The 68,898-nt window shown below is 44.2% G+C and overlaps 2 protein-coding genes across 2 annotated transcripts; both read right to left on the reverse strand.

Moving 5' to 3' along the window:
• Window positions 1–23,115: 23,115 nt before the first annotated feature.
• LOC144331393 (putative inactive fatty acyl-CoA reductase 2-like protein) lies at window positions 23,116–33,058 on the reverse strand. The gene is made up of 4 exons (XM_077947928.1): window positions 32,210–33,058; window positions 31,393–31,460; window positions 25,441–25,615; window positions 23,116–23,312 (listed from the first exon to the last, which is right to left on the reverse strand). The coding sequence occupies exons 2-4, from the start codon at window positions 31,448–31,450 to the stop codon at window positions 23,135–23,137; spliced, it is 411 nt and encodes a 136-aa protein (XP_077804054.1). The 5' UTR covers window positions 31,451–31,460; window positions 32,210–33,058; the 3' UTR covers window positions 23,116–23,134.
• Window positions 33,059–36,408: 3,350 nt separating this feature from the next.
• LOC144331394 (fatty acyl-CoA reductase 2-like) lies at window positions 36,409–43,611 on the reverse strand. Its single transcript, XM_077947929.1, has 3 exons — window positions 43,473–43,611; window positions 37,732–37,901; window positions 36,409–36,606 (listed from the first exon to the last, which is right to left on the reverse strand). The coding sequence occupies exons 1-3, from the start codon at window positions 43,546–43,548 to the stop codon at window positions 36,538–36,540; spliced, it is 315 nt and encodes a 104-aa protein (XP_077804055.1). The 5' UTR covers window positions 43,549–43,611; the 3' UTR covers window positions 36,409–36,537.
• Between the last annotated feature and the right edge of the window lie 25,287 nt (window positions 43,612–68,898).

Here is a 68,898-nt window from a genome sequence, read left to right on the forward strand (position 1 = left end):
GGCATTTATTTGGAAATTATTTTTCCTTGATTTTTCTTTGCCTTTTAATTGTTTCATGCATTTTTTAATGTACAGAACATTTTAAAATTCTTATCTAGATAAACTGTTTAGTCTTCATTTTAAACTCCTGCCTCTGAGATGTTACTTAGGTTTCTCCTACCCATAATATCATACACATATTTGCAATATTTTTCTTGTACTGTTTTTTGACTCACTTTGTTTTTCAACTTTTTTAGAATAACAAAAGTGATATCAATTAATTGTGAAAATACTGAAGTGGCATATAAGTTTCCGAAGTGCATATATGTATTTATTTATTTATTTTTTAACCGATAGATAGGGGGAATGCTGTGTCCTATTTTAATGTACGTGTTAAATCTTTCAATACATGAACATGGCATGTCTTTCCATTTATCTGTGTCCTCAGTTCCTTTCATCAATGTTTTAGAGTTTTCAGTGTAGAGATCTTTCACTTCCTTGGTTAAATATACTCCTAGGTATTTAACTTCTTTTTAACTACTATAAATGGGATTGCTTACTTGCTTGGTTTTTTTTTTTTTTTTTTTTTTTTTTTTTTTGATATCTTGTTGTTAGTGTATGAAAATGCTACTGATTTTTGCATTTTGACTTTGTATCTTTCAACTTTACTGAATTTGTGTATTAGTTCTAACAGGTTTGGGGTGGTATTTCAATTATTTAATGATGAAATCAAGGTCCAGAAAGGTGAAAAACTTGTCTAAAATGCTGTGGCTAGAGCTCCAGGTTAAATCCCATGCTTCAATCTCAACTAGTAGGGTAATACTTTCTGATTTCTAAGTGTATCAAATGTATCACTAGTATGCATGGTGATTTTAGGTAATAATTGTCCTTTCTTTTCATATGCATTAGAAAAAAATATAATGAACAAACCAAGTCTGGAATTTCATAATTATTCTTGTTTAGGAATTTTTTTTTTAAAGTGAATTGCTGGCCAGGTGTGGTGGCTCGTTCCTGTAATTCCAGCACTTTGCGAGGCTAAGGCAGGCGGCTCATTTGCGGTCAGGAGTTTGAGACCAGCCTGGCCAACACGGTGAAACCCCGTCTCTACTAAAAATACAAAAATTAGCCAGGCATGGTGGTGGGTGCCTGTAATCCCAGCTATTTAGGAGGCTGAGGCAGGAGAATCGCTTGAATCTTGGAGGTGGAGATTGCAGCGAGCCAAGATCGTACCACTGCACTCCAGCCTGGGCAACGGCGTAAGACTCAGTCTAAAAAACAAGAAAAAAAGTGAATTGCTTTAAATCATAAATAATAAATTCAGATGTATTGTAGACATGATTACAGTCGTGGAGGTGGCCCCTATGTGCTTGAGATTTAGATAACTCTTCCCTACCTTCTATGACAGATGCCATTCCTCTCATTTATAACAATGTTAAGATTTCATCAATTTCACCCTGTGCAATGTATTAATACAAGGAAAAAGTAAGTAAAAATTCATTAATGAATATTTCCCTGAACAGCATTTTTGTTTCTTTCTTACTTTTAAATATTACTTTTCCATTTCCTCCAACACCGGTGTAACTGAACAGTATTCATTGTATACCAAAAGTATGTCTCTTAATCCAGCATTATGACTTATTACAAACAGAAATGAGATAATTGGTGTACTTAATCCTTTGTAAAAGCTTAGAGGCCATCTTAAAATGCTTCACAGAAATTGGAAATACAGTATTTTGAGTAGGATTTTTAAATGTTTACTGTGGAATTAGAGCACAAATCTCTTCAAGAAGAGAACTGTGAACATTAAAGACTCTTATTGTCCAGTGTGGATGAAAATGGAAATGTAATTCACAATTTGTTGTGGACAAAGAGCCTGGCAGAGAGAATGTGTCCATGGTCTTAAAGTGTATTACACAGCTACCTTACTAGCATTTTTTTCACTGTGCTGACAAGAAAGGGAAGGAAGAATATTCGCAACCCAGGTTGCTAAACTAAGAGCTTTAATTAATGAGACTCCAGAAAGGGCCCTAGCAAGATAAAAATGTGATTGCAGTGTGCTCTCTGACCTCAATTGCAGGTTCCCTGACTTCTCTTTCATGTTCTCAGACCCTCAGTGTAAGGATATAAGGGCTCTCTGAGATGGCAAGTTGTTTTGCTAAAAAGCCTCTTTACACATCTGGAATATAACTCTGAAACCTAACCCAGGCTTATGTTAACACTGTGGCTTATAAACCATGCTTAGACTGCATGGAGTCATAAACATGTTGAATGTAGGAAACACTGTCAGTTTATAAATTGGGTCTGCTATTAAGTTCTGAGGTCATTAGTTTGTTTTTTGGGGGGGGGGTTGTTTTGTTTTTTTGTTGTTGTTCTTTCTTTTTTATTTTTCCCAACTCTATGTGCTTTGGAAACCTGAGGGTGGGTAAGAAAACAGTGTAGCCTGGTTTCTTTCCATGTTTGCTTCCAGCAAGATGCCTCTGGCCTTTTCTTGTCCAAAATCAACATAAAGCTGCTTCTCCCATATCACCACCGTGACTACCACACAAAGCCAAGATGTCCCCATTTTTAACTTTGTTACTTCACAGACTTACTACTAAATTCCTGGGTGATGGGGGAGGTGGGAAACACGAGGCCCAGAATCATGCCTCTCTGTGTGATAATGGGCAAGTTACTTTACCTCGCTGAGATGTTTATAGGTCTGTGAAAGGAATGATCTGCACCATTTGCTCATTAGATCCCCCTTTGCATCTAAGCCATGATAATACCCCAAATAAGATGATAGGATTTTATACAGGCTTGCCTGCATATTGGCATTTTGATCAATGACAGACAGCACATATGACACTGGTTCCATAGGATTAGAATACCACATTTTTACTGTACCTTTTCCATGTTTGGCTATTTTTGTTTGTTTGTTTTGTTTTTTTGAGACGGAGTCTTGCTCTGTTGCCCAGGCTGGAGTGAAGTGGCATAATCTCTGCTCACTGCAAGCTCTGCCTCCCAGGAATGATAATGAACAAGTGAAAGTGAAATCAGTTTCCCTTCTTTGTTCAATAAACATGGTTAGAGCACCTGTGTGCAAAGTAGTGGGACAGGGGCTGAGGGGAACGGTAAAGCCGTGTAAGATGTGACCCTGAGCTGAAAAAGCAATCTAGCAGTGCCATCAGACTCTGCACACTGCACAGCACAGTGTCCCAGGGGCCAGGTGGAGGGAAGGATCACTTCTGGCTGCAGCATCAGAGAAGGCACTCTGCAATCAAACTGTCTATCAAATTGTATCTTCCACTACTTTCATTGGGTTTATTTTGCTGCTTTTCTCTGGCTTATCTTGGATTGTTTATTTTTCTTCTTTCTTATTTTCTAATACATGTGTTTTGGACGGTACACTATTCCCTGAGAGCTAGTCTGGCTACTCTCTGGGGCACAGTATTATAGGACTGTTTCTCATGTGATTCTGATGGGTAGATGGAGTAAAAAGCACTGGTATGGCTTCAGATCAAATGTTTTGAAGATAGACCAGATTGAAATCCTAGTGTGGCTACCCACCAGCTGTGACCTGGACAAATCACTCAGTATCTCTCCAAATCAGTTTTCTCATCTGAAAAACAGGAACGGCAGTAGCTATCTCACTGAGTGTTGAGATAATTTATGGGATAATACATACAAAGTGCTCAGGAAGGAGCCTCGTCCACACTCATGATAAACACCTGCTTATATCATCATTCAAATTCAACTGCCTAAAACGAAGTGCAAAAAAAAAGACCCAATGGAAGTGAATGGCTTGCTACAGTCTCATCTGTATATAAATAAGTCTCATTTGGATGACTTTTATTTATAACGAACTTTAAAAACAATATATGTAAGAACAGATTAAAGGAGAAAGATCATATGAATATCTTCATAAATGCAGAAATAGCATTTGATAAATTCCAATATCCGTTCTTTCTCCACCCCCTCAGAGATGGGGGTCTCACTCTGTCACCTACAGTGGAGTGTACAGCTACAATTATAGTTCACTGCAGCCTCTAACTCCTGGCTAAACTTATCCTCCCACCTCAGCCTCCCAAGTAGCTGGGATGGTCACAGGCATGCACCACCATGCCTGGCTAGTTTCTTTGTTTGTTTGCTTGTTTTTGTAGAGACAGTGCCTTGTTTTGTTGCCCAGGCTGGTCTTAAACTCCTGGCTTCAACCGATTCTCCCGCCTCAGCCTCCCAAAGTGCTGGGATTACAGGTGTGGGCCACCTCTGTCCACATCCAACATCCATTTTTAATAAAAGTTCTCAGCAAAGTTAGAAATACAGTGGAACTTCCTAATTTTGATAGAGGAGATCTACAAAACTCTAGAATAAACACGATGCAAAATGTTGAAAGTTCTCCTTTGAGGTCAAGAACAGGGCACACTTCTAGTCAGCACTGGTGGAAGTTCTAGCCAGTAGAATAAGGGAAGAAACATAAATAAAAGGCATTCACAATTGAAAGAAAGAAAACTGTATTTCTGGACAGTTTTACACCTGAAAAACTGAAAATAATCTACAAACTATTAGAATTAATAAATTTATTTAGCAAGGTTGCTGGGTATAAGGTCAATATGAAAAATTGACTGTATTCATAAAAACTACCATCAAACAATTAGAAATTGAAAAAAAGTGAACCGAGATCATGCCACTGAACTCCAGCCTGCGTGACAGAACTAGATGCCATATTGGAAAAAAAAAAAAAAAAAAAAAAAAAAAAAAAAAAAAAAAAAGTTGGTGCAGTGGCTCAGGCCTGTAATTCCAGCACTTTGGGAGACTGACACAGACGAATCGCTTGAGCCCAGGAGTTTGACACCAACCTAGGCAACATAGCAAGACCCCATCTTTTTAAAAAAGTCATTTATAATAGCATCTCAAGGTAGAAGTAACTGGAAATTAATCTAACAACAATGTGTAAAACCTCTTAAAATTATAGATATATTAAAGGAGATCTAAATAAATGGGGACAGATCATTTCATTGTTCAGAAGACTAAATAATAGAATTATGTGATGCTTTCTAGACCTTAAGGGAAACAAAATAATGACAATATGTCAATGTTCAACAGCTTTATTTTTCATTTTTGTAGCATGGGACAATGCATAGAACATGCAAAGGTGTAGGAAAAGGCAATTCTGTTGCACAAGATAAGAGGACAAGATTTATCAGATAGCAATGATTGTAAAGCTGCTGCTATTAAGACAGTGTTTTGTTAGCCCAAGGATAAACAGGCCGATGGAACAGAATAGTGTTGAGAAACAGATCTATACATGTAAGTAAAGACAGGGCACATCAATGAAGACTGAATGTCTCAATAAATAGTTCTGGGATAATTGGGCATCCAGAAGGAAAAGGTAAAGTTGGAAACCTCTCTCTTACAAAAAATAAGCTCTAGGTAGATTGAAAACTTAAATATGAAAGAAAAAAATTCTAAAACTGTTAGAAGATACTGTAAAATAATATAACTTTAATACAAATAAATGAATAAAAGTGACTACCTTCATAAACTTCTGTTTATCAAAAGGCCCAACAGAGTAAAAAGACCATGAGAGGATATTTGCAAAACATCTAAATGACAAAGTACTGAAGATCAGAAAAAACAAGGAGTGCCTATAAAAAGGTAATAAAAGGACAGACAGCCCATTAGAAAGCTGGTGAGATTGTGGGGAAATGGGCACTATTGTATTCTTCGCTTAGAAGCATAAATTAGTCCCACAGTTTTGAAGGCAATATGGTGATATGCATCATAACTAAAAGTTCATTTTTTTTTTTTTTTTTTTTTTTTAGATAGAGTCTTGCTCTGTCGCCCAGGCTAAAGTGCAGTGCTGTGATCTCGGCTCACTGCAACCTCCGCTTCCCGGATTCAAATGATTCTTTTGCCTCAGCCTCCTGAGTAGCTGGGATTACAGGTGCCTGCTACCACGCCCAGCTAATTTTTTTTTTTTTTTTTTTTTTGTATTTTTAGTGGAGATAGGGTTTCACCATGTTGGCCAGGCTGGTCTCAAATTCCTGACCTCAAGTGATCCACCAGCCTCAGCCTCCCAAAGTGCTGGAATTATAGGCGTGAGCCCCCACACCTAGCCAAAATATTCATTCTTTAATCTTCAAATTCCAGATCTTGGAATTTTTTTCTAAGGGAACAAATACCAAAGTGGGACAAATACATGAAATTCGTGTTCATTGCTGTATTGCTTATAATGGTAAAAAAGTAGAGACTTAAAAGTCCCTCAGAAGGGGGGTTTCTTAAATACATTAAAGCACATCTATGTAATAGAATTCTATGCACTAATATTAATGGATGGGTAAGTTTATACATATAGACAAATAGACATATGTTCGTCCAGTGCAGTGGCACACCTGTAGTCCCAGCTACTTGGGAGGCTGAGGCAAGAGGATCACTTGAGCATGGGTGCTCAAGGCCAGCCTGGGCAACATAGTAAGACCTATGTCTTAAAAAAAATAAAATAAAATTTAAAATAGGCATATATGACAATGGAAACCAATTATAGAAGAGATTATATCTATATGTATATATATATAATTGGATTATAGGCATGAGTCACCACTCCTAGCAACTTTCAATTTTATAAGCTGAGTTTTTAACATTATTAACTTAAACATGTTTGTTTTGAAATGGGCAAAACAACAAAAATTAAATGTTATAATATAAATGTGAATACTTAAATGTCTTTCTAATGAAATGATGACTAACTGTAGAAAAGAAAATGTAGGAATGTATACATCCTTGCAAAGAGTGTGAAACGGATGCAGGCAATGTAGAGAGTCTTGCTTAGGGGCAATGAACAAAAGAACATACCTGGGTAAAAGAAATGTGAGGTTACTCATAACAAAACTAATATTTATATTGCACAATGTAAAACATTATTTTATACCTAGGATCACATTTGATCTTTACAAATCCCTGTGAAACAGCTATTATTATCAGATCCAGTTTATGCATAATAAAAACAAGACTCATATGGGTTAGCTAACTAGGCTATGGTCTCTCCACCAAGCTCTACTTCTCTGCTTGAGAAGATAGTAATATCTAGAGCTTCAGTGTTCTTTCTACTGCCCTACGCTACCGCCCAGTGCAGATATAAGAACAAAACCTTCTAGTAACCTGCTATTGAGTGTTTAGACCTTCAGCAACTTTAATCATCCAAAACATAGCCGTGAGACCAAAAAGAGGAAAACAGTTTACAAAAGCCCATATTTATTACATCATGAAAGAGCCAGGTCTGTGAAATGTTGCCTAGAATTTGTGTACTAAACTCAGCAAAATGAATTAACTCAGTGACTTCATTTTCTCCCAAATTACAATAAATGGAAGATTTAAAAGATGAGAAAAATAAACACAGAAAACTTCAGTTAACAGGGTAGAGGATGACCTATTGAAAGATTGGGAGTCCATGTGTGGGAGGTAAAGGCAGGTCCTATGAGTGTTAGGCAGGCCTAGGCATGTGTTCTTTTTGTTGTTTAATTCTAAATTTATGACAAATGAAGAACAGGGCCTTGACCTGGTCTGGATCAACTTGTTATGGAGCCCATGCAAAATGAAAATGATTCATAAACAAAACTGATTCATCCCCAGCAACAGCAGAGATGACCATGAACAATTAGCCACTTGAGAATCCTCAACTATCCTTGGGGAATGTCATTAATTACATTTTATTAAAGGGCAGGGATACCCAAGCTGACCTATGGGTTACAAAGGCAAACTAGAATTTCTTTATGGGTTTTGTTAATGTGGAATATAAATTCAGAAATAACTAGAGTTTGAGGGTATCTTAAATCCAAAAAATAAAAATAAAAACCCATCCAGCAGCAATTTGCTGAATTCCTGAGTGCTTAGGACTCTCCATTTCTAGTCTAGCAAATATCTTCCAGTTGCAATTTTAAACTTTTTTTCCCAGATCTTTCAAGAAACCTCTAACAGTATCAAGTTCAGCACACAAAGCTAGCTTTCTGTAAGCAATCAGTCTCATCTACCCACCTTTACTTTAGACAGGCTCCTAAAGTCAACCTTAGAATAAAAATAACTTTTCTTTTATTATTAAAAGTCTGTTGTCTAGCCAGGTGTGGTGGCTCATACCTGTAATCCCAGCACTTTGTGAGGCTGACACTAGAAAATTGCTTAAAACCAAGAGTTCGAGACTAGCCTGTACAATGTAGTGAGAACACCATGTCTACAAAAAGGAAAAAAAAAAAAAAAGTAGCTGGGCATGGTGTCACACACCTGTGGTCCCAGCTACTTGGGAGGCTGAGGTGTGAGGATCATATGAGCCCAAGAGGTTGAGGCTGCAGTGAATGCAGTGAACCATGGTCATGTACTACCCTTCAGCGTTGGTGATAAGAGCAAGACAGATGTTTCAATAATTAAAAAAAAAAAAAGGCTGTCCTCTGCCTCAAAGGGACTTTGCTGTTATATTAAAACTATTGAAATATGTATAAACCAGGTGTGGTGGCTCACATTTGTAATCCCAGCACTTTTAAGAGGCTGAGGCAGGAGGATTGCTTGAGACCAGCCTAAGCAAGTTTGAGACCAGCCTAAGCAAGATAGTGAGACCCCGTCTCTACAAAAAATATGAAAACTAGCCAGCTGAGGCTGGGTGTGCCTGTATTCCCAGCAATTCAGGAGGCTGAGACAAGAGAATCCCTTGAACCCAGGAATTTAAGAGGTTACAGTGAGCTGATTACGAATTGCACTCCAACCTGGGAACCAGAGGGAGAAACTTTCAAAAGAAAAAAAAAAAAAGAAGAAGAAAAGAAAAGAAGAAGAATATATGTATAAATGCATGTTTTAAATTGGAACAATTACTACAGCATCAAAATGCACATTTCATGAGATGTGAAAATTTCTTCTTAAGCATCCATTTCTGGTTTTGCAGCAAAGACATTATTTTACTTCTATAACTTGTTGTCTTATATAGTCAGATAGAATCAAGCAAAGTTGGCAGAGCCTAGGCGTCTGCCTAAAAGAAATGGTCTCTCACATTTTCGTGTATATATTAACTCTTCCTGAGTTCCAGTGGCACTATTTCTGGAGTCCTTTTTGAGGCACATAATCCTAAAGCAGGTGTCACTTGTTATTCTATTTCAAAGCATCTTGCTCTTTTTCTTCACAGTACTTTTCAAAATATTTAATATACATTTATTTCTTATAAAAGTTGTTTACCTCACTGGACTTTAAGATCTGTGAGGTTAATCCCATGTCTGTTTTATTTTCTACTTATTGCCCCTGTTCCCCAGGCACAGAGCAATGTGTACCTGACATATATTTGGCTCTCGATACACATTTGTCCTATTTGTGAGTGTGCTTGTTCAACTTATCTCACTCTGTGTGTAGGTGTGTACTTTCTTGTCATTTCGGGGACACTTAGGAATTTCCTTATTTTGCCTCAATTTCAGCTATGCATTAAAACTATTTTATAAAAACATGTTTTATTGATTTTTTTTTTTTTTTTTTTTGAGACAGAGTTTCACTCTGTTGCCCAGGCTGGAGTGCAGTGGTATGATCTCGGCTCACTGCAGCCTCTGCCTCCTGGCTTCAAACCATTCTCCTGCCTCAGCCTCCCAAGTAGCTGGGATTACAGGCAACTACCACCATTCTCAGCTAATTTTTGTATTTTTGGTAGAGACAGGGTTTCACCATGTTGGCCAGGCTGATACTGAACTACTTGGGAGGTTGAGGTGGGAGGATTCAGCTACCTTGGCCTCCCAAAGTGCTGGGATTACAGGGGTGAGCCGCTGCACCTGGGCTTAACATGCTTAAGTGTTTTATATCAGAAGGCATTTTTCTGGTCCTCTATTTCAGGAGTTGGCAAACTTCTGTAAAGGGCCAGATAATATTCTCAGCTTTGCTGGCCATGCGATTTCTGTCCCAACTACTCAACTAATTGACATTTCTTGTCAACATCAGCATCACTGGAGTTCTAATTTGTTATTATGATTTAAGTAGCAGGAAATCATCCAGCTGTCAAGACACAAAAGACCTTCAATGTCAGGCTCTAAAAGATAAAGCTCTAGAGTGTCAGGCTCTAAAAGATAAAGCTCAAACTCCCTCACATATTTGAGTATGAATTTAAAGCTAGTATTTGCTGAGCATTTACCGTGGTTCAGGCACTATTCTAAGTGCCTTTCCTATGTTAACTCCTTTACATCTCACAACGGTACCAAAGACAATGACCACTATCATCTCCATTTGGAAACTGAGGCTCAGTTACATAAAGTTACACCACCCAGTGGTGGATAAAGGGCACCATCTCTGTCTCTCTGACTCCAGAAACCATGTTCCACTCAGGATGCTAACCCCCTAACACCCATTCTTCTATCTCTTGATGAGTTCTGAATTATCACTCAGGTATTCGCCCTTCTCCAGTAGCCTCCTTGCCTCAGAAACACATACTCTCACCCCAGCTTCAGAGAAAAGCTGATTGATCTCCATGCACTCTTATCCTCTAGACAGTGATTGGCTTACGTCTGAGGTTTCTCAACAAATTAGTACATGGCATAACCTCAGGTCACAGGGGCTGGCCAGAAATGGACAGGTAACCTTAACTAGGCTGATGTGATGGGAGGGAAATTTGCTGAGGGTTTTTAGAAAACAAGTTTCATCAATCTTGGGAGAAAATCTTGGAGAGGGCCAGCCTCTCTTCATCCAAAGATTGCCATATATGCGTGTAAAGCTTGAAGCTACAGAAACATCTTACTCATCATGAGGATAAAACCAGAACAAAGTGGCAGAGTTGAGAGACTCAAAGACCAAGGCAGCCAGAGCTCTAGTTGAATCACAGCTGCTCACCACTCTAGTGCTGGATTTTTTGCATTGTATAATCAATACACCACCTTTGTGTTTTAGACCAGTTTCAACTGAGTTTTCATTCAATGGAATGTAACCTGACTGTAGTTATTTGAAATCTTTCAAGATCTGGCCTCAGCATACCTTTCTAGTCCTTATTTTTACTTGTCTAGGGCTAAATAAATTACCCAGAGTTTCCCAAACACATCACACCATTCATGGATTTGCAAGCTTGATTCCTTCTGCCTTCATTGTCCTTTGCTCTTCTCTCCCTGGAGAATTCATGTTTGGTTGCAATCATGTTTTAAACGTCTGTCTTCACCACTTGATGCGGCTACATCATTTTTGTCTTTACACTCTCTGCACTTCTCATGCACTTAAGACATAATAAGCGCTCCAATAAGTGTCTATAAGATTAATAAAAAGGGTGGGCAACATGGAAACCTGAATCATGATATAAACTTTCTCTACAAGATACTTAGCCTGGCGCAGTGGCTCATGCCTATGATCCCAGCACTTTGGGAGGCTGAGGCTGGTGGATCATGAGGTCAGGAGTTCAGGACCAGCCTGGCCAAGATGGTGAAACCCTGTCTCTACTAAAAATAAAACAATTAGCGGGGTGTGGTGGCGGGCGCCTATAATCCCAGCTACTTGGGAGGCTGAGTAGAAAATTGCTTGAACCTGGGAGGCAGAGGTTGCAGTGAGCTGAGATTACACCACTGCACTCCAGTAAAAAACAAACAAAAAAACCGAAAAACAAAAAAAACCCCAAAAATCTTAACTATTTAGATCAATGCTTTCTGGTTAAATATTCTGTAATAATGGAAATGTTCTGTACCTGCCCTGTCCGATAAAGTAGCCACTAGCCAAGTGTGTGTAATGAGCACTTGAAATGTAGCTAGTATGATGGAAGAACTGAATTTTAAATTTCATTTAATTATAACTGATTAAAAGTTAAAGAACTATATACAGCTAGTGGCTACTATACTGAATACCATAGATGTAGACAACAAATTTAAAAAATGTTCCAAACATGGGAATGGGTCACCTAAATGATTTTAGATACCAAGCTAAATAAAAACATCTGGAGATGGTACTGTTTTGACTCTAATAATTTTCTTGTTGAAAGCAATATATATTATATATACACACACATATATACACACATACATATAAATATATACACACACATATGTATATGTATATAATCTAGAGGTTTCTTTCCTTTCAAAAATAGTTCATACCTATAACTTTAAAAATATAATTTTATGTTTCTTGTCTTTATTTTGAATTTTCAATTTCAAAGTTAATATGAGCAACAATATCATTAAAAAGTGGGCAACGGATATGAACAGACACTTCTCAAAAGAAGTTGGCCGACAAACACGAAAGAAAGCTCAACATCACTGATCATCAGAGAAATGTAAATCAAAACCACAATGAGATACCATCTCATGCCAGTCAGAATGGTGATAAAGTCAGGATACAATAGATGCTGGCGAGGCTGTGGAGAAACAGGAATGCTTTTATACTGTTGGTGGGGCTGTACATTCGTTTAATCATCGTGGAAGACAGCATGGTGATTCCCCAAGTATCTGAAACCAGAAATACCATTTGACCCTGCAATCCCATTACTGGGTATATACCCAAAGGAATATAAATCATTCTACTTATTGCAGCACAATTTACAATAGCAAAGACATGGAACCAACCCAAATGCCCATCAATGATAGACTGAATAAAGAAAATATGTTACATGTACACCATGGAATACTATGCAGCCATGAAAAATGCATGAGAGCATGTCCTTTGCAGGGACATGGATGAAGCTGGAAGCCATCAACCTCAGCAAACTAACACAAGAACAGAAAACTAGACAAGCATGTTCTCATTCAGTGGGAGTTGAACATTGAGAACACATGGACACAGAGAGGGGAACAACATACACCAGGGTCTGTTAGGGGATGGGGTGAGGGGAGGGAACTTAGGGGATGGATCAATAGCTGCAGCAATCCACCATGGCACACGTATACCTGTGCAACAAACCTGCACATTCTGTACATATATCTTCTTTTTAGAAGAAGAAGAAATAAAGAAAAATAAATGATTGCTTCATTTCAGGAGGTAGAGTTTTCCTCTTAAAGTTTTTCAGATTTTTATCTCAACGGTTTGGCTTTTTGTGCATCTCACTACGTGTAATTTGCAGTTAATACATCAATGCCTTCTGCTCTTCTTTCTTTTCAAAACAGTACATCTTTTTGCTTAACTAAAGTGGTGACTCTCATTTTTTTTTTTCTGTCAGTTCCTATTGCATTTTTCCCCACTTCACACTCTAGTATTATATCCTGACACTGAGAATGTTTGTCTCAAAAAAACCTGGAAAAAGAGTGTTTTTCCAGTATAGATTAATTCTGTACTCTTGGCTTTTCTGATGTATCCAAATTGTTCTTTGTAACCAGGAAATTTCACATGCTCTTACTTTTTCTAAAAGCCATCCATTCCACCTGGTAGAGGTACTACTTGTGTGTGTGTGTGTGCGTGTGTGTGTGTGTATTATTATTCCATAATATGGGTTACTTATAATATTAGACACACACTCTTCCAGCCTCTAATTGAATTAAAGTAGTTTTTCATGGGGTTTAATTTCCAGCTTACTCAAAAGGGCATATACAAAGAGAAATGGTCATGCTACAAAAGGTTTCTCTCTCTCTCTCTCTCACTCTCTCTCTCTCTCGCTCTCTCTCTCTCTCTCTCACTCTCTCTCTAAGTAATCCACCTAACAAGCAGATATTTTATGTTTTAAGATAGCCTTTGTGGTTTGGGCTGTCTTTATTCGGGTTTTGACCACCTGAACAAACTAACTCATCTCTAATGCAGGTCTAAGTATTTTTTTTCTCTTGATTATGTAACTTTTGAATTTATTTTGAAGTCTTTCCATTATTACTCTGGTTAAATAAGTGACCATTATCTCTCAAGGATATGTAATTTTACTTTAATTAAATATTTTTAGGCTTTTTGCACCCAAAAAAATGAAAAACTTCCCCAGAATCAAATTCAAATTTAACTCTTTTTAACCTAAAATTGACTAAGGGATTTTCTAGTTGGGATCCTGGGAAGTCTCAAAAGATGTGTCTCACATTAGGCTTGTTTGACCAGCTCCCAAAATATTCTCTAGGATCTGTAAGCTTTCTTTCAAAACAATGTGTAGCATTTCTCTTGCTAGTAAACCCCCAATCTTCTCTTTGTCCTTCACAAATACAGAAGACCACCGTGGTTTTCAGTTTTTTTTTTAAACTACAATTCGGTGATTCCCAAATAAATTGTATAATTTAGAGATCCATCTTTATTTTGACTTCAATAGTGGTGATAAATTCTGATACAATATTCAAGAATATGTTTTATAACAATACTAAGTCAATTTAGAAATGCATTTTACTGTGATATAAAATCCTTAATTTTTCTTCTCCACTGACGTTATGTATGATTTTGTTATTAATTTATGAGTACTTAAAAATTCTTTATTTTACATAAGGTTTCTATTAGATATAATTTTGTGAGAAAAATAAAAGGTCGGTTTTCTATTTGCATTGTGCTAATTCAGACTGCACTAGATTCTTCACGCACACTGGTATCAGTCAAAGTTTTGACAAATTATTGTAAAAACCGATATACACACAGACCATTATAGAGTTATTTTTAAAAGCACAAAAAACTACTTTAAAAGATCACAAAATTGATTTATATTCTTGGGGCGTGCCCAAGATGGCCGAATAGGAACAGCTCCAGCCTCCAGCTCCCAGTGCAAGCGACACAGAAGATGGGTGATTTCTGCATTTTCAACTGAGGTACTGGGTTCATCTCACTGAGGTGTGTCAGACCATTGGCACTGGTCCACGGGTGTAGCCCGACCAGTGAGAGCTGAAGCAGGGTGAGGCATCACCTCACCTGGGAAGCGCAAGGGGGAAGGGAATCCCTTTTCCTAGCCAAGGGAACCCGAGACACACAGCACCTGGAAAATCAGGTAACTCCCACCCTAATACTGTGCTTTACCAAGGGTCTTAGCAAACAGTACACCAGGAGATTATATCCCACACCTGGCCCAGAGGGTCCCACGCCTACAGAGCCTCCTTCATTGCTAGCACAGGACTCTGAGATCTAACTGCAAGGCAGCAGCGAGGCTGGGGAGGGGTGCCGCCATTGTTGAGGCTTTAGTGGGTAAACAAAGCCACCAGGAAGCTCGAATTGGGTGAAGCCCACCGCAGCTCAAGGAAGCCAGCCTGCCTCTGTAGACTCCTTCTCTGGGAACAGGGCATAGCTAAACAAAAAGCAGCAGAAACCTCGGCAGAGGTAAATGCCCCTGTCTGACAGCTTTGAAGAGATAGCAGTGGATCTCCCAGCACAGAGGTTGAGATCTGAGAATGGACAGACTGCCTGCTCAAGTGGGTCCCTGACCCCTGAGTAGCCTAACTGGGAGACATCCCCCACTAGGTGCAGACCGACATCTCACAGCTCACACAGCAGGGTATACCCCTGAGACGAAGCTTCCAGACCAAGAATCAGGCAGCAACACTCGCTGTTCAGCAATATTCTATCTTATGCAGCCCCCGCTGCTGATACCCAGGTAAACAGGGTCTGGAGTGGACCTCAAGAAAACTCCGACAGAACTACAGCTGAGGGTCCTGACTGTTAGAAGGAAAACTAACAAACAGAAAGGACACCCACACCAAAACCCCCTCAGTACATCACCATCATCAAAGACCAAAGGCAGATAAAACCACAAAGATGGGGAAAAAGCAGTGCAGAAAAGCTGGAAATTCAAAGAATCTGAGTGCATCTCCCCCTCCAAAGGAACTCAGCTCATTGCCAGCAACAGAACAAAGCTGGACGGAAAATGACTTTGACGAGTTGAGAGAAGAAGGCTTCAGTCGATCAAACTTCTCAGAGCTAAAGGAGGAACTACGTAACCAGTGCAAAGAAACTAAAAACCTTGAAAAAAGAATGGATGAATGGATAACTAGAATAATCAATGCAGAGAAGACCTTAAAAGAACTGATAGAGATGAAAACCATAACAGGAGAACTACGTGACAAATGCACAAGCTTCAGTAACCGACTCAATCAACTGGAAGAAAGAGTATCAGCGATTGAAGATCAAATGAATGAAATGAAGTGAGAAGAGAAGTGTGGAGAAAAAAGAGTAAAAAGAAATGAACAAAGCCTCCAAGAAGTATGGGATTATGTGAAAAGACCAAATCTACGTCTGATTGGGGTGCCTGAAAGTGACAGGGAAAATGGAACCAAGTTGGAAAACGCTCTGCAAGATATCATCCAGGAGAACTTCCCCAACCTAGCAAGGCAGGCCAACATCCAAATTCAAGAAATACAGAGAACGCCACAAAGATACTCCTCGAGAAGAGCAACTCCAAGACACATAATTGTCAGATTCACCAAAGTTGAAATGAAGGAAAAAATCTTAAGGGCAGCCAGAGAGAAAGGTCGGGTTACCCACAAAGGGAAGCCCATTAGACTAACAGCAGATCTCTCAGCCGAAACTCTCCAAGGCAGAAGAGAGTAGGGGCCAATATTCAACATTCTTAAAGAAAAGAATTTTCAACCCAGAATTTCATATCCAGCCAAACTAAGTTTCATAAGTGAAGGAGAAATAAAATCCTTTACAGACAAGCAAATGCTTAGAGATTTTGTCACCACCAGGCCTGTAGTACAAGAGATCCTGAAGGAAGCACTAAACATGGAAAGGAACAACAGGTAACAGCCATTCAAAAAACATGTCAAAATGTAAAGTCCATCGATGCTAGGAAGAAACTGCATCAACAAGCGAGCAAAATAACCAGCTAATATCATAATGACAGGACCAAGTTCACACAAAACAATATTAACCTTAAATGCAAATGGACTAAATGGTCCAATTAAAAGACACAGACTGGCAAACTGGATAAAGAGTCAAGCAAGACCCATCAGTTTGCTATATTCAGGAGACCCATCTCACATGCAGAGACACACATAGGCTCAAAATAAAGGGATGGAGGAAGATCTACCAAGCAAATGGAAAACCAAAAAAAGCAGGGGTTGCAATCCTAGTCTCTGATAAAACAGACTTTAAACCATCAAAGATCAAAAGAGACAAAGAAGGCCATTACATAATGGTAAAGGGATCAATTCATCAGGAAGAGCTAACTATCCTAAATATATATGCACCCAATACAGGAGCACCCAGATTCATAAAGCAAGGCCTTAGAAACTTACAAAGAGACTTAGACTCCCATACAATAATAATGGGAGACTCTAACACCCCACTGTCAGCATTAGAGAGATCAACGAGACAGAAAGTTAACAAGGATATCCAGGAATTGAACTCAACTCTGCACCAAGAGGACCTAACAGACATCTACAGAACTCTCCACCCCAAATCAACAGAATATACATTCTTCTCAGCACCACATTGCACTTATTCTAAAATTGACCACATAGTTGGAAGTAAAGCACTCCTCAGCAAATGTAAAAGAACAGAAATTATAACAAATTGTCTTTCAGACCACAGTGCAATTATACTAGAACTCAGTACTAAGAAACTCAATCAAAACCGCTCAACTACAGGGAAACTGAACAACCTGCTCCTGAATACATAACAAAGTGAAAGCAGAAATAAAGATAATAAAGATGTTCTTTGAAACCAATGAGAACAAAGATACAACATACCAGAATCTCTGGGACACATTTAAAGCAATGTGTAGAGGTAAATTTATAGCACTAAATGCCCACAAGAGAAAGCAGGAAAGATCTAAAATTGACACCCTAACATCACAATTAAAAGAACTAGAGAAGCAAGAGCAAACATATTCAAAAGCTAGCAGAAGGCAAGAAATAACTAAGATCAGAGCAGAACTGAAGGAGATAGAGACACAGAAAACCCTCCAAAAAATCAATGAATCCAGAAGCTGGTTTTTTGAAAAGATCAACAAAATTGATAAACCACTAGCAAGACTAATAAAGAAGAAAAGAAAGAAGAATCAAATAGACACAATAAAAAATGATAAAGGGGATATCACCACCAACCCCACAGAAATACAAACTACCATCAGAGAATACTATAAACACCTCTATGCTAATAAACTAGAAAAACTAGAAGAAATGGATAATTTCCTGGACACTTACACTCTCCCAAGACTAAACAAGGAAGAAGTCGAATCCCTGAATAGACCAATAGCAGGCTCTGAAATTGAGGCAATAATTAAGAGCCTACCAACCAAAAAAAGTCCAGGACCAGACAGATTCACAGCCGAAGTCTACCAGAGGTACAAGGAGGAGTTGGTACCATTCCTTCTGAAACTATTCCAATCAATAGAAAAAGAGGGAATCCTCCATAACTCATTTTACGAGGCCAACATCATCCTGATACCAAAGCCTGACAGAGATACAACCAAAAAAGAGGATTTTAGAACAATATCCCTGATGAACATTGATGAAAAAACCCTCAATAAAATACTGGCAAACCAAATCCAGCAGCACATCAAAAAGCTTATCCACCATGATCAAGTGGGCTTCATCCCTGGGATGCAAGGCTAGTTCAACATATGCAAATCAATAAATGTAATCCAGCATATAAACAGAACCAAAGACAAAAACCACATGATTATCTCAATAGATGCAGAAAAGGCCTTTGACAAAATTCAACAGCCCTTCATGCTAAAAACTCTCAATAAATTCGGTATTGATGGAATGTATCTCAAAATAATAAGAGCTATTTATGACAAACCCACAGACAATATCATACTGAATGGGCAAAAACTGGAAGCATTCCCTTTGAAAACTGGCACAAGACAGGGGTGCCCTCTCTCACCACTCCTATTCAACATAGTGTTGGAAGTTCTGGCTAGGGCAGTCAGGCAAGAGAAAGAAATAAAGGGTATTCAATTAGGAAAAGAAGAAGTCAAATTGTCCCTGTTTGCAGATGACATGATTGTATATTTAGAAAACCCCATCGCCTCAGCCCAAAATCTCCTTAAGCTGATAAGAAACTTCAGCAAAGTCTCAGGATACAAAATCAATGTGCAAAAATCACAAGCATTCCTATACACCAGTAACAGACAAACAGAGAATCAAATCATGAATGAACTCCCATTCACAATAGCTTCAAAGAGAATAAAATACCTAGGATCCAACTTACAAGGATGTAAACAACTTCTTCAAGAAGAACTACAAACCACTGCTCAGTGAAATAAAAGAGGACACAAACAAATGGAAGAACATACCATGCTCATGGATAGGAAGAATCAATATTGTGAAATGACCATACTGCCCAAGGTAATTTATAGATTCAATGCCATCCCCATTAAGCTGCCAATGAGTTTCTTCACAGAATTGGAAAAAAACTGCTTTAAAGTTCATATGGAACCAAAAAAGACCCTGTATTGCCAAGACAATCCTAAGTCAAAAGAACAAAGCTGGAGGCATCACGCTACCTGACTTCAAACTATACTACAAGGCTACAGTAACCAAAACAGCATGGTACTGGTACCAAAACAGAGATATAGACCAATGGAACAGAACAGAGCCCTCAGAAATAATACCACACATCTATAGCCATCTGATCTTTGACAAACCTGACAAAAACAAGAAATGGGGAAAGGATTCCCTATTTAATTAATGGTGCTGGGAAAATTGGATAGCCATAAGTAGAAAGCTGAAACTGGATCCTTTCCTTACTCCTTATACGAAAATTAATTCAAGATGGATTAGAGACTTAAATGTTAGACCTAATACCATAAAAATGCTAGAAGAAAATCTAGTTAATACCATTCAGGACATAGGCATGTGCAAGGACTTCATGTCTAAAACACCAAAAGCAATGGCAACAAAAGCCAAAATTGACAAATGGGATCTGATTAAACTAAAGAGCTTCTACACAGTCAAAGAAACTACCATCAGAGTGAACAGCCAACCTACAGAATGGGAGAAAATTTTTGCAATCTACTCATCTGACAAAGGGCTAATATCCAGAACCTATGAAGAACTCAAGCAAATTTACAAGAAATAAACAACCCCATCAAAAAGTGGGCGAAGGATATGAACAGACACTTCTCAAAAGAAGACATTTATGCAGCCAACTGACATATGAAAAAATGCTCATCATCACTCGCCATCAGAGAAATGCAAATCAAAACCACAATGAGATACCATCTCACACCAGTTAGAATGGCAATCATTAAAAAATCAGGAAACAACAGGTACTGGAGAGGATGTGGAGAAATAGGAACACTTTTACACTGTTGGTGGGACTGTAAACTAGCTCAACCATTGTGGAAAACAGTGTGGCGATTCCTCAAGGATGTAGAACTAGAAATAGTATTCGACCCAGCCATCCCATTACTGGGTATATACCCAAAGGATTATAAGTCATGCTGCTATAAAGACACATGCACATGTATGTTTATTGTGGCACTATTCACAATAGCAAAGACTTGGAATTAACCCAAATGTCCATCAGTGACAGACTGGATTAAGAAAATGTGGCACATATACACCATGGAATACTATGCAGCCATAAAAAAGGATGAGTTCCTGTCCTTTGTAGGGACATGGATGCAGCTGGCAACCATCATTCTCAGCAAACTATCGCAAAAGCAGAAAACCAAATACCACATGTTCTCACTCATAGGTGGGAATTGAACAATGAGATCACTTGGACACAGGAAGGGGAGCATCACACACTGGGTCCTATTGTGGGGAGGGGGTAGGGGATAGGGATAGCTTTAGGAGATATACCTAATGTAAATGACGAGTTAATGTGTGCAGCACACCAACATGGCACATGTGTACACATGTAAGAAACCTGCACATTGTGCACATGTACCCTAGAACTTAAAGTATAATAAATATATATATATATATATTCTTAGGTTTAGAGAGAAAAAAGCTTATTAACTATTAATTAAATCATATAAGTAAATGCATTCAAATCCTCTATTCATAATTATTATTATTTAATTGATCTGAGAAAAAATTGACTAGTATATGAAAATCACTAAATTTTTTTTGTTATTTTCTTACAGTTCTAATAGTTTTTGCTTTATATATTTTCAATCTGTATTAGACCATCATATTCTTATTGGGAAAGATGTCTTTTCTCAATGATTCATTTTAATTGTATCAGATTCCTATGATCTTAATAAATATTTTTCACTTAAAAAAAAATCACAAGATTATGCAAATGAATCTTCATATTCAGTCCATCAATGAAATATAATACTAGTTTCAATGTCTTTTTTCCAAAAGCCTAATTTTCAAGTGAAAGCTTTAGATCTTTGAAAGTAATAGAATTAAAGATAAAGATGGAAAGATAAATAATTCATTTCAGCAGTTTTCTGAGAAATACCACATTTTCCAAAATATATATATTTTATAAGAAATGGTTTCTCTTTAGGCTATTAGAATATCAATCTTCTACAATAGGCCAATTTTCAAAGCACTAGGCCTACGTTCACTTAATCAGTCTCATGAAGCAAAACTTGAATTAAGATATTCCATTTAATTTAGTACACATATTTATCAAGCAAAGAAACTATCAAACAAATACTCTTTCTTGCCGAAGTTCTTGGGATTTCCACGGTGCTTAATGTGTATTTTTTTCAATTGTGAGATCAAACAACACACATCTTGAGCCATTGTATATGTTACCTGGGTAAAAAAACTAAATTAATCTTTTCAAATATCTAATGGAATCCCAGGCATAGTGATTTATTAAAATATTAAATTAAATTTTAAGAGAAAATTAATCACTAATAATGAAATGAGTTGATTTTCTAAGAAAAGCAAGTATGTAATTAAGGAATCATTAGCAGACTCAAAACCATTACAACATTTAAAAGCAATCAACATTACAATTCTTAGGGTGTGTTTTAAATTCCTCATAACCTAAACATATACATTCATTAATTATTCACTTGCCATGATCAACAATGAAAGATGAGTTAGAAAAACCAGAGGCTTTAATTCAAAAATGACAATCTTTGGTACTGCAGCAAGGAAATAACTAGCTGGTGAAATTAATGACTCCATCTGGCTTTATCTCGGCAATGTTCTGATATACATGCAATGAACAACTTCACATTGTTTGATGTTGTTAATTCTTTACAGCCATCTCTATGGCTGGTCATAATACATAAGGTCAATCCAAAATGATCATATTATGAAACATAAATCACTTCACATGCCTTATCTGGAAAATGTGCTTGTACTTACTTGCACCATCTCAAGTTCCAAGAGCCAAAAATATATACATGCTCATGAAGGAGAATTTCCTTTCTGATTTTAGAACAGTCTGAAAATGGGGTGAAAAAATGAAAAAGAAGGGGGAGCTTACAAATAACAAAAATGTATATCCCAAATGAAAATTAGAATTTCTATGGAACGAGTAGCAGTAACAATAGTAGACAAAAGATAGAATGTAGATGTTAAGAAGATGTCTACAAGGGAAGCACAAGACTCCACAGGCTCTTGCTACTAAAACATAGACTCAAGGTTTACCATCTGTAATATTCTGCTGCCAAGTACATCTATGCCACTAGTACTGTCTAAAATGAGGATATATATTAAGAAATCACCAAAAAGGACTGCATAGCAGAAACTTTTCTGATATCAAGGGATCAACCTAACTACAATTATACACAGGTGCCAATTTCCTCTGGAGTAAACTAGCACACTGGGCCTCATGTACCAGTTAGATAATCCAAACCAGCCCTTATTACATAACTTATCTAAAATATTGGACTCTACATTTTGGCTCTGCAGAACTGAGAGAAGAAATGTATAAATAGGATAGTGATATTGCCTTTGTCTATGGGAATTCTTGATCTAATAAAAAAAGTCTGGGAAAAATCTAACTCCATGATTACACTTGGGCACATAGGTGATTAATATGAATGAAGTAACAACCATAAATACAATCATAACCACAAGAACAACAGTAATTCAAATTTTTTCACTTCACAGATGTTCTTAGAATGCTTTATTGGTATCTTGCAGGTGCTGTCCCCAAGCCTCAGGTGTCATTGCATAATCTCAGTTGATGCAAAGGCAAACACCACACTCTCCTCTGTTCAATGTCTGCCATCCCTGTCTTTTTGGCCTCTGACTCTTCCCTATACTACTATCTGTGCACTTGAGATCTTCACTGACATAGCTGGGCTCTGTATTTATTGATAAGAATATCTCCTTTCTCTTAGACTAGGCATGACCAAAAGGTTAATCTGGGTTCAAAGATCAATGACAATGACCACTCAGTTTTCATTCAAGATCAATTTTATTTATTGTACAAACATGGGTTACATTCCAGACAAACAGATATAAGTGAGTAGACTTATGCCCTGGTGCCTCCTTGGCCCTTCACAGGATGCAAAACAAATCCTGCCAGCAGGAAGTGGCAGTTTGCAGAGGTGGCAGGTGGCAGAGGTGGCTGGTTGTTCTTTGAGCTGGCTTGGACTTGTCTGGCATGCACAGGCCCTGGCACAGCAAAACATTCAGGGAATAAAAGTGTTGCACAAAAGATTTTACCAACTTTGTCACATTAAGCAGCATTCAAGGATTTGCTGACCACCACTTAAGCAAATTTTGTGTTATGCTATAGCAGTGAACTTACTTGTTCTATTTCTAAACAAAACATTGGGTTCACACACAGGCCTGGACAAAGCTTCCCACTTCTGGACTATTTACTGATCTTCTTATTCTCAAAGAAAGCAAGATGAATGATGCGTCATACCATGGCTATGGCGTGTGACTCTTCTAGACCTGGATAATTAGTGTCCCAATATTTAACTGATTTTGAGGGGGACTGAAAATATGCCATCAGTTCTTCCTTCTATCATCCCCATCACTACCATACACATAATGACATAATCATGTCACAGTATGTCCTCAGAATCACTATTTCTAGCTGAGTGTATACTAAGGCTTTATATCTAGGTCAGTCCATTGTACCTGTGTCTCCTCTACACCCTCCTTCACCATGCCTACCTTGAGGAATTCAGCAAGTGATCATTCACACAAGTTAAGGATTTTAGCTTTCTCTGCCATAAAGATTATTGCTAAAATACATACCATACAACAAACCAACCCATTTCCCACAAATCTTATTGTCTGACTTCTCGCAGAATACATAATGACTTTTATTGTGTCCCTTCCGTGTTTCTCTTTCCTAACTGAACTTTGTTCTTTATTCAGGCCTTCTTCCAATCCTGACACATTTTAAAACCTTTAGCATTTCTGCCTATAATATTCGGGTGTTCTTCTTTTCCTATCTTTACTTAATAAGTCCCACACAAATATTTTCCCGATAATCACAATGTTTTCTTTTCCCTTTGCTCAAGAACTGAGTTATGAGCTCCAAATGAGGTCTGAAAAAATTTGGATAAACTCTACATTGGCTAAGTTTTAGTCATTTGCACTGCTAATAAAGATGACAATTCAACATGCTGAAGACAACTTCCTCCTTCAAGAAGGGGCTAACACAGAGGGCAATACTGTTCATGCTTCTGATTCTTGATCACAAGAATTGCTTTAGGCAATTACAATAATGTCTCCTCTGACACATATTATTATTCAAGTGAGACAGAGAAAGAATATGTCCTATGTCACACAGCCAGGTGGTGACAGCTGACGTAGCATCAGCACACTGTGTTCCCTCTAATTTCTTCATTCATCTCTAGGTGGCAGTAAATCTGGTCCTGAATACTGACTTTGACACTCTGCTTTCTCCACATCCTTCCTGTCACTTCCTTTGAGACTCCTTCAGATTCTTCCCTTAGCTTCTATTTCTCCATTTGTAAAATTGGGTTGATGAGGATATCTTCCTTCAGTAGCTTTGACAATAAAAATGGGATCATCACGCATCCTCCTTAGCCCCATGAGTAAGCTCCCAGTAAGTGAGGTTGCCATCATTATTGTATATTTAAGGTGATCTACCCATTTGAAAAACCCTAGTCACAGAGCCTCAGTTGCTTTTCTTTTTGGGTGAATGATCACTTGCTGAATTCATCAAGCAAGCTCTTTAACATTTACCTTCCTTTATTATGCTGGAGCATTTCTAATGTAGGAGGCTTTTGTGGCTTCTCACTATGACTGCTTTGTTTGTTCAAAACTTATACAGGCTGAGTATCCTTTATCTGAAATGCTTGGGTCAAAAGTGTTTTGAGTTTCAACTGTTTTCAGATTTTGGAATATTTGCTTATATGTAATGAGATATCTTGGGAATGGGACCCACGTCTAAACACAAAATTCATTTATGTTTCATACACACTTAGCCATATACATATAACCTGAAGGTAATCTTTAAACAATATTTTAAATACTTTTATGCATGAAACTAAGTTTTGAATGTGTTTTGACTGTGACCCATCACATGAGGTAAGATGTGTGGAATTTTCCACTTGTGGCGTCATGTCAGCACTCAGAACATTTTGGATTTTGGAGAATTTCAGATTTTGGATTTTCAGAGTAGGTGTGTTCAATTTGTATATATGGGTCAGATTCAGTTGTCTCCTTTAATCCTTGGCTGAAGGAAGCACTAAAGACTTTGGGGCCTCAATCTCCCATATGCAGTGACACTCTCAAAGCCATTGACTCAGCTTCTCACCTGAGTTTCCTTCCAGTAAGCCACAGATAGAAGTCATAGATGATGGTAGGGGCCTGGTGGCTGATGGCATTCCAGTACTGGGTTGTGAAGTTGCTGGTGGTGAAATCAGCATATGGCCTCCTAAAAGCTCTCTCAAATGGAATTGGAATTTCAAAGGTTGGCAAGACCTGGAATCCTGGGGAAAAAAAGAGAGAGAGTGTTAGAGGATAATAGGAGGATATAAACTATCATAGTGGAAGGTATTTGTAATGGGTCACAGCAATAAAGACAAAGGATTTGCTGTGTAGAGTCAAGAATCAATTTCTGAGAACAATATAAACATTTTTATGCTAAGCAAGTGGTTATCTGCAAAATGAAACAATGTGAATGGGTTAAGAATTGGATCCTTTATTTGAAACATCTACTCTAAAACAAATTCCTGGGGAAACGCACGTAGTCAATATAAGGGGGTACTGTTCAGAAAAAACATAAATCTGCATTTAATTCTAAGGTTATCTAGTCTATTCTGAAAGCCCCAAGGCAGAGGCTAGAAACTTTATTTCCCTGGCTGGACCATTACTTTCAGAACCATTTAGAAAGTTTCTTAACATTTTATTTCAATCTTTATTAAAAGTTTAACTAAAAAATTCTAAAGGCAATATTTTCTTGTGTTAGTTTACTTTCAATATTTCTCTGGGAATATGGCAGACTCAGTTGTCCACTCTGCTATCCAGGGTTTTATTCATAATAGTGTCTTTTTATAGAGTAAGCTTAATTAAGAACTTTTTACATACATTTGTGAATTCAGTAGTTCTTTCAAAAAGATACTCATTTGAATTCAATTTTATTTAAGGTATGTAGGTTTTTGCAAAGCATATGCCTAAGCTCATTATTCAATTATGATGTCAGTTATTACAGTAATATGATTATTGCCCTACTTTAAAAATGCCAGCTAAAAATCTATCTGAAAAATATAGCTCCTCTTCAGAGAAGATTCTCAAGAATCATCTGGTCCATAGGGATTTATACTTTAAAAAGATGGTGGTAAATTAAAAAGTTATGTACAGGTTGATAGCATAAGAGATTCTGATCTCCACACTGACATTCTGATCTATATATCCATATACTCGTTCAACGTTTCCAACTGGAGGTGTAATAGACATTCACATTTAACAGCTCTAAAGTGGGCCTCCTGATACACCCACTACTAATGACCCCCTTCCCAATGCGTACACAAACTTGCTGTTTCACCAATCTTCTACCTCTGACCAAATGGTAATTCAATTTGTTTAGTAGTTCAGCCAAAAACTTTGGGGTTATCCTTGATTCTTCTCTTTAACAACCCACACACAATTGAACAAAATCTATCAGCTCTCTGTTTGAAAAATACCCAGAATCATAATTTCCACCTGCTATCTCTCTGATCAAAACCACTACTGTAGCCTGGAATGTTGCAATACTGTCCGAAGTGGTCTCTGCCACTACCCCTGTATCCCCAGTCGGACCTCCATGTAGCCGCCAGAGTGATTCTTCTAAAATGTAACTCAGAGTATATTACAGGAACTTCTCCATTCAGAGCCCTTCAATGGAATCTCTTCTCATTTAGAGGCAAAGCCATGGTCTGCAAGGCCTTGCACTCTCTGCATCCTCTCTCTCTGCCCACCACTCTGACTTCATCTCTTACCGCTCTCCCTCTCAGTGCTTCTGCTGCGGCCTGGCCTCCTTGCTGTCCTTGAATATGATTAAAGAACTTTAGCACTTACTGTTTCTTCAACTTGGAATATTTCATCCACATGTCCTTCTGATTTGCCCTCTCATTTATTTCAGGTCTCTACTAAGAAGACACCTTATCGGAGAGACTTTCTTTGGCCATCACATATCAAATAGCAGCCTTCCCACAACACTATTTACTTCTTTAGTCTCCTTTATTTTTCTGCACTCAACCATATCTGATGTATATTTCTCCTAAGATTTAAATACCAGAATGAAATTTTGTGTGCATTGTTTGAACTTATACGGTACCTTAAAGAGTGGCTGACTCAGTGACTAATAAACAGTTTTTGACTAAATGAACGAATAAATATCTCAGCAACATACAATTACTTTCCTTTTCCTAAATCTATGTCAATCCTTCCTTTAGTCATTTCAAATATATTTATTTAGCATTTAACACTTGCCAGGCACTGTGGTAGATGCTGAGGTAAAAAAAATTACATATGACATATTCCTTGTCTTTAAAGAATTGGCAATCTGGTGGGAGATGTGGACAATTCATGATTACAATACTTTGCCTGAGTATTCTGCTAGAGGCCAGGACAGTAAGCTCTGGAGGAATACAAAAGAAGCATCTAGCTCTGCCTGGGTGCCAGGAAGGGGAGGGGTGGGGCTGGGTTAGGAAGGCTTTCTGAGAAAGCTGTCCATATGGTGATCGCAGGCATTTACTAAAATGTTCACTGTTCTAACCACTGTATGAAGCACTTTATCTCCCTACATTCTCCGAAGAGCTCCCTAGAATAGAATAATTATTATTCTCATTCACAGATAAAAAAATTGATATACAGGGAGAAACTGAGAGACTTTTTCAAACTGATACAACTAATAAGCAGTGGAGTCTACTGAATGGTGGGATGCATCCCAGCATATAACAGCTATGTGAGCATGGATTTCTGTTTAGTGATACATCCTCAGCACCAAGAATAATGCCTATTTAATGAATACAGGAGTGAGTGAATGAGCTAGGATTTGAATCCAAGTCTATCAGATCCCAAAGCCCAAGACTTTTAACCATGAAGCTACTGTCTTTCTGATGTGACGGACAAGTAGAAACTCATGCACATGTAGAAAATGTAATTTGGCAATTGAAAACTGCACTCTACATCCTCATAGGTCAAAGAAGAAATTCAAATGAAAACTGTTTAAGGATTAAAGAATAATGATAACATAAACATTATACAATAAAATGTGTGGGATACAGCCAAAGTGGCATTTGAGGGAAATACAAGCCATGAATGCATGTGTTAGACAAGCCGAATATTTGTGGGCTATATTTCTAAGTTAAAGAGAAGAAAAACATAATCAAAGAAAACAGGAGGAAGGGGAAAAAAGAGATAAGGCAATACATCTATGCAACAGAAAACACAGCAGCGTAATAAAGAGTCAATAGGCTGGGCTCAGTGGCTCATGCCTGTAATCCCAGCACTTTTGGAGACCGAGGTGGGTGGATCACCTGAGGTCGGGAGTTCGAGACCTGCCTGACCAACATGGAGAAACCCCATCTCTACTAAAAACACAAAATTAGCCAGGCGTGGTGGCGCATGTCTGTAATCCCAGCTACTCTACTCAGGAGGTTGAGGCAGGCGAACTGCTTGAACCCAGGAGGCAAGGTTGTGGTGAGCCAAGATCATGCCATTGTACTCCAACCTGGGCAACAAGAGTGAGACTCCATCAAAAAAGAAAAGAAAGAGAAGAAAAGAAAGAGAAGAGAAGAGAAGAGAAGAGAAGAGAAGAGAAGAGAAGAGAAGAGAAGAGAAGTCAATAAAGCCAGAAGAAGTTGGTCCTTTGAAAAAAAGAAATAAAGTAGACCCTTTAGAGACTAGCTAAGAAAAGATAAGACACACAAATATTATGAATTAAAACAGAAGCATAATTACAGATACAGTTTAGGACAAAAATATTAATATAATATGAAAACAATGCAAATACATTTTAAAACAGATAAAATCTTAGAAAAAGAGACAAATATAACTAAAACTGATTCCAGCAGAAAATGAAGCCTGCAAAATTCTTTAACTATTAAAGACTGAAGCAATAAAAAATGTTCTCACCAAAAATTATAAATCCAGATAATTTAAAGGTGCTTTTCCCAAGTTTTGGAGAAACAGATTACTCCACTATTACACTTTCACTCTACTAAGCATTTTCAGAGAATAGAAAAAACAAGGGAACTATATGATTAGCAAATTGAATTAAGCAAAATATAAAAAAAGATAACACGGCATGACCAAGTTGGGTTTATCCTAAAAATGGCAGGAGAGTTTAATATTTGAAGTCTTCTGCTTAAAATTAGCAGCAAGACAACAATATGCACTATTGCCATTTGTATTCACCATTATAGTAGAAGTTCAACAAGAAGGCTGGGCGTGGTGGCTCACGCCTGTAATCCCAGCACTTTGAGAGGCCAAGGCAGGCAGATCATGAGATCAGGAGATCGAGACCATCCTGGCTAACATGGTGAAACCCTGTCTCTACTAAAAATACAAAAAATTAGCCAGGTGTGGTGGCAGATGCCTGTAGTCCCAGCTACTCAGGAGGCTGAGGCAGGAGAATGGCGTGAATGAACCCAGGAGGCAGAGCTTGCATTGAGCCGAGATGGTGCCATCAACAAGAAAAATAAAGACCTAAGGCTCGAAAAAATGGGGATAATACTGGTATTTTTGCAGATTAAGTAACTGTCTACATAGGAAATCAAGAGGAAATTTTATACAATTTCTAGCAATAAGTTTAGCAAGATAGCTGAATATAAGGTCAATATACAAAAATCAATTGCATTTGACATCATCCACAAACAATTAAAAAATATATTTTTACAAAAGACATTTAAATTAGTAAAAAAAAAAAAAAAAAAAAAGCATCAATTACCTAGGCCCTAGGTATAAATCTGATAAAAGATGCTTAAGACCTATATGCAGGAGATTAAAAACTCTTCTTAAGGGACACTAAAGGAGACAATTCTATGGAGAGATAGCCCATGTTCACCCACCCAGCTATCACTCCTTGTAATATCACTGAGACTATACATGCTCAACCTCCTGTTAACATGGCTACTGCTCCTAGTAGGAAGCATTTTTATCCCTCCTAAGAGTCCCCGATAGGAAACACAAATGAGTTTAATTTGAATGCAACATCAAATTAATTAGTAATAGCTTCCAGAAATGCTGTGTTAGAAAGGAATCCAGAACAGAGCCTTGGCACAGGGATAACCAATGTCATATCAGCCTACAATGTTTGCTATAGGTGTGAGAAACTGTAGAGCCACAGTGTCCAGCTGTCCTGCAATAGAACTCTCAGTGTGGTACCATGGCTTCCCATTGGAATATGAAGAGCCAGTGTCATCTATGTAACAGGGACAGAAGGGGTGTGTTCGCAGGTACTAAGAAATCCTACAGAATAGCAAAATTCCCTATTTTTATCTTCTGCCATCATTAGATGTTTAAGTTGTACTCAAATTGATTTCTATGGTTTTTGTACATTGAACAGATTAAATCCCTTACCTTCAGACAAATTAATCATTTGTATAGTACAGGGTTTCTCAAAGAGCATTTCCCCAAGTATCAAGAATTATCTAGATGCTTATTAAAAATATAGTTTCCTCAGCATCACCCAAGACCTTGGTCCCAGGGTCTAAGGAATCTGGATGTTGTTTTATTCTCCCATAGTGATTCCTATTCACTTTTACAAATCACTAGCAGAGTAGTTAATGCACACCCAAGAGAGGCAAGTTGCATAAATTAATGGTCAGTATTACAGACGCAATCAGGAAGGAATAAGATCACTCGACTTTTCTAAGTCCCATTGGTCACTGATCATGTCACATTCTCAGTGATGTATCAAGAAGGGAAGGGGTGTGTACAGGACCCACTGCCCCAGCAGGGAGGAGTATTTCAGCATTTTATCACTGAGATTCTTTATAACTACCAACTTTTGCTTTATTTCATCACTGTTTTTTAAAATCTTTATAACCAATGGACCCCCTACTGCTTACAATCATGTATGTGTTCCCAATGACTCCTTTCATTGGTAACCACAGTACCTTCTAGTTAATTACCACAGATTTACAATTTCTCATTATTTTGTCTCTTTATGTACTTTCTGTCTTTCTCCCCATGTAGGCTCTAAGCTCCATGACACACTTTGTCTATTTTTTCTCTGTGTCAGACACTAGTAATTATGCAGATACATGGCTAAAGTACTTACCCATTTTGCCCCAATTGCAGGGATTGAGGTTACCAGATGTACAGTGGTAGACTAACATTGACTTAGGTCTGGAAAATGAAATAAAAATTAAATAAATACAACAGAATGGAAAACTAATGAAAGAAAAATAAGGGAGACAGAGTTGTTTCCATAATTCATCTGATTAAGGCAACCTATGCAAGAAGGCTTCTGTATTTTTTTCTTTCTTTGGGTTAATAAGCAAACTGGAAGAAGAGTAGCAAAAGGCTGTGTGTGGGGGGGTGCGTGTGTGTGTGAAAGACATGTGTTAAATAGGAGTGACATATTATGAAGCACATATGTGTGAGTTCACATAAGAAAAATTTAATTCTGTTTACCACTTACTAACGCAGCCAAATGTATGAACAACCTGTTTTTCTTTTTTTCCTTTGTATCAGGAAACTTCCCCACACATAGTGATTGAACACTTTTGGCATTAACCAGAGTTCAACTAAAAAAAAATATTCTCTCATTTCATCCAGTTCTATCTCCTTTGCCCTAAAAAAGAAGGCTGAATGTTAAACTACCAATAGAAAGAAAAGCCTTTTGGTTATCAAGAATTTTATGGTTAAGTGATTTAAATGTTTTATTACTTTGTGAGTAGCCAAGTACTAAACTGTATTTTGAAAACAACTCAACATATATATGATGGCATATTAGGAACTCTATAAAATATTGAAATGAACACTCTCTCACATTTGGGGTCTTATACAATGAAATGCCTATATTTGGAAAATGTGCCTAATAGATGAACCCTCCCTCTCATGAAATCTTTGAAAGCCCACTTGAGCATCCACACCTGTGAACTGCAGCACACCATCCTCCAGCTAGCGGGAGATTGATGGCTGTATCAACCGGAATTGGAATTTAGTCTGCCACAGCCATTGGAGTAGTTTTTATGGCCAGAAGAAACCCTTTCCCAGCCTGCACAGGAAAAAGAACATAAAATGTGAAACCAGGTCTTAAGTAACAACTGGGGCTAAAGTATGTATCATCAAACTGATTATACTAGTGCAATAAGTGAAGACAGCTAACATCGATCCATCGCTTACCAGGTTCCTACACTAAGTCTGACTTCGTCAGCCTATCCTAGCTTCTCAGCCAAGGTCACCTTCAGCATTTTCTTGAACTACTAGTGTTCCTCACGTTCCTTTAGGGAATAAAATTCCTCATATTTGTGAGAGGTTAATAAACTTAGTTAATTACCAAACACCAAGAATACACCTTCACATTTTAAAAATTAATTAATAAGACACGTTAAGAATTAAGGTTACACAAATTTCCCATTAATGTTTACCATTTCCTTGATGATTTTGCTTTCTGCTAGGGTTTATTAACCCACAAGCAATAGTAGGCACTGAAAGTTTAAGAAATTTTATTTGAAAAAAAATTAATTGGTGAAATTCCACAATTAATAAGACAAAAACTTTTTTGGCTTAGAAAAATGGTCTTATTATTTACTTTTTATTCAGAATCTCAGTTCACCTCACAGATCACTAATGTTATATAGATACAGGAGTTGGGAATTATTTACATTAATAATTTGTTGAGTTTATGAAGTTGATTCTTTCTGCTTTGCATGTTTCCCACTTTGATTTGAAATGATTAGCACTTTCTTACCTTACTCAATTCTCTTTTCTTATAACTAGCTCCCCTTCTTTTGGACGTAAGAAACCAATTTAGAACATTTTTAAAAATATAAATAAATATTCATCTTTGCATATAATGAAAACCGCTTTGGGATCATGTTAAAATAATGATGTTCTAAGTCACCAAACGTTCACCCCAACTGAACTTTTTTAGGAGAAAGAGTTGAAGGCAGGTGGGAAACAGAAAGAAAGGGGCTGCTGGAAAAATCTGAAGTTCGAAGGAAGGTCTTTGTCACTATCATAATTCATTGTTTTATATTTGTATTTTAATTCATGTTGAATCTAGCTCTGGGAGGAATAGAGACAGAGTCTGAAGCGCAGTTCAAATCCCTAATAAGATTTAAACTCATTTAGATCACTGATTTCCTACTCACTGTACAAAAAAGTAAAGTGGCATTTAGGCCCTAAATGCCTCAGTGTGAGCTGTGAACCCCACAGCTCTACCGGATCCATCTGGACTTCAGGGAGATGCGCACTAAGGGCTGTTTACCTAGAGGAGCCACGTTTCTCCTTGTAAGACATTATTGAAAAGGCGTTGCTGGCACATGTGTACCCATGTAACAAACCTACACGTTGTACACATGTACCCTAGAACTTATAGTAATAATAATAAAAGAAAAGGCCTTGCCTATATTCACTGGTGTTTGTATTTGAAAAATTTGCTCCAATATTGGTAGTTCTCTTTCTTGTATTCATTAAGAATTTTTGATGTATACCTGCTTTCCATACACACACGTAAACTCGTATGTGTTTTATAATAACGAATTTAATAATCTTTGAAGATATTATTTTTACTGCATCCTCAATTCACTGCACTAATTCACGCAATTATAAACTGCAGAAAGGAGGAAATACCCCCATCTTGCGATAAACAAAGCAAAATCCTTGGCAGAACCATGCCCCCCTGCCCGCGCCCCGACCAGCCCACCCGGGCAGCCACTCACCGGTGTGAGTCGTCCTAGCTCCCGGCCATGTGGCCAAGTGAATCCATCCTGCCGTCCGTCTCCACTTTCGCCAGCCAGTACCGTGAGCACCGCCTGCAGGAGGGCTGACCCCGCACGAGGGGCACCCACTAGTACCTCAACACGTGGCGTGCGGGACTTCATTTGGTCCACAGGGCTGGACGGCCTGGGGCCGAGGACACCCCGAAGCCCCCGCGACCCCGCCGTCTGCGTCCTGCTATCCAAACACTGCACGCAGCTGCCCTATGGCACCCCAGTGAATGGCCTGGTGTGGGTCCCAGCTGCTGCGACCGGAGCTGGACCCGCCGCGGATGGCCCGCCGGTTTCTTTTCTTTTCTTTTTTGATGGAACCTTGCTCTGTCGCCCAGGCTGGAGTGCAGTGGCGTGATCTCCGCTCACCGCAAGCTCCGCCTCCTGGGTTCACGCCATTCGCCTGCCTCAGCCTCCCAAGTAGCTTGGACTACAGGCGCCCGCCACCTCGCCCGGCTAGTGTATATGTGTGTGTGTGTGTGTGTGTGTGTGTGTGTGTGTGTGTGTGTGTGTGTGTGTGTGTTTACGGTGTGTGTGTGTTTGTGTTTTTACGGTGTGTGTGCGTGTTTTTTTTGTTTGTTTGTTTTTTTACGGTTTCACCGCGTTAGCCAGGATGGTCTCGATCTCCCGACCCCGTGATCCGCCCGCCTCAGCCTCCCAAAGTGCTAGGATTACAGGCCTGAGCCACCGCGCCTGGCCTGCTAAACCGCTTTCTACTGGCGCTGCCGAGCCGCCTGGCCTGAGCCACCGCGCCTGGCCTGCTAAACCGCTTTCTACTGGCGCTGCCGAGCCGCCTGGTCAAGGCCCGGCCCCCTGAAGCGGACAGCGGCGGCAAGGACGGCGCACCCGGGTTCACCCATGGACCTCGCGGCCTCAAACACGAGGGCGCCCCGGGCCGGCGGCTTCATGCATGCGAAGTCCCGGGTCCCCCCTGCCGCCCCTCAGCCCCTACTGGCCCGCGCCCCTCCTGCCCGCTGCCCTTCCGTGGCGCTGGCTTAGGACACCCAACCCGGCCTTTATGAGGCGCCCCCCAGCTCCCGGCTCCCCAACCCCCACCCCTGCCCGTTTTCGGTAGCTTTGGCGCCGCCGCCACAGCCCTGGGCCTAGGCCTGGCACCCCCAGTCGCCCGCGGTCTCCTCGTGGTGGCGCCGGCGTCCCGGCTGGAGCTGCTGGAGGCCAAGCCCAAGAGTGGCGGCCGCTCCTGGCCTGGGAAAGGCACCACCATGTATGCCTGTGAGGCTAGGGCAAGCCCCACAGCAAGAGATCTCACCCGAAGGCACATCCGCGCAGCACACAAGTGACAAGCCGAACCACTGCCACTGGGATGGATGCAGCGGGAAGCTGCTCACTCAGACAAGCTATGGCTCTGCCACCCCAAGCACAGGGGCCACTGGCCATTTCAGGGCCACCGGTGCCACCGTGCCTTCTCGCGCTCCGCCCACCTTGCCCTGTACAGGAAGCGGCACATGCAGCCCAGACGCCCCTGCCCACCTGCGCAAGGCCCCCTCCCAAACTGTGACCGGTATTTATTGCACCCAGAGAAGCGGGCAGGGCACAGTGTGGCTACAGAGGGTCTGAAGACGACGCCACCGCCCCAGCCCCCATCTGTGACTGAAGGCCAGGTGGGAAAAGACCACTATTTGCCTTGACGAGTTCTGTTTCTCAAAATGGTGCAATAATTAAGTGGCATCTTCCCTCCCACCCCACCAGGTCATAAGGCTTGATGTCCTATGAGAAATAAGGGCCTTAACTGGTACTGTCTGTGACATTTTTTATAATATTGTACAAAACTGTGACAAATATTGCATTACTGTATATAGAGCGGCAGGTGGGCATTTTTTGGGCTACTTGCTTCATTTTTATAAGACTTTTGCTGGTTTTATTTTTAAGTTTAAAAAAGGTTTTTTTTTTTTTTTTTTTTTTTGAGACGGAGTCTTGCTCTGCCGCCCAGGCTGGAGTGCAGTGGCCAGATCTCAGCTCACTGCAAGCTCCGCCTCCCGGGTTCATGCCATTCTCCTGCCTCAGCCTCCCGAGTAGCTGGGACTACAGGCGCCCGCCACCTCGCCCGGCTAGTTTTTTGTATTTTTTAGTAGAGACGGGGTTTCACCATGTTAGCCAGCATGGTCTTGATCTCCTGACCTCGTGATCCGCCCGTCTCGGCCTCCCAAAGTGCTGGGATTACAGGCTTGAGCCACCGCGCCCGGCAAAAGTTTTTTTTTTAAAAAAAAAGAAAAAAGAAAAATCCTTAATTCTCAAAGACTTTTCAAAATAGAACTCTTAAATAGTAATTGATAGCGCTTTACCTGTTTTCCTGATAAAAAAAATTCTAAAAGAATAAAAATAATTTCATCCTGCCTTCATATTATAACCAGAATAGTTGAAATAATATGCTTCAATTGATAGTAAAGTAGCATTTACGTTTTTGGATCAATGAAGCTAAGCCAGCACTAAGAATTCTGTTACTATTCCTCCACTACATTTCAGAGTTATTTCTTCATCCCTATACATACCGTAATAGTGAGTCGGCTAGGTCCATTTAGATTATCAACCCAACCCTAAAAGAAAGATTTCCATTGGTTACACATTTTAGAAAATTGTTGTTATCTTGGAACATCTGCAGTCTAATCTCAATAAATTTCAAACAAGGGCACTGAGACCCCAGCTAATAGAACTATCTAATTCAGTATTATTAAGATCCCAAAGATCAATGGCAAAGCATTGGCTATTTTGTGCACTTTGTCCAATAATTAAAATTTGGCCAGGATTGTTGTTCATAGTAGGAGCCATGAATGGTTTTGCAGCGTTTTGTGACATCTTAAGGGCTACGGTGTGTTGACTTGCTTAAAGATGTTACAGGAAAGATTATGCTTAAGAGTAGTTAGAGGGAAATGTCTTTTTGTTTCCTAAGCCCCAAGCCATTCAGCTGACCTTATTATGTCTCTTTACCTTACAGTATAAAAGTTGAAATGTGTATAATGAGAGACAAGAGATATGGGAGGAGAAGATGAAGGGACTAATATTAATTGAGCCTTTTCAGTAGGGACCCGCCTTTTACTAGAGTCTGAGCACTCCTCTCCTCATACATTGTCTCATTAAACCAACTCTCCAAAGTAGTATCTGTCCTGTTTTATGGAAAGAACAACTCAAAAATGTCGCATTGCCAGTAAGTGGTGGAACTGGAATTTATCTGCCCCCAAAGCTTCACAGACCTGCTTTGAAGAAGACAGTATAATTCAAAGTACTTTCAGAAGGACACAGCAGTATACTGAGGTTAAAAAAAATTACTATTCCCAAACTGAGATCCTTCTGTGAGCTTTGTAACTCTTGTTTACCCTGGCAGTTAGTTGCAATACTATCAAGTTGGCCATCAAGAACATTCTGGTCTGTTTAAGCTATAGTGGGAAAGCCAAGATATAAAAACATCACCCATGGGAATTTTGAGACTAGAGTAGTTAGAAGCTAATTTAAGATCTCCATCCAACTCTAAGATAGTCAGGGTAACTGCCAGAAAGAGCCTCATGATCCCAAAGTGGGATTTTGCCCTAGTATAATGGGTTCATATTTGATTGGCTGCATTTAGCTATAAATCCTGAGGAGAAGAAGAAAGACATCAGAAAATAATTGGGCTAGAAAAACCTTAGTTTGAAAGCAAAACACAGAATCCAGGTAAGTGGGCTTACTGGGAAAGGCTTATGCCACGTTGCTCCCACAATGGAGGGCCTTATGATGGCGATGGTTAGGCTCCTGCTCTCCTGCTGCACCACCATTTCTCCCAAGGCCTTGGTGTAGGTGTAAGTATTGGGCCAATCTCCGATCCGCTTGGGTGTGATCTCGTCAATAACAGCGTTGTCTGTACATAAAAGGTAGTCAGAGTAAAATGAATTCTAGCAACATGTGTTAGACAATAGACCAAAAGGAAAATGTGAGACACAGTCAAACAAAACTTCCACCCTTTAGCCATGGTTCTGGAATTCAGAACAGTCACATGATACCAAGTTTGAGTGCATACCTGCTTAAAGCATACATGAGCTCTTTTCACTGCTAAGCCCAATCTTATCAGTCAAATCCTGTGCCCTCCCATCCAGACAGGTAGGTAGATAGATGGATAGAATCAATAGCAATGCCACTTTATTACTACTACTAGTGTAGGGATATTAGTACTACTTTATTAGTACTACTTTAGTGCTACTTTTACTTTACCAGTAGTGATTATTCTGTAGTAGTACTAATTTGAGGTAATTACATACAACCTCTTTACTTCCTCTCCAACAAGCTCATAAGTACATTCATTGCACACATTTTTGAGTCCCAGTCATTCTCCCAGTAGTGTGCTGGATGCTGTGTTCAGGGAGTTTGAGCCTCTCATCCAAGGTGTTTCAGTGGCAGCCCTGTTCAGTGTTGTCCCATAGAAACCCAGTGCAGTGATCCTGAAGACTTTAGCTTTACATTTTAAAAATTTCATTCAAGGCAAATCAAATCAAAGTGACTACTTTTGGCAGACTGACGATCTGTTTTACCAATACTATGTAATGCATTTTGAAGGTCTGTTTAGAGCCTGTGATAATAACTTGGTAATTATTTCCAGAGATTTTCAACGAATTCTGAAGTCTGTCAAGTGGGGTGATTATAGCACTCTGAAACAGCTTCAAAATCATGAATATTGAATACTCCTACTTTCAAGATGACATGTATCATGAATAACTGAGTTACCATAGCATCAGCCTAATCTTTCTTAAAAATATGTCAGAACCAGCCGGGCACAGTGGCTCACACCTGTAATCCCAGCACTTTGGGAGGCCACGGCGGGCAGATCATGAGGTCGGGAGATTGAGACCATTCTAGCCAACGTGGTGAAACCCCGTCTCTACTAAAAATACAAAAATTAGCTGGGCATGGTGGTGTGTGCCCATAATCCAAGCTATTCAGGAGGCTGAGGCAGGAGAATCACTTGCACCAGGGAGCAGAGGTTGCAGTGAGCTGAGATTGTGCCACTGCACTCCAGCCTGGTGACAGAGCAAGACTCCATCTCAAAAAAAAAAGTCAGAACCATTTGATTGATAACCCCAAAATCTATCTACAGCTCTCTAAGAGAGCAAAAAAATTAGTCAATTAAATATGTAACATTTATTCTAGCTCAGATCTATGTGGTTAAATTATTAATATAACATAGCTTTTTAAAAATTAAGCTGTTGGAATATGCTAGTGTGATTTTGCTGATCAATGTGGTACATTTATTTCTATTTTATACAACAGAACATAACTATACTATTTCGATTGTAGAAAATCTTCAGTGTTACCACCTTGCTGACATGACAAATTTTTGAACAACTAACATGTTCATGAGGTTAAGACTTATTCAGAATCACAACTCTCAGTATTAATCCTCATTTGATCCTGGGGGAGAACTTGGGCATTGACCATTATGTTTCCATTTTTCTTGCTTTGCTTCTGAGTGTTGAGTGTGTTCTGGATACTCAAATGCCTTTTCATTTAAATTGAATAGAGAAAGATTGAGAGGTTCTAGAATTAAAAACAACTTAAACTACACAGAAATATCAAGGAAATTTTAATTATATGGTCACCTAGCGGCTGGGAAAGAGTGTAGGATGCTGCAGACACCTCTCCATCTTCACAATAATCCTACCTCATTCCATTTCTGGGTCAACAGTGGATTGACTGACCTAAGACTATTTTCCCTCAACTGCAAGAATAGAGAGTTTATAAAAACCAGGTCTTGAGGGAATACAGCTTCATTTCAATACAGCTGTAAAGAAAAAATTCCTAGAAAACATCAGAGCCCAACAATGTGCTGGGATTGTATGTCACATGGCTAGTATCGGTTGCTGTCATTAATGTTGGGGTACATGGAAAGGATAATACTTGCAGGAATGGGAGCCTCATAAAGCTTAGTGAGTTTGCTTGTATTAGAAAATGTTGGGGTTTTTTTGTTGTTGTTCTTGTTGTTTGTTGTTTGTTGTTTGTTGTTTGTTGTTGTTGTTGTTGTTGCTGTTTTGAAACGAGGCCTCACTCTTGTCACCCAGGCTGGAGTGCAGTGGTGAAATCTCATCTCACTGCAATCTCCACTTCCCAGGTTCAAGCAATACTCCTGCCTCAGCCTCCTGAGTAGCTGGGATTACAGGCGCCCACCAGCACACCCGGCTAATTTTTGTACTTTTAGTAGAGACGGGGTTTCACCATGTTGGCCAGGCTAGTCTCGAACTCCTGACCTTAGGTAAGCTGCCCGCCTTGGCTTCCCAAAGTGCTGGGATTACAGGCATGAAAAAATTTTGGTTTTATAGATTTCTAACAATGCACATGGAAGAAATTTAATATTCTATAGATGGCTTACGTCTGCTACTCTTAGCTACACCTGTATTCCACTGTTTTATCTTATTCTAATTCTACTTGTGAAAATGGCAATAATTATATTCATTGTAAATTTTCAGGCTATTATGAGGGTAAACAGAAATATTCACAACTGCATTTAATCTCTTTGATAAAACAAAATGAGCCAATAAACCTAAGGCGTTCCCATTTTTAAATAAAACAACCGGAGAGCATCATATGTCTGCATAGGTAATAGTTGGTTTTAAAATGTCATTTCTGGCCACATGTAGTAGCTCAAACCTGTAATCCCAGCAGTTTGAGAGGCCAAGGAAGGAGGATCGCTTGAGTCCAAGAGTTTGAGACCAGCCTGGGCAACATAATAAGACCCAGTCTCTACAAAAAAAGTTTTAAAGATTAGTTGAGCCTGGTGGTGTGCACCTGTAGTCCCAGCTACTCAGGAGGCTGAGGCAGGAGGATTGCTTGAGCCTGGGAGTTGAAGGCTGCAGGGAGCTATAATTGCGTCACCATACTCCAGCCTGGGTGACAGAGTGAGACCCTGTCTCAAAATGAATGAGTGAATGAATGAATGAATGAAACAAATAAAAATAAAGTATCATTTGTAATACAGCCAAAGAGATCATCTGCTAGCTCATTGAGCCACTTCCAAGGTTCAGACAGGAGATTAGTGTAAACATGCACATGCACTGGTTGGGCAATGCCCTTCTCAGGACTTTCACTCAACTCAGGGTTGCTGCTGTTATTCTCAATTTATTTTAAACACAGTAAATAAGTTAGTATGGATAAAAAACACTATGTAAACCAAAATACATGTCTGAAATTAATCTAAATGTTCTTCAGTACACTCAGGAAGATATTTTGACCCATGGATCTCAAATTCTAAACCTGAATTGCTTCAGAAGAAGCACAAAGTCATTGAAAATTTCAGAAAGCAATATGTGTATATCTACATGTGTACACACATAGACACATACACAGTTTCTTCTAAAGATGACTCTCAATTTTGGTTTCAAACTTATTGAATCAACATGATGATATCATTAATAGTTACATTATTTATGCATTTATGGATTGAAATACCAAGAAGCATACGTACTTCCCCTCCCCCATGTTCCAATTTTCTTATGCAACAAGTTGGCAAGCCTAGACGTTCATCAGGAAATCTGTTAGAGAGTAAGTACTGGACACACTGTCTTATGATAACATTTGCTCTCTTTCTCCAGTCGGGATTATATAGTTCACTTGACTGTTGTAGTTATCAAGTTGCATTTGCTTATGTGTCTGTCTCCCCATTGGACAGTGAATCCAGGAGAGTAGGGATTATGATTTTTATCTCTGTGTCTAATCATTTTTCTGCCCCCAGGAGCCAGCTGCCTTATTCAGTAAACGGATGCTCTTCGACACTGTAATCTTGATTGGTCAATTTCTGTACTATATAAGGTTTTGGGAAGCAGAGATGGACAATGATGAGACAGAGTGGATGAACTCAAAAGAAGATGAGGTTGTAGGGAGAATGCAGGAAAGGAAGGAAGGGGGTATCTTTGTAGAGCAGGTAGCAAAATTGGAAGTCAAAGTGTCCAGTGGCAGTGGTGATAAGTGTTGACCAACCTCAGTTTGATGAAGGTGGCGGGAAAGTCAATTTAAACTTTTCACTGGGAAGCAAGGTATTTCTGAGTCTAATGCTTATGGAGAATTGGCCTCTGTATTTCCCTCCAGACTTTTATGAAGCACCCAGCCTGGCCCAAACATAAGCCAGATGCTGAATGGCCTGCCAATGGCCTGCCTATGTGAAAATTATTCAGTTTGATTAAGAAAAATTTCATCATATTCTGGTTTGTATATTAAGCCTGCTAACATCAAAGTACACAGAATTTTCATTTTTATGTCAGCTACTTAGCTGTCATTTTGAAGCTGTGCAATTATTAAATTAAATTAAATCACAGGCTGGGCACAATGGCTCACGCCTGTAATCCCAACACTTTGGCCGAGGTCAGGAGTTGGAGACCAGCCTCGCCAACATGGCGAAATCCTATCTCTACTAAAAATAAAAAATTAGTCAGGCATGGTGGCGGGCACCTGTAATCCCAGCTACTCAGGAGGCTGATGCAGGAGAATCGCTTGAACCCAGGAGGAGGCAGAGGTTGCAGTGAGCTGAGATCATGCATTGCACTCCAGCCTGGGCAACAAGAGCAAGACTCAATCTCAAACAAACAAACAAAAAGCACAAGTGCTAGCATCAGCTTTCACCATTCCCCTAGAAGAGATCAGCTTTTTTGGTGTTAACAACGTGTTCTATAGCACGAAGGCAAGACTACTGTCCACCGTCTGACCTCCTTTCATATCTCCCAGAGGGCTGTGATGAGGGCCACTGCTGCTGGCTGTGGGGGTCTCCATTCCCCTGCCTCTCACCCCTGTACCCTCAGGGCACATGAACCTTTCCTTTTTTACATGGCAGACTAGCTGTGGCTTCTGGTGGCCATGTCGCTTCAGAAGTGTGGTTTTTAGTAGGTACAGATATACTAGGATCTGTCATTCAATTAAAGCTTCTAGGAACTGAAAGACAGCAGGAGATAAAGAGAGCAGGAGAAAGAGGAAGCATGGGTATTAGAAGATAAATGATCTTCATTTCAAATGAAGACTGCTCAGTGAAAAATCTCCTTAAGGCACTATTTCCCAAACTTGCCTGTTCATGAGTGTGAATTACACAGGGACCCTGGGAAAAATCCAGGTCCCTTGGTGCCATTTTAGAACCACTAAATACATCTGCAGAGGTAAGAGTCTGGATAATCTGTGTTTTCAACATGCTCTGGAAATTCCAACAGTCAGGGAAATTGGGGAATCACTAATTTAAAAGAAGTTCGCTCCATCAACTTAAGTCATTAAGATTTGAATATATCAGGATTAGCTCTCAAAAACACATGGCTTCTTGGAGTAAAAATTTCAATAGAATTGAATTTTAAAATTATTAAACCCCCTAATGCTATCCCTCCCCTAGCGCCCCACCCACTGACAGGTTCCAGTGTGTGATGTTCCCCTCCCTGTGCCCATTTGTTCTCATTGTTCAACTCCCACTTACCAGTGAGAACATGTGGTGTTTGGTTTTCTGTTCCTGTGTTAGTTTGCTGAGAATGATGGCTTCCAGCTTCATCCATGTCCCTGCAAAGGACATGAACTCATGCTTTTGTATGGCTGCAGAGTATTCCATGGTATATATGTGCCACATTTTCTTTACCCAGTCTATCACTGATGGGGATTTGGGTTGGTTCCAAGTCTTTGCTATTGGGAACAGTGCTGCAATAAACATACGTGCACATGTGTCTTTTAGTAGAATGATTTATAATCCTTTGGGTATATACCCAGTAATGGGATTGCTGGGTCAAATTGTATTTCTGGTTCTAGATCCTTGAGGAATCGCCACACTGTCTTGCACAACGGTTGAACTCATTCACACTCCCACCAACAGCGTGAAAGCGTTCCTATTTCTCCACATCCTAATGTAGCACCGAATGTCGATGACAGGTTGATGGGTGCAGCAAACTACCCTGTCCTGTGTATACCTATGTAACAAACCTGCACATTCTCCACATATGTCCCAGAACTTAAAAGTATAATAATAATAAAAAAGATTGAAAATTTAAAATGCTAATACAAAATTAGGCTTTAATTATTTGCAGAATACATTGTATTTTCAATGTGAAAAACAAAGGGTTATTGCATGTAGTATCAATAAAGTTACATAGTTTCTCATAAAAATAACATTAAAAATGGAAAATTCTAAAAGAAAAATAACTAAATTCCTTTAGGACTATTTAAATATGTATCTGTCAATTTTAACATGAAAATTATCTTACATTTATACATCCCACATTCTAATAAGGACCAATTGACATGAATTATGATCAGTAAAGAAATACGTGTATGCGTGTCTGTATACTTATAGGTATATATCTGTTCCTGTAAAAATATCTCTTTTAGAGTCAGAAAATCTGTTTGGTCCCAGTTCTCACTAAAGATACTTAATAAACTCAATAAACTTTACTCTTAATGAGGTAAGAATGAGAACACAGGCGCCAGCAATGAGCTGGGGTTCCTCTGGCACAGGCTTCAGAGATCCTACCTTTAACATCCTCCTTTCATTCATTTGAGCCTGATAAGAGAGGAGTCTCTTGGGAGAGGAACAAGTATACACCTTGGGATCAGACAGCCCATGGTCAAAGTTGAACTCCACCACTGTTCAGCTGTGTGACTTTAGGCAAGTGACTTTCCCCCTCTGATCCTCATGATCATTTTTGGTAAAAACAGCACAGTGACAGGTCTATGAAGATTGGAGGAGCTGAAATAAAAATGTGTGTCTTAGTTTGAGTTTCCTGGAAGTAGATCCTGAGGCAAAGATTCAAGTATAAAAATTTTATCTGGAGATGACTCTAGGACAGCAATTATGCTGCCAGTTCTTCCTTAGGGTACTAATTGCAGGAAACACTAGTACAGGAGTGGAGAACTGAAACAGGAATGGAATGCAGCAGTTAAAGGGACCTTCATCAAGAAAGTTTCCACTGTGGTCAGTCAGGACTCAGCCCTGCCGGGTACCTCTGAGACACAGCATAGAACATGTGTCTCAGAGTCATCCTACCCAGAGCAAGGGAGTTTGGGTATTTATCCACTCTTACCTACCAGTCACTTCTCAGGGCTTCTTCCAAGGGCATGATTCCTCCAGAATGCCCTGCCTGCACTGCAAGAATGAGACCTGGAGGGTCAACGGCAAGGGCCCTGACAGCACTTCCAGCAATGAGCACAGCCTGGGGTGGAGAATTTCAGTCCCTCAGTGACCCCAACACACACACACACACACACACACACACACATTCCCTCTCTCTCTCTCTCTCTATTGCTCTCTCCCCCTCTCTCTCTCTCATGCACACACACATTCTTTCTCTCCCTCTTCTCTCTCACACACATTCTTTCTCTCTCTCTCTTTCTCTCTCTCTCTCTCTCTCTCACACACACACACACACACACACACACACACACACACACACACACACCACACTCCAACACCAACACAGGGTATATGTACATACACACACATGCATACATGACTGTTACCCACTCAGATCCTGGTGAATCCATGGGATAGAAGATAAGGTGGGAATCAGAGGGAAGAGCAAAATTAAGGGGAGTGAAGGTCTTGGGAACAAAATGCAAATGCAGTCAGAAAATCAAGAGGGAAGAGGAGCGGTCTGGACACCAAATGCCTGCTGGTGGTACCTGCTCTACACACACTGTCAGTCATTCCCCAAGCAGCCTCGTAGGGTAGAAGGAATTCCCCTCAACTTACAGATGGCAGAAATGTAGTTCAGAAAAGAAAACTGACTTTACTAACTGATTTTACTGCTCCTGGGCTCTGCTCCTTGTCTTGCTAGGCAATCATAGCAGAACTGACAAAAACATTTTCCCCCTTCACCACCTGGACCAGAGCCAATGAGAGGGGCTGGGGAACAGGCCATGAGGCCCTGCACCCACCATTCAATGTCTTCAGGACTGTGGTCCCTCAGGATTGTTGCACCACATGCTGGCAGCACTCCCGGTGTCTGGGTGTCTTGTGAAGTTGTACAGGATCCAGTAGAGGCCACTGGCTCTGCTGTCATACCCAGAGGCAGCCAGGCAGGCTTGTGACTCTTGGCTGCTTCAGCACCAGAGGATGAATAGCACTCATGCACTGAGGCTTTTGGGAGAATGAGAGGAGGGAAAAGAAGGGCAGAATGGAGTGATGTAGGTCCATCCACCACATCCCTGAATGGAAGGACCCCTGTTCCCACAGTAGTCCCACACCGAGACCACCACCGGCATTCATGAATATGCCAGCCTCCATTTCTATGTCCTCGTCTGACAACTCCTTCCCATTTTCATCCTGGAGGCAAGACTCTGAACGTACTAGCTCTGAGGGCACCTGAGTGTAACCTGAGACAGTGCCTGAAGACCTTTCATCCAAGCAGGATCCCTCCCTTGCTATCTCCAGACCTGCCCCACAAGCTCCCTCCCTGGTCTCCTGGCTCTTGTTCATTCCTAGGCAGCCTTCTACAGTCATCTCTAAGATGAATCTGACTGTCACACCTTTATCCAGCATCTTCCATGGCTCCCCAGAGCCTTCCAGATGAAGTGCAAGTTCTTTCATCAGATGCTTGATCCCAAGCTCCATTCTACCTCCTGAATTAAGATCCCGGAGAAGCCCGCCTCTCTCAGCACAAGTGCCTCAATGAAGTCAGAAGCCTTGAACGTGGCCTTGGCCTTGAGGAAGTCATCAACACCCTGGCTAGTGAGGGTGCAGTACTGCTCCAGGATGATGGTGTCTGAAGTTGTGCACCAAGTCAGAGGCCCTGCAGAAGCATTGCTCCTCAGGAATGAGGTAGTACAGGAAGTCCGTGCACAGGCAGATCTGCTGCTGCCATTACACTATGAGGGCACTGAGCTCCAAGATGGCGGCAACATATTCACTGGCATTTCTGCAGGGTGAGGCTGGGGAGAGGAAGCAGCTCCACAACACATATGAAACCCTGGAAGCCCTTCCCAGCCAAAATCTCTGGATCACACTACTTCCAGAAATGGCTGCCCTCTGAGCACACTTGTCTCTCTGTCTTCCACTCCGAGTTCCCTCCTGGCCCCACATGCCCCAGTCTGGACCAGGACTTTGAGCCCAGCAGGTGTTCAGTCCATGGTGTTGACTGCTCCCTGGGCCAGATGAGCCCTTGGTGGCTCTGTGACTCCTCCTGTGGGACCACTGCCTCTGCCTCAGGACCTCCTGATTCCCATGGGAAGAACCCAAGGCTGTGGATTGCCCCACATGCCCAGGGATCCTCCAACCCCATAGGCATTACTCGATGCCTTAGCCCTCCCAGAACATGACATGCTTCTCAGAAGGTGACTTATTTCCAATGCCATCTGTGGATGTTTCCTGGGGACCTCTCGCTGTTCTCCTTTATAATCTGTAGGTCAGGGCCAAGAGGAGAAACCAGCCCAACCTCAGAATAAACAAAAGGCCCACTGCCACAAATGGCAACCGCCAAACAGTCAGCAGTGCTTCTGGAAGGAAGGAGGCTTCATTCTGCACAAAACTCCTCATTTGGCTTCTTTCTGTATCCGGGGAGGGGTAGGTACCAAGCCCAGCTTACCTGTGGTGTCTGTGCCTAGGATGTACAATGGGCCCCTGTTCCCACTTCAGGGTTGATGTTTCTGGAGATCTGGGCTCCTGACACTGCCTGGCCTGTTTGTCCTGCGCTGGATGAGCGTGGAAAGGCTGTACCTGGTATTTCCCTAGGCCCTTGGTTTCCACCATCTAGACATCCAGCAGGAGTGGCCATGCCCTGCCCCACACCTGAAAGGGAACTCCCTCACAGAGCAGCCGAGACATCTACGGAGGGAAGAGTGCTCGGTGAGACAGGCCACAGGGGTCCCCGGGGAGAGAGCTCAGTGAGACAGGCCACAAGGGTCCCCGGGGAGAGAGCTCGGTGAGACAGGACACAGGGGTCCCAGGGAGGATCGGGGGTGGAGGATTCTGGAGGTTTCCAGCCTTGGGCTCTGTGGTTCCTCAAAGAGGTTAGGTCCACCTAGTACCAGGCCTCCCCTCCCATGATTCAAAGAACGGATGAGTGTTCAATGTCAGGAACTCTGATCTGGACCTGTTTTTTCATTTACGTCACCAAGAGACAAGCCCTAGCCCCTCAGCTAAGGATGGTCCAAGCTCTGGGATGAAATTCTCCTCCAGCAATGTGATGCTTACAGGGACAGGTAGAAAAGCTGGTGACCAGGCCTGCTGTCCTCTGGGTAAGGACAGTGTGCCACCCACCCTCTGAGAGTCAGCTGGTGCCAGGCCACAGCACTGGGCGTCTGTACCCCTGGCTCTGCAGACACTAGTCATGGAGGTCCCTCCCTTTCCACATTACCTTCTTGCTGCTCCTAGATTTCTTCTAGTCAGTAAGCACTTTGAGTCATTTTTCTGTGCATCTGATTTTACATGTTTGCTCTCAGATGACACGCGATAAAGTATGCTGAGCTGCCTGGATTCCTGGAGGAGACCTTGGATGCTGAGTCTTGGGCTCCAGGGCCCTGATGGCCCTGAATCAGAAGGAGCCAGGGAAGGACAAATATTGGGGCTGAACCCCTATGACCCAATGGCCATTGGTTGCCTGGCCTTATAGTCCCAAGACACCCTGTCCTCAGGTCAGAGACACCATGGGCTTTGGTCAGGTCCCAGCCTCCCAGTAGTGTCCTGGCACTAGCAGGTGCTGACCCCTGAGCCACAACCGCAGTTCTGGGTTTGGGGTTTGGTAAAACCACCTCAAGGACAGAGTCCTGGGGTCAGATTTGGCAGGAACCATGGTGCCTCCCAGAGATGGTGTGCCACTCCCACTTGCCATGAAATGTGCACACAGGCTGTCCCCCTGTCCATCCCATCCTGCTGGACAGGATGGAGGAACTCAGGGAACAGGCAAGGTGGGCAGCTGGGGTGCAGGAAGAGGCAAGAACATGCTGGGAGGTCAGACCCTGTGAGGGCTGTGGAGGCATCAGGTGGAGTGGGCTTCAGGTGCACCTTCAGTGCACTGGGCATGTCTCAGGCCAGGCTCCCCGGACCCTGGATGTGTGATGTGGTCACTCCCTGGGGGACTGCTGTCAGGACAGAAATAAGGAGATTATGTTTAATCACTTGTGAAGGATCCACCTGCCACCATCATTTTTCACCCCTCACCCCCAACATAATCGCCCCGTTCTCCCTATCTCCCACCTTCCAACCCCCACTCTCCACCATGATTAAATCATCTTCCACCAGGCCCCACCTTTAACATTCCCCATTACAATTCCACATGAGTTTTGGTAGGGACACAGAGCTAAATTTTATTATTCTGTCCTTGGCCCAAATCTCATGTCCTTCTCACATTGCCAACGACAATGATACCTTCCCTACAATCCCCCAAAGTCTTACATCATTTCATCATTTATACAAATGTTCAAAGCTTAAAGTCTCATCCAACACAAGGCTGCAGACCCTTAGACTCATGAACCTCTGAAATATAAAGCAAGTTAACTACTTCCAAGGTACAATGCTTATACAGGCAATAGGTAAGCATTCCCAGCCAAAAGGAGTAATTTTGCCAGTAAGAACAAAACACAGAAAGGACTTACAGGCCCCATGAAACTCCAAACCCGGAAGGCCAGTCATTCAATCCTACAACTCCAAAATTACCCTTTTTGAAACCTTGTCCCACATCCAGGGCACACGGATGTAAGGGCTGGGCTCCCAAGGCCTTGGGCAGCTCTGCACCTGTGGCTTTGCAGGGTTTATGCCCCAGGGCTGCCTTCATGGGCTGGGCTGGTGTTGAGTGCGTGTAGCTTTTCCCCACTGACAGTACAAGCTGTTGTGGGGTCTATGAATCTGGGGTCTGCATGATGGTGGCCTCCACTGTGGGGGCTCCAACTCCGTATTTTCCTTCTGCACTTCCCTGGTAGAGGTTTCTTATGAGGTGCTGCCTTTTTGGAAGGCTTTTGCCTGGACACCCACACATTTCCATGCATCCTCCAAAATCTATACAGAGGCTCCCAAGCCTCTAGTCTCATGCTCCATCCAACCAGTGGCTTAACACTATGAGGAAGTTCATGACAACTCACTATCACGAGGTCAGCATCAAGAAGATGGTGCTTAATCACTGGTGAAGGATCCACCCCCCAACCCACCTCCACCCCCTACTGTTTCCAGGCAGAAGCCTGAGGCAGAGGCAGAGCCTCTTGGAAAACCTGTACCATGCCAGTGCAGAAGAAAAACATGGGCTTGGAACCCCTATGCAGGAAGCCACCATCCTCCAAACCCCAGGTTCATAGCCCCACCAACAGCTCGCTCCTTCAGTATGGAAAAGCTACTGGCACTCAACATCAGCCCAGCCCATGAGAGCAGCCGTGGGGCTACACCCTGCAAAGCCACAGGTACACTGTCCTAGTAGAGGTTTTCCACCAGCCTCTGCCTCTGCAGCAGGCTACTCCTCCTTCCTACTACCCCCACCCTCCCACCACACTATAGCCAGCTTACTCCTCACCACCCTACCCACCCTTTTCCCTCCAACCCCACCCCCCTCCCATCCATGATAAAATCACCTCCCACCAGGTTCCACCTCCAACATTCGGGATTGCAATTCCACATGAGTTTTTCTAGGGAAATATAGCCAAACCATATTATTCTGCCCTTGACCCCCTCCCGCTGAATCTCATGTCACTCTCACGGAGTAAAATACAGTCATGCCTCTTCAAATGTTTCCAAAAGCCTTAACTCATTCCAGCATTAACTCAAATGTAAAAAGTTCAAAGTCTTATCTAATACAAGGTTACAGTCTCTTCTGCCTATGAGTCCCTGAATTTCAAATGGAGTTCTTTTAAGGTACAATGATGGTACAGACATTGTGTAAGCTTTCTCAATCCAAAGGGAAGAAATTTCCCAGAAAAATAATACAAATGGGACCACAGGCCCAATGCACATCCAAAACCCAGCAGGCCAGTATTCATTGAATCTCAAAGCCCCTAAATCATGAAGCAAACTATCAGAAGGACAGCATTAAAAAGATGGTGTTTAACCATTTGTGAAGGATCTGCCTCCCACCCCTGCCTTTCCCCCGAACCCCACAATCCCTGCAATGCTCCTCACTACCCCCACCTTCCAACCTCCACTGTCCACCATGATTGAATCACCATCCACCAGTCCCCACATTTAACTTTTCCCGTTACAATTGCACAGGAGTTTTGGTAGGGACACAGAGCCAAATCATATTATTCTGTCCCCGGTCTCCCAAATCTCCTATCTTTCTCACACTGCAAAATACAATGATGCCTTCCCTACAGTCCCCCAAATCTTAAATAATTCCAGCATTTACTCAAATGTCCAAACCCCAAAGTCTCATCTGAGACAAGGCTACAGTCCTTTCTGCCCCTGAGTTTCTGAATTATAAAGCAAGTTAACTACTTCCAAGGTACAATGATTGTACAGCCAATGGGTAAACATTCCAGGCAACAGAAAAAAGAAATTGCCAGAAAGAAAAACAAAACACAGATGGGACTCACAGGATACAGGGACATCCATTACCCAGGAGGCCAGTCATTCAATCCGACAGCTCCAAAATCATCCTTTTTGAATCTTTGTCCCACATCCGGGGCACAGGGGCATGGGGGCTGGGCTCCCAAGGCCTTGGGCAGATCTGCGCCTGTGGCTTTGCAGCGTTCAGCACCCAAGGCTGCCTCTCATGGACAGGGCTGATGTTGAGTGCCTGTGGCTTTTCCACACTCAGGGTGCAAGCTGTCGGTGGGTCTATGAATCTGGGGTTTGGAGAATGCAGCCTCCCTGTGTGGGGGCTTCAACCCTCTATGTCCCTTCTTTGCTGCCCTAGTAGAGGTTTTCCATGAGGCTCTGGCTCTTGGAAAGGCTCCTGCCTGCACACCCAGGTTTTTCTGTACATCCTCTGGAGTCTAGACGGAGGCTCCCGAGCCTCTGGTCTCTTGCTCTGTGCACCTAATGGCTTAACACTATGTGGAAGCCATCAAGGCTTGGAGCCACCTCTGAAGCAGTGACCCAAGCTCTATCTGTGCATTATTCAGTCATGGCTGGAGCTCGAGCTGCAGGGATGAAGGCAGCAGTGTCCTGAGGATGCACACAGAAGCGGGGCCATGCAGCTGGCCCAGGAAACCATTCATCTCTGCTAGGCCCCAGGACCTGTGACAGCAAGGGCCACTGCAAAGGTCTCTGAAATGCCTTCAAGGCCTTTTACCCTTTGTCTTGGCTGCTTGCACTAAGCTCCTTTTTATGCAAATACCCTGAGCCTTCTTGAATTTTCCCCATTAGCTATTTTCTATTTTATTAGCTATTAGCTGTTAGCTATCCTATTTTCAAAAAGAAAATAGGATTTTTTGACCACTTGGCCAGGATGCAAATGTTCCAAACTTTTGAGCTCTGCTTCTCGTTTAAATAGAAGTTCCAACTTAAGGTCATTCCTTAGGCTCACACATAATACAGGCTGCTCATTGCAGACAGGACACCTCTTGAGCTATGCTGCCTAGATGTTCATTCCACAAGATACATCCTAAATCATCACCCCCAAGTTCATAGTTTCACAGATCTCCAGGGCAGGGTCCCTGTGCAGCCACGTTCTCTGTTAGGCCAATCAAATGGAACCTTGGCTCTTGTTCACAGGAAATTCCTCATTTTCATCTGAGACCTTTTAAGTCTGGCCTTCACTGTCCATCCTTCTGCCAGCCTTCTCATCACAAGCATTTCACAATTCTCTACAGTGCTCCAAATTTTTCCTCACCTTGCTGTCTTCTAAGCTCTCCCAACTCTCCCGACCTTTGTCTTTTATCCACTTCTGAACCTGCTTCTACACTGTCAGCTATGTTTGTCACAGCCTGGCAATGTGGTAAAAGAAAAGTCCAATTTCAGGGAAAAAAATCACGCAGGCTTCAGATATTTGCATGAAAAGAAGCTGAGCACTGATTGCCAAGACAATGGGGAAAAGGCCTTGAAGGCATTTCATGGCTTGAGTTCACAGTACTGTCTGTATGACCATAAAGAAAGTTTAATTGGCTCACGGTTCTGCAGGCTGCAAAGGAAACACAGTGGCTTCTGCTTCCGGGAGGACTCAGGTGCCTCCTGATCACACCAGAAGGCCAAGGGGCAAGGAGATGTTTCACGTGGCAGGAGAAGGAGCAGACTCAGAGGAAGAAGGTGCCACACCCTGCTATAAAACCAGATCTCATGAGAACTCACTATCACGAGGTCAGCATCAAGAAGACAGTGCTTAACCACTGGTGAGGCTTCCACCCTGGAAAACCACCTCCCACTGTTTCCAGGAAGAAGCATGCTGCAGAGGCAGAGCCTCTCGGGAAACCTCTGCTCAGGCACTGCAGAAGGAAAATACAGGCTTGCAGGCCCCACAGAGGTCCACCACCCTCCGGACCCCAGGCCCACCCTAGCAGAAGTGGCTGGTTGCTCCTTGAGCCAAAATGGCTTTGCCTGCAATGCACAGGCCCCAGCCATCGACACACTGCTCCGAGTGAGCTTTTCCTGCCTTGTACCAAATTCTAAGTCAGTCCAGGGCCACAAAAGGCCGAGGCCCATGGGTGGTAATCCTGCCTGCTTTCTGCACTTGAACATAAAGTCCTCCTCAAGACGGCCTGTGGTCTGCCTTTTGGCAACCAACAAGACCACAGTGCCACAGGAGACCTGAGGCCGCAGTGCCATAGGAGCCCTGAGGCATGCACTGGAGCACGAAAGGCAGCACTCACCCCGCTCCAGAGCCTGCTGCTCGTTTCCTCTATATGGTTCCATTTGAAGCACGGTTGTTGCACTGAGGCTTGTGCATGCCAGGCAAGGCCAAGCTGGCTCAAAGAGCAACTAGCCACCTCTGCAAGGGTGTGCCAGGAGCAGGTGGACCAGCCACCAACCTCACTCGCTGATGGACATGGCACATCAGTTCTTCCACCCTAAAGGTAGGGCCGAGAGGCAGACCTCAGGCCATCTTGAGGAGGACTTTATGTTCAAGTGCAGAAAGCAGGCAGAATTACCACCCAGTGGACGTGGCCTTCTGTGGCCTACAGTGCCATACGAGCCCTGAAGCATGGACTGGTGCCATCTCCTTTATACAAAAATTAACTTAACATGGATTAAACAGTTCAACATGCCATCTGCGTTTCCTCTGGCCTCTTCTCCATCAGTCATTAGGAGAAGCCACTCAGCCTGTGGGAACCTGGCCATCACTGCTTCCTTGAGTAGCTGAGGTTGCTGGATGGTGCACCTGCTCCAGATGCACCCTTGCAGAGGTGGCTGATTGCTCTTTGAGCCAGCTTGGCCTTGCCTGGCATGCACAGGCCCCAGCTACTTACATGCTACTACGAATTAGCTTGTCCCAAAGTACGAGTCTGGCCAGGATCACAGAAGGCCGAGTCCCATAGGTGGTAATCCTGCCTGCTTTCTGCACTTCAACATAAAGTCCTCCTCAAGACGGCCTGTGCTCTGCCTCTTGGCAACCAACAAGCCTGCACTTCGATAGGAGCCCTGAGACGTGGACTGGAACCCCAAAGGCAGCACATACCCTGCTCCTCAGCCTGCTGCTCGTTTCCTCTATATGGTTCCATTTGTAGCACGGTTGTTGCACTGAGGCTTGTGCATGCCAGGCAAGGCCAAGCAGGCTCAAAGAGCAACCAGCCACCTCTGCAAGGGTGTGCCAGGAGCAGGTGGACCAGCCACCAACCTCACTCGCTGATGGACATGGTACATCAGTTCTTCTACCCTAAAGGTAGGGCCAAGAGGCAGACTACGGGCCGTCTTCAGGAGAACTTTATATTCAAGTGCAGAAAGCAGGTAGCATTACCACCCAGGGGACTCAGCTACAGTGCCACACGAGCCCTGAGGCATGAACTGGTGCCATCTCCTTTATACAAAAATTAACTTAAGATGGATTAAACAGTTCAACATGCCATCTGATTTTCCTCAGGCCTCTGCTCCATCAGGTGGCGTCCACTCAGGTCGTGGGAATCAGGCCATTCCTGCGTCCTCGAGTAGCTGAGGCTGCTGGATGGTGCACCTGCTGCAGGTGCACCCTTGCAGAGGTGGCTGGTTGCTCTTTGAGCCAGCTTGGCCTTGCCTGGCATGCACAGGCCACAGCTACTTACACACTGCTCCAAATCAGCTTTTCCAGAGTCTAAGTCTGGCAAGGGCCACAGAAGGCCGAGTCCCCTGGGTGGTAATCCCGCCCGCTTTCTGCACTTGAACATAAAGTCCTCCTCAAGATGGCCTGTGCTCTGCCTCTTGGCAACCAACAAGCCAGCAGTTCCATAGGAGCCCTGAGACATGGACTGGAACCCCAAAGGCAGCACACACCCTGCTCCTGAGCCTGCTGCTCGTTTCCTCTATATGGTTCCATTTGTAGCACGGTTGTTGCACTGAGGCTTGTGCATGCCGGGCAAGGCCAAGCTGGCTCAAAGAGCAACCAGCCACCTCTGCACGGGTGTGCCAGGAGCAGGTGGACCAGCCACCAACCTCACTCGCTGATGGACATGGTACATCAGTTCTTCCACCCTAAAGGTAGGGCCGAGAGGCAGACCACAGGCCATCTTGAGGAGGACTTTATGTTCAAGTGCAGAAAGCAGGCAGAATTACCACCCAGTGGACGTGGCCTTCTGTGGCCTACAGTGCCATACGAGCCCTGAAGCATGGACTGGTGCCATCTCCTTTATACAAAAATTAACTTAAGATGGATTAAACAGTTCAACGTGCCATCTGCGTTTCCTCTGGCCCCTTCTCCATCAGTCATTAGGAGAAGCCACTCAGCCTGTGGGAACCTGGCCATCACTGCTTCTTTGAGTAGCTGAGGTTGCTGGATGGTGCACCTGCTCCAGATGCACCCTTGCAGAGGTGGCTGATTGCTCTTTGAGCCAGCTTGGCCTTGCCTGGCATGCACAGGCCCCAGCTACTTACATGCTACTACGAATTAGCTTGTCCCAAAGTACGAGTCTGGCCAGGATCACAGAAGGCCGAGTCCCATGGGTGGTAATCCTGCCTGCTTTCTGCACTTGAACATGAAGTCCTCCTCAAGACGGCCTGTGCTCTGCCTCTTGGCAACCAACAAGCCTGCAGTTCCATAGGAGTCCTGAGACATGGACTGGAACCCCAAAGGCGGCACTCACCCTGCTCCTGAGCCTGCTGCTCGTTTCCTCTATATGGTTCCATTTGTAGCACGGTTGTTGCACTGAGGCTTGTGCATGCCAGGCAAGGCCAAGCTGGCTCAAAGAGCAACCAGCCACCTCTGCAAGGGTGTGCCAGGAGCCAGTGGAAGAGTGACCAACATCACTCGCTACTAGTCAGGGTACGTTAGATTTTCTACCCTAGAGGTAGGGTCAAAATATCATCTGCTTTTCCTCAGGCCTCTGCTCCATCAGTCGTTAGGTGGCAGCCACTCAGGTTGTGGGAACCTGGCCATTCCTGCATCCTTGGGTAGCTGAGGTTGCTGGATGGTGCACCTGCTGCAGGTGCACCCTTGCAGAGGTGGCTGGTTGCTCTTTGAGCCAGCTTGGCCTTGCCTGGCATGCACAGGCTCCAGCTACTTACATGCTGCTCCAAATCAGCTTGTCCCCAAGTCTATGTCTGGCCAGGGCCACAGAAGGCCGAGTCCCCTGGTGGTAATCCTGCCCGCTTTCTGCACTTGAACATAAAGTCCTCCTCAAGACGGCCTGTGCTCTGCCTCTTGGCAACCAACAAGCCTGCAGTTCCATAGGAGCCCTGAGACATGGACTGAAACCCCAAAGGCAACGCATACCTTGCTTCTGAGCCTGATGCTCGTTTCCTATATATAGTTCCATTTGTAGCACGGTAGTTGCACTGAGGCTTGTGCATGCCAGGCAAGGCCAAGCTGGCTCAAAGAGCAACCAGCCACCTCTGCAAGGGTGTGTCAGGAGCAGGTGGAACAGATGCCAACCTCATTTGCTGCCGTTCAGGGTACCTCAGTTTTTCTACCGTAGAGGTAGGGTCCTAGTGCCATCTGCTTTTCCTTAGGTCTCACCTCCATCAGCCGTCAGGTGGCAGCCACTCAGGCTGTGGGAACCTGGCCATCCCGGCTTCCTTGAGTCGCTGAGGTTGCTGGCTGCTCCACCTGCTCCAGGTACACTCTTCCAGAGGTCGCTGGTTGCTCTTTGAGCCAGCTTGGCCTTGCCTGGCATGCACAGGCTCCAGCTACCTACACGCTGCTCAGTCAGCTCGCCCTGCCTTGGCCCAAATTCTACGTCTGGCCAGGGCCACAGAAGGCCGAGTCCCCTGGGTGGTAATACTGCCTGCTTCCTACGCTTGAATATGAAGTGCTCCTCAAGATGGCCTGTGGTCCGCCTCTTGGCAACCAACAAGCACGCATTGCCATTCGAGGCCTGAGGCACTGACTGGAGCCCCAAAGGCAGCACACAGTCTGCTCCTGAGCCTGCTGCTCATTTCCTTTACGTGGCTCCATGTGCAGCACGTTTGTTGCACTGAGGCTTCCGCATGCCGGGCAAGGCCAAGTTGGCTCAAAGAGCAACCAGCCACCTCTGCACGGGTGTGCCAGGAGCAGGTGGACCAGCCACCAACCTCACTCGCTGATGGACATGGTACATCAGTTCTTCTACCCTAAAGGTAGGGCCGAGAGGCAGACCACGGGCCATCTTGAGGAGGACTTTATGTTCAAGTGCAGAAAGCAGGCAGGATTACCACCCAGTGGACTCGGCCTTCTGTGGCCTACAGTGCCATATGAGCCCTGAGGCATGGACTGGTGCCATCTCCTTTATACAAAAATTAAAGATGGATTAAACAGTTCAACATGCCGTCTGTGTTTCCTCAGCCCTCTGTTCCATCAGTCATTAGGTGGAGGCCACTTAGCCTGTGGGAACCTGGCCATTACTGCTTCCTTGAGTAGCTGAGGCTGCTGGCTGGCCCACCTGCTCCAGGTGCACCCTGGCAGAGGTGGCTGGTTGCTCTTTGAGCCGGCTTGGCCTTGCCTGGCATGCACAGGCCCCAGCTACTTACACGCTACTCCAAATTAGCGTGTCCCAAAGTCTGAGTCTGGCCAGGACCACAGAAGGCCGAGTCCCATGGGTGGTAATCCTGCCTGCTTTCTGCACTTCAACATAAAGTCCTCCTCAAGACGGCCTGTGCTCTGCCTCTTGGCAACCAACAAGCCTGCACTTCGATAGGAGCCCTGAGACGTGGACTGGAACCCCAAAGGCAGCACATACCCTGCTCCTCAGCCTGCTGCTCGTTTCCTCTATATGGTTCCATTTGTAGCACGGTTGTTGCACTGAGGCTTGTGCATGCCAGGCAAGGCCAAGCAGGCTCAAAGAGCAACCAGCCACCTCTGCAAGGGTGTGCCAGGAGCAGGTGGACCAGCCACCAACCTCACTCGCTGATGGACATGGTACATCAGTTCTTCTACCCTAAAGGTAGGGCCAAGAGGCAGACTACGGGCCATCTTCAGGAGAACTTTATGTTCAAGTACAGAAAGCAGGTAGCATTACCACCCAGGGGACTCGGCTACAGTGCCACACGAGCCCTGAGGCATGAACTGGTGCCATCTCCTTTATACAAAAATTAACTTAAGATGGATTAAACAGTTCAACATGCCATCTGATTTTCCTCAGGCCTCTGCTCCATCAGGTGGCGTCCACTCAGGTCGTGGGAATCAGGCCATCCCTGCGTCCTCGAGTAGCTGAGGCTGCTGGATGGTGCGAGCAGGTGCACCCTTGCAGAGGTGGCTGGTTGCTCTTTGAGCCAGCTTGGCCTTGCCTGGCATGCACAGGCCACAGCTACTTACACACTGCTCCAAATCAGCTTTTCCAGAGTCTAAGTCTGGCAAGGGCCACAGAAGGCCGAGTCCCCTGGGTGGTAATCCCGCCCGCTTTCTGCACTTGAACATAAAGTCCTCCTCAAGATGGCCTGTGCTCTGCCTCTTGGCACCCAACAAGCCTGCAGTTCCATAGGAGCCCTGAGACATGGACTGGAACCTCAAAGGCAGCACACACCCTGCTCCTGAGCCTGCTGCTCGTTTCCTCTATATGGTTCCATTTGAAGCACGGTTGTTGCACTGAGGCTTGTGCATGCCAGGCAAGGCCAAGCTGGCTCAAAGAGCAACCAGCCACCTCTGCAAGGGTGTGCCAGGAGCATGTGGACCAGCCACCAACCTCACTCGCTGATGGACATGGTACATCAGTTCTTCCACCCTAAAGGTAGGGCCGAGAGGCAGACCACAGGCCATCTTGAGGAGGACTTTATGTTCAAGTGCAGAAAGCAGGCAGAATTACCACCCAGTGGACGTGGCCTTCTGTGGTCTACAGTGCCATACGAGCCCTGAAGCATGGACTGGTGCCATCTCCTTTATACAAAAATTAACTTAACATGGATTAAACAGTTCAACGTGCCATCTGCGTTTCCTCTGGCCTCTTCTCCATCAGTCATTAGGAGAAGCCACTCAGCCTGTGGGACCCTGCTTCCTTGAGTAGCTGAGGTTGCTGGATGGTGCACCTGCTCCAGATGCACCCTTGCAGAGGTGGCTGATTGCTCTTTGAGCCAGCTTGGCCTTGCCTGGCATGCACAGGCCCCAGCTACTTACATGCTACTATGAATTAGCTTGTCCCACAGTATGAGTCTGGCCAGGATCACAGAAGGCCGAGTCCCATGGGTGGTAATCCTGCCTGCTTTCTGCACTTGAACATGAAGTCCTCCTCAAGACGGCCTGTGCTCTGCCTCTTGGCAACCAACAAGCCTGCAGTTCCATAGGAGTCCTGAGACATGGACTGGAACCCCAAAGGCGGCACTCACCCTGCTCCTGAGCCTGCTGCTCGTTTCCTCTATATGGTTCCATTTGTAGCACGGTTGTTGCACTGAGGCTTGTGCATGCCAGGCAAGGCCAAGCTGGCTCAAAGAGCAACCAGCCACCTCTGCAAGGGTGTGCCAGGAACCAGTGGAAGAGTGACCAACATCACTCGCTACTAGTCAGGGTACGTTAGTTTTTCTACCCTAGAGGTAGGGTCAAAATATCATCTGCTTTTCCTCAGGCCTCTGCTCCATCAGTCGTTAGGTGGCAGCCACTCAGGTTGTGGGAACCTGGCCATTCCTGCATCCTTGGGTAGCTGAGGTTGCTGGATGGTGCACCTGCTGCAGGTGCACCCTTGCAGAGGTGGCTGGTTGCTCTTTGAGCCAGCTTGGCCTTGCCTGGCATGCACAGGCTCCAGCTACTTACATGCTGCTCCAAATCAGCTAGTCCCAAAATCTATGTCTGGCCAGGGCCACAGAAGGCCGAGTACCCTGGTGGTAATCCTGCCCGCTTTCTGCACTTGAACATAAAGTCCTCCTCAAGACGGCCTGTGCTCTGCCTCTTGGCAACCAACAAGGCTGCAGTTCCATAAGAGCCCTGAGAAATGGACTGTAACCCCAAAGGCAATGCATACCTTGCTTCTGAGCCTGAAGCTCGTTTCCTATATATAGTTCCATTTGTAGCACGGTAGTTGCACTGAGGCTTGTGCATGCCAGGCAAGGCCAAGCTGGCTCAAAGAGCAACCAGCCACCTCTGCAAGGGTGTGTCAGGAGCAGGTGGAACAGATGCCAACCTCATTTGCTGCCGTTCAGGGTACCTCAGTTTTTCTACCGTAGAGGTAGGGTCCTAGTGCCATCTGCTTTTCCTTAGGTCTCACCTCCATCAGCCGTCAGGTGGCAGCCACTCAGGCTGTGGGAACCTGGCCATCCCGGCTTCCTTGAGTCGCTGAGGTTGCTGGCTGCTCCACCTGCTCCAGGTACACTCTTCCAGAGGTCGCTGGTTGCTCTTTGAGCCAGCTTGGCCTTGCCTGGCATGCACAGGCTCCAGCTACCTACACGCTGCTCAGTCAGCTCGCCCTGCCTTGGCCCAAATTCTACGTCTGGCCAGGGCCACAGAAGGCCGAGTCCCCTGGGTGGTAATACTGCCTGCTTCCTACGCTTGAATATGAAGTGCTCCTCAAGATGGCCTGTGGTCCGCCTCTTGGCAACCAACAAGCACGCATTGCCATTCGAGGCCTGAGGCACTGACTGGAGCCCCAAAGGCAGCACACAGTCTGCTCCTGAGCCTGCTGCTCATTTCCTTTACGTGGCTCCATGTGCAGCACGTTTGTTGCACTGAGGCTTCCGCATGCCGGGCAAGGCCAAGTTGGCTCAAAGAGCAACCAGCCACCTCTGCACGGGTGTGCCAGGAGCAGGTGGACCCGCCACCAACCTCACTCGCTGATGGACATGGTACATCAGTTCTTCTACCCTAAAGGTAGGGCCGAGAGGCAGACCACGGGCCGTCTTGAGGAGGACTTTATGTTCAAGTGCAGAAAGCAGGCAGGATTACCACCCAGTGGACTCGGCCTTCTGTGGCCTACAGTGCCATATGAGCCCTGAGGCATGGACTGGTGCCATCTCCTTTATACAAAAATTAAAGATGGATTAAACAGTTCAACATGCCGTCTGTGTTTCCTCAGCCCTCTGTTCCATCAGTCATTAGGTGGAGGCCACTTAGCCTGTGGGAACCTGGCCATTACTGCTTCCTTGAGTAGCTGAGGCTGCTGGCTGGCCCACCTGCTCCAGGTGCACCCTGGCAGAGGTGGCTGGTTGCTCTTTGAGCTGGCTTGGCCTTGCCTGGCATGCACAGGCCCCAGCTACTTACACGCTACTCCAAATTAGCGTGTCCCAAAGTCTGAGTCGGGCCAGGACCACAGAAGGCCGAGTCCCATGGGTGGTAATCCTGCCTGCTTTCCGCAATTCAACATAAAGTCCTCCTCAAGACGGCCTGTGCTCTGCCTCTTGGCAACCAACAAGCCTGCACTTCGATAGGAGCCCTGAGACGTGGACTGGAACCCCAAAGGCAGCACATACCCTGCTCCTCAGCCTGCTGCTCGTTTCCTCTATATGGTTCCATTTGTAGCATGGTTGTTGCACTGAGGCTTGTGCATGCCAGGCAAGGCCAAGCAGGCTCAAAGAGCAACCAGCCACCTCTGCAAGGGTGTGCCAGGAGCAGGTGGACCAGCCACCAACCTCACTCGCTGATGGACATGGTACATCAGTTCTTCTACCCTAAAGGTAGGGCCAAGAGGTAGACTATGGGCCGTCTCCAGGAGAACTTTATGTTCAAGTGCAGAAAGCAGGCAGTATTACCACCCAGGGGACTCGGCCTTCTGTGGCTACAGTGCCACACGAGCCCTGAGGCATGAACTGGTGCCATCTCCTTTATACAAAAATTAACTTAAGATGGATTAAACAGTTCAACATGCCATCTGATTTTCCTCAGGCCTCTGCTCCATCAGGTGGCGTCCACTCAGGTCGTGGGAATCAGGCCATTCCTGCGTCCTCGAGTAGCTGAGGCTGCTGGATGGTGCACCTGCTCCAGGTGCACCCTTGCAGAGGTGGCTGGTTGCTCTTTGAGCCAGCTTGGCCTTGCCTGGCATGCACAGGCCACAGCTACTTACACACTGCTCCAAATCAGCTTTTCCAGAGTCTAAGTCTGGCAAGGGCCACAGAAGGCCGAGTCCCCTGGGTGGTAATCCCGCCCGCTTTCTGCACTTGAACATAAAGTCCTCCTCAAGATGGCCTGTGCTCTGCCTCTTGGCAACCAACAAGCCAGCAGTTCCATAGGAGCCCTGAGACATGGACTGGAACCCCAAAGGCAGCACACACCCTGCTCCTGAGCCTGCTGCTCGTTTCCTCTATATGGTTCCATTTGTAGCACGGTTGTTGCACTGAGGCTTGTGCATGCCGGGCAAGGCCAAGCTGGCTCAAAGAGCAACCAGCCACCTCTGCACGGGTGTGCCAGGAGCAGGTGGACCAGCCACCAACCTCACTCGCTGATGGACATGGTACATCAGTTCTTCCACCCTAAAGGTAGGGCCGAGAGGCAGACCTCAGGCCATCTTGAGGAGGACTTTATGTTCAAGTGCAGAAAGCAGGCAGAATTACCACCCAGTGGACGTGGCCTTCTGTGGCCTACAGTGCCATACGAGCCCTGAAGCATGGACTGGTGCCATCTCCTTTATACAAAAATTAACTTAAGATGGATTAAACAGTTCAACGTGCCATCTGCGTTTCCTCTGGCCCCTTCTCCATCAGTCATTAGGAGAAGCCACTCAGCCTGTGGGAACCTGGCCATCACTGCTTCCTTGAGTAGCTGAGGTTGCTGGATGGTGCACCTGCTCCAGATGCACCCTTGCAGAGGTGGCTGATTGCTCTTTGAGCCAGCTTGGCCTTGCCTGGCATGCACAGGCCCCAGCTACTTACATGCTACTACGAATTAGCTTGTCCCAAAGTACGAGTCTGGCCAGGATCACAGAAGGCTGAGTCCCATGGGTGGTAACCCTGCCTGCTTTCTGCACTTGAACATGAAGTCCTCCTCAAGACGGCCTGTGCTCTGCCTCTTGGCAACCAACAAGCCTGCAGTTCCATAGGAGCCCTGGACATGGACTGGAACCCCAAAGGCGGCACTCACCCTGCTCCTGAGCCTGCTGCTCGTTTCCTCTATATGGTTCCATTTGTAGCACGGTTGTTGCACTGAGGCTTGTGCATGCCAGGCAAGGCCAAGCTGGCTCAAAGAGCAACCAGCCACCTCTGCAAGGGTGTGCCAGGAGCCAGTGGAAGAGTGACCAACATCACTCGCTACTAGTCAGGGTACGTTAGATTTTCTACCCTAGAGGTAGGGTCAAAATATCATCTGCTTTTCCTCAGGCCTCTGCTCCATCAGTCGTTAGGTGGCAGCCACTCAGGTTGTGGGAACCTGGCCATTCCTGCATCCTTGAGTAGCTGAGGTTGCTGGATGGTGCACCTGCTGCAGGTGCACCCTTGCAGAGGTGGCTGGTTGCTCTTTGAGCCAGCTTGGCCTTGCCTGGCATGCACAGGCTCCAGCTACTTACATGCTGCTCCAAATCAGCTTGTCCCCAAGTCTATGTCTGGCCAGGGCCACAGAAGGCCGAGTCCCCTGGTGGTAATCCTGCCCGCTTTCTGCACTTGAACATAAAGTCCTCCTCAAGACGGCCTGTGCTCTGCCTCTTGGCAACCAACAAGCCTGCAGTTCCATAGGAGCCCTGAGACATGGACTGAAACCCCAAAGGCAACGCATACCTTGCTTCTGAGCCTGATGCTCGTTTCCTATATATAGTTCCATTTGTAGCACGGTAGTTGCACTGAGGCTTGTGCATGCCAGGCAAGGCCAAGCTGGCTCAAAGAGCAACCAGCCACCTCTGCAAGGGTGTGTCAGGAGCAGGTGGAACAGATGCCAGCCTCATTTGCTGCCGTTCAGGGTACCTCAGTTTTTCTACCGTAGAGGTAGGGTCCTAGTGCCATCTGCTTTTCCTTAGGTCTCACCTCCATCAGCCGTCAGGTGGCAGCCACTCAGGCTGTGGGAACCTGGCCATCCCAGCTTCCTTGAGTCGCTGAGGTTGCTGGCTGCTCCACCTGCTCCAGGTACACTCTTCCAGAGGTCGCTGGTTGCTCTTTGAGCCAGCTTGGCCTTGCCTGGTATGCACAGGCTCCAGCTACCTACACGCTGCTCAGTCAGCTCGCCCTGCCTTGGCCCAAATTCTACGTCTGGCCAGGGCCACAGAAGGCCGAGTCCCCTGGGTGGTAATACTGCCTGCTTCCTACGCTTGAATATGAAGTGCTCCTCAAGATGGCCTGTGGTCCGCCTCTTGGCAACCAACAAGCACGCATTGCCATTCGAGGCCTGAGGCACTGACTGGAGCCCCAAAGGCAGCACACAGTCTGCTCCTGAGCCTGCTGCTCATTTCCTTTACGTGGCTCCATGTGCAGCACGTTTGTTGCACTGAGGCTTCCGCATGCCGGGCAAGGCCAAGTTGGCTCAAAGAGCAACCAGCCACCTCTGCACGGGTGTGCCAGGAGCAGGTGGACCAGCCACCAACCTCACTCGCTGATGGACATGGTACATCAGTTCTTCTACCCTAAAGGTAGGGCCGAGAGGCAGACCACGGGCCATCTTGAGGAGGACTTTATGTTCAAGTGCAGAAAGCAGGCAGGATTACCACCCAGTGGACTCGGCCTTCTGTGGCCTACAGTGCCATATGAGCCCTGAGGCATGGACTGGTGCCATCTCCTTTATACAAAAATTAAAGATGGATTAAACAGTTCAACATGCCGTCTGTGTTTCCTCAGCCCTCTGTTCCATCAGTCATTAGGTGGAGGCCACTTAGCCTGTGGGAACCTGGCCATTACTGCTTCCTTGAGTAGCTGAGGCTGCTGGCTGGCCCACCTGCTCCAGGTGCACCCTGGCAGAGGTGGCTGGTTGCTCTTTGAGCCGGCTTGGCCTTGCCTGGCATGCACAGGCCCCAGCTACTTACACGCTACTCCAAATTAGCGTGTCCCAAAGTCTGAGTCTGGCCAGGACCACAGAAGGCCGAGTCCCATGGGTGGTAATCCTGCCTGCTTTCTGCACTTCAACATAAAGTCCACCTCAAGACGGCCTGTGCTCTGCCTCTTGGCAACCAACAAGCCTGCACTTCGATAGGAGCCCTGAGACGTGGACTGGAACCCCAAAGGCAGCACATACCCTGCTCCTCAGCCTGCTGCTCGTTTCCTCTATATGGTTCCATTTGTAGCACGGTTGTTGCACTGAGGCTTGTGCATGCCAGGCAAGGCCAAGCAGGCTCAAAGAGCAACCAGCCACCTCTGCAAGGGTGTGCCAGGAGCAGGTGGACCAGCCACCAACCTCACTCGCTGATGGACATGGTACATCAGTTCTTCTACCCTAAAGGTAGGGCCAAGAGGCAGACTACGGGCCGTCTTCAGGAGAACTTTATGTTCAAGTACAGAAAGCAGGTAGCATTACCACCCAGGGGACTCGGCTACAGTGCCACACGAGCCCTGAGGCATGAACTGGTGCCATCTCCTTTATACAAAAATTAACTTAAGATGGATTAAACAGTTCAACATGCCATCTGATTTTCCTCAGGCCTCTGCTCCATCAGGTGGCGTCCACTCAGGTCGTGGGAATCAGGCCATCCCTGCGTCCTCGAGTAGCTGAGGCTGCTGGATGGTGCGAGCAGGTGCACCCTTGCAGAGGTGGCTGGTTGCTCTTTGAGCCAGCTTGGCCTTGCCTGGCATGCACAGGCCACAGCTACTTACACACTGCTCCAAATCAGCTTTTCCAGAGTCTAAGTCTGGCAAGGGCCACAGAAGGCCGAGTCCCCTGGGTGGTAATCCCGCCCGCTTTCTGCACTTGAACATAAAGTCCTCCTCAAGATGGCCTGTGCTCTGCCTCTTGGCACCCAACAAGCCTGCAGTTCCATAGGAGCCCTGAGACATGGACTGGAACCTCAAAGGCAGCACACACCCTGCTCCTGAGCCTGCTGCTCGTTTCCTCTATATGGTTCCATTTGAAGCACGGTTGTTGCACTGAGGCTTGTGCATGCCAGGCAAGGCCAAGCTGGCTCAAAGAGCAACCAGCCACCTCTGCAAGGGTGTGCCAGGAGCATGTGGACCAGCCACCAACCTCACTCGCTGATGGACATGGTACATCAGTTCTTCCACCCTAAAGGTAGGGCCGAGAGGCAGACCACAGGCCATCTTGAGGAGGACTTTATGTTCAAGTGCAGAAAGCAGGCAGAATTACCACCCAGTGGACGTGGCCTTCTGTGGTCTACAGTGCCATACGAGCCCTGAAGCATGGACTGGTGCCATCTCCTTTATACAAAAATTAACTTAACATGGATTAAACAGTTCAACGTGCCATCTGCGTTTCCTCTGGCCTCTTCTCCATCAGTCATTAGGAGAAGCCACTCAGCCTGTGGGACCCTGCTTCCTTGAGTAGCTGAGGTTGCTGGATGGTGCACCTGCTCCAGATGCACCCTTGCAGAGGTGGCTGATTGCTCTTTGAGCCAGCTTGGCCTTGCCTGGCATGCACAGGCCCCAGCTACTTACATGCTACTATGAATTAGCTTGTCCCACAGTATGAGTCTGGCCAGGATCACAGAAGGCCGAGTCCCATGGGTGGTAATCCTGCCTGCTTTCTGCACTTGAACATGAAGTCCTCCTCAAGACGGCCTGTGCTCTGCCTCTTGGCAACCAACAAGCCTGCAGTTCCATAGGAGTCCTGAGACATGGACTGGAACCCCAAAGGCGGCACTCACCCTGCTCCTGAGCCTGCTGCTCGTTTCCTCTATATGGTTCCATTTGTAGCACGGTTGTTGCACTGAGGCTTGTGCATGCCAGGCAAGGCCAAGCTGGCTCAAAGAGCAACCAGCCACCTCTGCAAGGGTGTGCCAGGAACCAGTGGAAGAGTGACCAACATCACTCGCTACTAGTCAGGGTACGTTAGTTTTTCTACCCTAGAGGTAGGGTCAAAATATCATCTGCTTTTCCTCAGGCCTCTGCTCCATCAGTCGTTAGGTGGCAGCCACTCAGGTTGTGGGAACCTGGCCATTCCTGCATCCTTGGGTAGCTGAGGTTGCTGGATGGTGCACCTGCTGCAGGTGCACCCTTGCAGAGGTGGCTGGTTGCTCTTTGAGCCAGCTTGGCCTTGCCTGGCATGCACAGGCTCCAGCTACTTACATGCTGCTCCAAATCAGCTAGTCCCAAAATCTATGTCTGGCCAGGGCCACAGAAGGCCGAGTACCCTGGTGGTAATCCTGCCCGCTTTCTGCACTTGAACATAAAGTCCTCCTCAAGACGGCCTGTGCTCTGCCTCTTGGCAACCAACAAGGCTGCAGTTCCATAAGAGCCCTGAGAAATGGACTGTAACCCCAAAGGCAATGCATACCTTGCTTCTGAGCCTGAAGCTTGTTTCCTATATATAGTTCCATTTGTAGCACGGTAGTTGCACTGAGGCTTGTGCATGCCAGGCAAGGCCAAGCTGGCTCAAAGAGCAACCAGCCACCTCTGCAAGGGTGTGTCAGGAGCAGGTGGAACAGATGCCAACCTCGTTTGCTGCCGTTCAGGGTACCTCAGTTTTTCTACCGTAGAGGTAGGGTCCTAGTGCCATCTGCTTTTCCTTAGGTCTCACCTCCATCAGCTGTCAGGTGGCAGCCACTCAGGCTGTGGGAACCTGGCCATCCCGGCTTCCTTGAGTCGCTGAGGTTGCTGGCTGCTCCACCTGCTCCAGGTACACTCTTCCAGAGGTCGCTGGTTGCTCTTTGAGCCAGCTTGGCCTTGCCTGGCATGCACAGGCTCCAGCTACCTACACGCTGCTCAGTCAGGTCGCCCTGCCTTGGCCCAAATTCTACGTCTGGCCAGGGCCACAGAAGGCCGAGTCCCCTGGGTGGTAATCCTGCCTGCTTCCTGCACTTGAATATAAAGTCCTCCTCATGACAGCCTGTGCTCTGCCTCTTGGCAACCACGAAGTCTGCGCTTCCATAGGAGCCCTGAGACGTGGACTGGAACCCCAAAGGCAGCACATACCCTGCTCCTCAGCCTGCTGCTCGTTTCCTCTATATGGTTCCATTTGTAGCACGGTTGTTGCACTGAGGCTTGTGCGTGTCAGGCAAGGCCAAGCAAGCTCAAAGAGCAACCAGTCACCTCTGCAAGGGTGTGCCAGGAGCAGGTGGAACAGCCACCACCCTCACTCGCTGATGGACCTGGTACATCAGTTCTTCTACCCTAAAGGTATGGCCGAGAGGTAGACCACGGGCCGTCTTGAGGAGAACTTTATATTCAAGCGCAGAAAGCAGGCAGGATTACCACCCAGGGGACTCGGCCTTCTGTGACTGCAGTGCCCACGAGCCCTGAGGCACGAACTGGTGCTATCTGCCTTATACAAAAATTAAGATGGATTAAACAGTTCAACATGCCATCTGCTTTTCCTCAGGCCTCTGCTCCATCAGGTGGCATCCACTCAGGTTGTGGGAACCAGACCATTCCTGCGTCCTTGAGTAGCTGAGGCTACTGGATGGTGCAATAGCTCCAGGTGCACCCTTGCAGAGGTGGCTGGTTGCTCTTTGAGCCAGCTTGGCCTTTG

The sequence above is a fragment of the Macaca mulatta genome, chromosome 9, assembly GCF_049350105.2.
Source record: "Macaca mulatta isolate MMU2019108-1 chromosome 9, T2T-MMU8v2.0, whole genome shotgun sequence".
NCBI lineage: Eukaryota > Metazoa > Chordata > Mammalia > Primates > Cercopithecidae > Macaca > Macaca mulatta.

Coding starts and splice junctions, on each gene's coding strand:
- LOC144331393 (XM_077947928.1), bottom strand. CDS start 31,450: ATGTTAGTCTACCACTGTACATCTGGTAACCTCAATCCCTGCAATTGG. Junction 25,616..31,392: donor CTGCAATTGGGGCAAAATGG/GTAAGTACTTTA, acceptor TTTTTTCCCCAG/GATTCCAGGTCTTGCCAACC. Junction 23,313..25,440: donor CTTACTGGAAGGAAACTCAG/GTGAGAAGCTGA, acceptor TTGCTGTGCCAG/GGCCTGTGCATGCCAGACAA.
- LOC144331394 (XM_077947929.1), bottom strand. CDS start 43,548: ATGGATGAAGCTGGAAGCCATCATTCTCAGCAAACTAACACAGGAACA. Junction 37,902..43,472: donor AACACCACATGTTCTCACTG/GTAAGTGGGAGT, acceptor TTTTATGTACAG/ACAACGCTGTTATTGACGAG. Junction 36,607..37,731: donor CGTGGCATAAGCCTTTCCCA/GTAAGCCCACTT, acceptor TCTTTCTTTTAG/GGTTGGGTTGATAATCTAAA.